Source organism: Ovis canadensis, chromosome 3, assembly GCF_042477335.2.
Source record: "Ovis canadensis isolate MfBH-ARS-UI-01 breed Bighorn chromosome 3, ARS-UI_OviCan_v2, whole genome shotgun sequence".
NCBI lineage: Eukaryota > Metazoa > Chordata > Mammalia > Artiodactyla > Bovidae > Ovis > Ovis canadensis.
In genome coordinates, this window is record NC_091247.1 from 170222166 (window position 1) to 170294254 (window position 72089).

At 37.2% G+C, this 72089-nt stretch overlaps 4 protein-coding genes and 1 pseudogene across 5 annotated transcripts; 3 read left to right on the forward strand and 2 right to left on the reverse strand.

Moving 5' to 3' along the window:
- Nucleotides 1-13793: 13793 nt before the first annotated feature.
- On the reverse strand, nucleotides 13794-14730 carry LOC138438275 (olfactory receptor 6C75-like). Its single transcript, XM_069586448.1, is given in 2 exon segments — nucleotides 13794-14403; nucleotides 14405-14730. Coding segments are annotated over 2 exon segments (936 nt in total).
- Nucleotides 14731-21083: 6353 nt separating this feature from the next.
- On the forward strand, nucleotides 21084-29988 carry LOC138438276 (olfactory receptor 6C3-like). 2 transcript variants are annotated; one of them, XM_069586449.1, is made up of 2 exons: nucleotides 21084-21110; nucleotides 29077-29988. In XM_069586449.1, exons 1-2 carry the CDS (start codon nucleotides 21084-21086, stop codon nucleotides 29986-29988), a joined length of 939 nt encoding a protein of 312 aa, XP_069442550.1. The 2 variants fall into 2 exon arrangements, with proteins under 2 accessions (XP_069442550.1, XP_069442551.1); XM_069586450.1 differs by lacking the exon at nucleotides 21084-21110 and having other exon boundaries at nucleotides 29053-29988.
- Nucleotides 29989-37991: 8003 nt separating this feature from the next.
- On the forward strand, nucleotides 37992-38928 carry LOC138438277 (olfactory receptor 6C1-like; annotated as a pseudogene).
- A 7811-nt stretch (nucleotides 38929-46739) lies between these two features.
- Nucleotides 46740-47684, forward strand: LOC138438278 (olfactory receptor 6C3-like). The gene has a single exon (XM_069586452.1). The coding sequence runs from the start codon at nucleotides 46740-46742 to the stop codon at nucleotides 47682-47684; it is 945 nt and encodes a 314-aa protein (XP_069442553.1).
- Nucleotides 47685-53191: 5507 nt separating this feature from the next.
- Nucleotides 53192-54130, reverse strand: LOC138438279 (olfactory receptor 6C1-like). Its single transcript, XM_069586453.1, has one exon. It carries the CDS (start codon nucleotides 54128-54130, stop codon nucleotides 53192-53194), a length of 939 nt encoding a protein of 312 aa, XP_069442554.1.
- Nucleotides 54131-72089: the final 17959 nt, after the last annotated feature.

A 72089-nucleotide genomic window follows, 5' to 3' on the forward strand; every position in this document is an offset into this window, starting at 1 on the left:
CGATAAAGTTATTTAGTCTGCTGGTTTAATAAAGTGAAGCTCCTAGTTCCTAAGGAGAGAGCTCAAATTTCTGAGTGAGAATCAAGAAATAGAAGCTCTGGAAAAGAGATGCAATGCATGGATATCAGTAGAAACTTGTGAGAAAAATGTACTTGGAACTATTCCATGCTTCCCCATCCAAGGCCAGGAGTTTGGTACCTCATTTCCCAACATTTTCATAAAACTAGCAGTGGCTTAACCTTAGATGCAAGGAAAATCTAGCAATATAATATCTTACTTAGTTCTCAGTAACCTTTGTGAAAGAAGAATGATTTATAATTTTTGTTTTCACTTGTTTACCTTCCAGGGGTGAAGACTAGAGTGTCTAACTACTCTGTCCAAAACTAACAGACTGGTTTTGACCTGCTATTTTTTGCCCCTCAAAATAGCCACAGGGAATTGTTGCAGGGAAACAGAATTCAAATGCCTCTGGAGAGAGATGATGCTTATTGCTGCTGCTGCTAAGTCGCTTTAGTCGTGTCCAACTCTGTGCAACCCCATAGACGGTAGCCCACCAGGCTCCCCCGTCCCTGGGATTCTCCAGGCAAGAATAATGGAGTGGGTTGCCATTTCCTTCTCCAATGCATGAAAGTGAAAAGTGAAAGTGAAAAGTGAAAGTGAAGTCGCTCAGTCCTGTCTGACTCTTAGCGACCACATGGACTGCAGCCTACCAGGCTCCTTCGTCCATGGGATTTTCCAGGCAAGAGTACTGGAGTAGGTTGCCACTGCCTTCTCCAATGGTGCTTATTAGTTCAACATAAATTTAGTTGAATAATTTTAATTAGGTGTCCCTGGGAAATAATTTTTAAAAAACATTATATGTCAGAGGACCCCTGCAAAAATCAACAGTTAGGAAGTAGCAATCTTTGAAATTTTGGACTTTGTATTGTCAGTGTTATTTTTGCTTGATATAAATGTCTGTTGAGGTAGTATATTTCAATTAATATAAACTTGTGAATAAGCAGAAACTAGCAAGAAGAAAGGGCTACCAGAAGACTCAATGTGCTATTCAAATGTTTTGTTATAAAGTTATTCAACATTCCTGTACATGGGTAATTAATGCATTGGTCTCATGTATTAATTTTTTCAATTTTTTTTTCAAATCAGTGTGAGTTCGTGGATATTTATTTTATACTTTGAATTATAGCCATTGCTAATTTATCTCGTTGCTAGATTTTTCCCCAGCTTTAGCCATTGGGAGCCCTTTCAATGGATTGCTGCTTTTTTTGACCTACTGCTATCATAGTGCTAAAAAAAAAAAAAAAAGGCCCTTCTTTATTTTCTGGAATTATAAGATGCTTCAGGATCATCTTGTATATTCCTTGCCATAGCCCTCAGTTATTTCTTCAATGATGCCTGGATTCTTTAGGATTATAAAGTTTTAGTCACTCAGTCCTGTCTGACTCTCTGTGACCCCATGAATGTAGCCCACCAGGTTCCTCTGTCCATGGAATTCTCCAGGCAAGAATACTGGAGTGAGTTGCCATAGAAACCAGGATCCCGGGTCTGGGTATGTTCATGGCTGTCATGTGCCATTGATTCTAGGTCCTCTAACAGGACAGAACCAAGAAAACATATGAGACTGCGAACCTGTGTGTCAATATGTATGTATAATCTTTATGCTACCTTCTGGAATTATATTAAACTAAAAATGAATCTACACTGTTATCTTCATTACCAGATTCATTATAATAGCTTCAGGTCTCTGTAAGCTCCCACTGCAAAAGTAAGATTCCTGGCACCCACTATCCATTTACTTAAATCTTCAATACCTGTCTACTTATATAACATTATCAAAATTATTGACTTATACAATGATGGTCAAAGGGAAAACCCTTTATTAACTAGATTGTAGAACTTATGTACCTTTTCTTTGTTTTTAGCCTTACAAATTTCAATAATTTTAAAGCTACTTAGGTCAGCAACTTTCAACCCTACTCCCTTCAGTGAGATTATTGCAGACATTTAAGATACAGTTGTTTGGGAGTCATATTTTTCATTCCAGTCTGTGATCCCCCAATCTCTTAAGTGATATTTTTAAACATTTGTGTAAATTAAGGTTTACCTTCCCCCCCTTTCTAAAAAAAACTTTTTTGGTTACACTGTGTCTTCATTTCTGAGAGAGAGCTTTGTCTAGTTGTGATGAGAGAGAATTATTCTCTTAGTTGTGTGCACAGGCTCCTCTTTGCAGTGGCCTCTTTTGTGAAACACAGGCTCTAGGGCGTGGGCTCAGTAGTTGTGATGCATGGGCTTAGTTGCTTCATGGCATGTGGATCCTTTTAGACCAGCATCAAATAGGTGTTATCTACATTGGCAGTTGGATTGTTAACCACTGGACCACCAGGGAAGCCCAAGGTTTACTCTTTGGAATGTAATTTTCTATGAATTTTGACAAATGCATAAGACCATGAATTCATCATTACAAATTAAGAAAAATAGTTTCTTTGCCTTAAAGTCCCCATTCATGTCACCTATGTAATCCTCACTATTTCTCAACAATCCCTGACAGCCATTGATCTTTTTACATCATGTATTGTTTTGGTTTTTCTAGAATATCATATAACTGAAATCATACATTATGTTGCCTTTTCAAACTGGTTTCATTCAATTAGAAATGCTGATTTATGGTTCCTCCATGTCTTTTCCAGTTTGATAGCCATTACTTTATTTCATTGAATATATAGATGAACCTCTTTTTTCTAATCCATTTCCCTATGTAGGAGCATCTTGAATACTTCTAGTTTTTGGTGATTATAAATAAAGCTTCTAGGAACTATTCGAATTCAGTTTTTGAGTAGGTTTGAGTTTTCAAATCAATTGGGTAAGAATCTAGAACTGCAATTGCAGGATAATGTGGAAGACCATACTTAGATTCTTCTATTCTTTTTGACACTTGGCTTTTGGGATATCAGTTGCCCCCTGGGGACTGAACCTGGGCCATGGCAGTGAAAGCCCAGAATCTTAACCACTGGGCCACCAGGTAACTTAGAAACTCCCCATAACTTTTTAAATTTTTTTTTTTATTTTTAATTGGAAATAATTGCTTTACAATATTGTGTTGGTTTCTGTCATACGTGAGTCAGGCATAGGTATAGTTTTTTAAGAAGCTGAGAAATGTCTCCTGAAGTGACTATATCATTTTGTGTTACCATTTGCAGTGAATGAAAATATCAGACTTCCTGTTACCTGCATTATCTCTAGCAATTGGTGTTGTTAATGTTTTGTAGACAAGTCATAATATAGGCATAAATGTAGCTCATTATTGATATAATTTGCAATTTTCTAAGGACAATGATGCCTAACATCTTTTCATTCTAATCCCTTAGATTCAAGGAATTAGATCTGATAGAGTGCCTGAAGAACTTGGACAGAGATTCCTAACATAGTGTAGAAGTCAGTGACCAAAACCATCTCAAAGGAAAAAAATGCAGAAGGAGAGTGGTTGTATGAGGAGGCTTTACAAATAGCTGAGAAAAGAAGAAAAATGAAAAACAAGGGAGAAAAGAAAAGATATACCCAACTGAATGCAGAGTTCCAGAGAAAAGCAAAGAAAGAAAAGAAGACTTTCTTAAATGAACAATGCAGAGAAGTAGAGGAAAATAAAAGAATGTTATTTTGTCTTTTCCATTTGGATTCCTTTCATTTCTTTTTCTGCTCTGATTGCTGTGGCCAAAACTTCCAGAACTATGTTGAATAGTAGCGGTGAAAGTGGGCACCCTTGTCTTGTTCCTGACTTTAGGGGAAATGCTTTCAATTTTTCACCATTGAGGATGATGTTTGCTGTGGGTTTGTCATATAGAGCTTTTATTATGTTGAGGTATGTTCCTTCTATTCCTGCTTTCTGGAGAGTTTTTGTCATAAATGGATGTTGAATTTTGTCAAAGGCCTTCTCTGCATCTATTGAGATAATCATATGGCTTTTATTTTTCAATTTGTTAATGTGGTGAATTACATTGATTGATTTGCGGATATTGAAGAATCCTTGCATCCCTGGGATAAAGCCCATTTGGTCATGGTGTATGATCTTTTCAATGTGTTTTTGGATTCTGATTGCTAGGATTTTGTTGAGAATTTTTGCACCTATGTTCATCAGTGATATTAGCCTGTAGTTTTCTTTCTTTGTGGCATCTTTGTTAGGTTTTGGTATTAGGGTGATGGTGGCCTCATAGAATGAGTTTGGAAGTTTCCCTTCCTCTACAATTTTCTGGAAGAGTTTGAGTAGGATAGGTGTTAGCTCTTCTCTAAATTTTTGGTAGAAATCAGCTGTGAAGCCATCTGGACCTGGGCTTTTCTTTGCTGGAAGATTTCTGATTACAGTTTCAATGTCCGTGCTTGTGATGGGTCTGTTAAGATTTTGTATTTCTTCCTGGTTCAGTTTTGGAAAGTTGTACTTTTCTAAGAATTTGTCCATTTCTTCCACGTTGTCCATTTTATTGGCATATAATTACTGATAGTAGTCTCTTATGATCCTTTGTATTTCTGTGTTGTCAGTTGTGATCGCTCCATTTTCAGTTTTAATTTTATTGATTTGATTTTTCTCACTTTGTTTCTTGATGAGTCTGGCTAATGGTTTGTCAATTTTATTTATCCTTTCAAAGAACCAGCTTTTGTCTTTGTTGATTTTTGCTATGGTCTCTTTTGTTTCTTTTGCATTCATTTCTGCCCTAAGTTTTAAGATTTCTTTCCTTCTACTAACTCTGGGGTTCTCCATTTATTTCTTTTCTAGTTGCTTTAGGTGTAGAGTTAGGTTATTTATTTGACTTTTTTCTTGTTTCTTGAGGTATGCCTGTATTGCTATGAACTTACGACATGATCCTCTACATGGAAAACCCTAAAGACTCCACCAGAAAATTATTAGAGATAATCAATGAATATAGTAAAGTTGCAGGATATAAAATCAACACACAGAAATCCCTTGCATTCCTATACACGAATAATGAGAAAGTAGAAAAAGAAATTAAGGAAACAATTCCATTCACCATTGCAACGAAAAGAATAAAATACTTAGGAATATATCTACCTAAAGAAACTAAAGACCTATATATAGAAAGCTATGAAACACTGATGAAAGAAATCAAAGAGGACACTAATAGATGGAGAAATATACCATGTTCATGGATCGGAAGAATCAATATAGTGAAAATGAGGATACTACCCAAAGCAATCTACAGATTCAATGCAATCCCTATCAAGCTACCAATGTATTTTTCACAGAACTAGAACAAATAATTTCAAGATTTGTATGGACATACAAAAAACCTCGAATAGCCAAAGCAATCTTGAGAAAGAAGAATGGAACTGGAGGAATCAATTTGCCTGACTTCAGGCTCTACTACAAAGCCACAGTCATCAAGACAGTATGGTACTGGCACAAAGACAGAAATATAGATTAATGGAACAAAATAGAAAGCCCAGAGATAAATCCACACACCTATGGACACCTTATCTTCGACAAAGGAGGCAAGAATATACAATGGATTAAAGGCAATCTCTTTAACAAGTGGTGCTGGGAAAACTGGTCAACCACTTGTAAAAGAATGAAAATAGATCACTTTCTAACACCACACACAAAAATAAACTCAAAATGGATTAAAGATCTAAAGGCAAGAGCAGAAACTATAAAACTCCTAGAGGAGAACATAGACAAAACACTCTCAGACATAAATCACAGCAGGATCCTCTATGATCCACCTCCCAGAATACTGGAAATAAAAGCAAAAATAAACAAATGGGATCTAATTAAAATTAAAAGCTTCTGCACAACAAAGGAAAATATAAGCAAGGTGAAAAGACAGCCTTCTGAATGGGAGAAAATAATAGCAAATGAACCAACTGACAAGCAACTAATCTCAAAAATATACAAGCAACTTATGCAGCTCAAGTCCAGAAAAATAAACGACCCAATCAAACAATGGGCCAAAGCACTAAATAGACATTTCTCCAAAGAAGACATACGGATGGCTAACAAACACATGAAAAGATGCTCAACATCACTCATTACCAGAGAAATGGAAATCAAAACCACAATGAGGTGCCATTTCACACCAGTCAGAATGGCTGCAATCCAAAAGTCTGCAAGCAATAAATGCTGGAGAGGGCATTGAGAAAAGGGAACCCTCTTACACTGTTGGTGGGAATGCAAACTAGCACAGCCACTATGGAGAACAGTGTGGAGATTCCTTAAAAAATTGCAAATAGAACTGCCTTATGACCCAGCAATCCCACCTCTGGGCATACACACTGAGGAAACCAGAATTGAAAGAGACAAATGTACCCCAAAGTTCATTGCAGCACTGTTTATAATAGCCAGGACACGGAAACAACCTAGATGTCCATCAGCAGATGAATGGATAAGAAAGCAGTGGTACATATACACAATGGAGTATTACTCAGCCATTAAAAGGAATACATTTGAATCAGTTCTAATGAGATGGATGAAACTGGAGCCGATTATACAGAGTGAAGTAAGCCAGAACGAAAAACACCAATACAGTATACTAACACATATATATGGAATTTAGAACGATGGTAATGATAACCCTGTATGTGAGATGGCAAAAGAGACACAGATGTTTAGAACGGACTTTTGGACTCTGAAGGAGAGGGCGAGAATGGGATGATTTGGGACAATGGCATTGAACATGCATACTATCATGTAAGAAATGAATCGCTAGTCTATGCTCAATGCAGGATACAGGATGCTTGGGGCTGGTGCACGGGGATGATCCAGAGAGATGATATGGGGTGGGAGGTGGGTGAGGGATTCAGGATTGGGAACTCATGTATACCCGTGGCAGATTCATATCAATGTATGGCAAAACCAATACAGTATTGTAAAGTAAAATAAAGTAAAAAAAAAAAAAAAAAAGAATGGCGATGACTAGAGATCTCTTCAAGAAAATTGGAGAGTTCAGGGGATATTTCAAGCAGGATGGGCATGATAAAGGACAGAAATTGTAAGGACCTACCAAAGCAGGAGAGATTAAGAGGAGGAGGCAAGAATACATGGAAGAAATATACAGAAAATGCCTTAACGATGTCTCAAAATAACCATGAAGGTGTAGTCACTCACCTAGAGCCAGACGTCCTGCAGTGTGAAGTCAAGTGGGCCTTAGGAATTATTACTATGAAGTAAACTAGTGGAAGTGATGGAATTCCAGTTGAGCTATTACAAATCTTAAATGATGGTGCTGTTAAAGGGCTACACTCAATATGTCAAAAAATTTGGAAAACTCAGTAGTGGTCATAGGACTGGAAAAGGTCAGTTTTCATTCCAGTTCCAAAGAGCAATGCCAGAAAACGTCAAGCTGCCATATATTTTCACTCATTACACATGCTAGCAAAGTTACTCTCAAAATCCTTCAAGCTAGACTTTTGCAGTATGAGAAATGATAACTTTCATATGTGCAAGCTGAATTTAGAAATGACAGAGGAAGCAGATCAAATTGCCAATATCTGTTGGGTTTTAGAAACAGCAAGGGAATTCCAGAAATATATGCACTTCTGCTTTATTGACTATGCTGTAGCCTTTGACTCTGTGGATTACAACATACTGGGGAAAATTCTTAAAGAGATGGAAATACCAGACTTACTTATCTCCTGAGAAATCTATATATGGCCAAGAAGCAACCATTAGAATTGGACATGGAATAAGTGACTGGTTCAAAATTGAGAAATAGTGTAACAAGATTGTATTGTCGTCCTGTTTTTTTAACTTCCATGAAGAGTACATCGTGTGAAATGTCGGGCTGGATGAATCACAACCTGGAATCAACATTTCTTGGAGAAATATCAACAACCTCAGATATGTAGATGATGGCACTCTAGTGGCAGGAAGTGAACTAAAGAGCCTCCTGTTGAGGGTGAAACAGGAGAGTGAAAAAGCTAGCCTAAAACTTGATACAGCCACTATGGAAGATGATATGGAGATCCCTTAGAAAGCTAGGAATAAAACCACCATATGATCCAGCAATCCCACTCCTAGGCATATAACCTGAGAAAACCAAAATTAAAAGAGACACTTGTATCCGATTGGTCACTGCAGTACTATTTACAATAGCTAGAACATGGAAGCAACCTAGATGTCCATCGACAGATGAATGGATGAAGAAGTGGTGGTATATATACACAATGGAATATTACTCAGCCGTAAACACATTTGAGTCAGTTCTAATGAGGTGGATAAACCTAGAACCTATTATACAGAGTGAAGTGATTCAGAAAGAGAAAGATAAATATTGTATTCTAACACATATATATGGAATCTAGAAAAATAGTACTGCAGAATTTATTTACAGGGCAACAATGGAGAAACAGAGAGAATAGACTTATGGTCAGGGGGGAGGAGAGGGTGAGATGTATGGAAAGAGTAACATGGAAAATTACATTACCATATGTAAAATAGATAGCCAACTGAATTTGCTGTATGGCTCAGGAAACTCAAACAGGGGCTCTGTATCAACCTAGAGGGGTGGGATGGGAAGGGAGATGGGAGGGAGGTTAAAAAGGGAGGGGACATATGTATACCTATGGGTGATTAATGTTGAGGTTTGACAGAGAAGAACAAAATTCTGTAAAGCAATTATCCTGAAATAAAAAATAAATTAATTAAAAGAAGAAGAAAACCCACTCAACATTGAATAAAATAAGATCATGGCTGCTGCTGCTGCTAAGTCGCTTCAGTCGTGCCCAACTCTGTGCGACCCCATAGACGGCAGCCCACCAGGCTCCCCCGTCCCTGGGATTCTCCAGGCAAGAATACTGGAGTGGGTCATTTGACCCCAAAATCCTCATGGTAAATATAGAAGGGATAAAAAAAGGAAGCATTGTCCGATATTATTTTCTTGGACTGCAAAATCACTGCAGATGTTTACTGCTGCCATGAATTTGAAAGACACTTACTCCTTGGAAGAAAAGCTATGAGACACCTAAACAGCGTATTAAAAATCAAAGACATACTTTGCAGGCAAAGGTCTCTATTGTCAAAGCTATGATTTTTCCTGTAGGCATGTATGGATTTGAGGGTTGGACCAGAAATAAGGCTATTGTTGTTCAGTCTCACTTTTTTGTGACTCTTCGGGAGCCCCATGGACTGCAGCATGCCAGGCTTCCAGGCCTTCATCATCACCCAGTTTGCTCAATTTGATGTCCGTCAAGTCAGTGATGCCATCCAACAATCTCCTCTTGATCCCTTCTCCTCCTGCCCTCAACCTTTTCCAGCATCAGACTATTTTCCAGTGAATCAGCTCTTCACAACGGGTTTTCAAAATATTGAAGCTTCAGCTTCAGCATCAGTCCTTCCAAAGAATATTCACAGTTGATGCCTTTAGGATTGACTGGTTTGATCTTCTTGCTGTCCAAGGGACTCTCAAGAGTCTTTTCCAATGCCACAGTTCAAAGGCATCAATTCTTTGGTGCTCAAGCCATTTTTTTTTTTCTTGTCCGCTTCTCATATCCGTACATGACTACTGGAAAACCCATAGCTTTGACTATACGGACATTTGTTGTCAAAGTAACGTCTGCTTTTTAATATGCTAACTAGGTTTGTCATAGCTTTCCTTCCAAAGAGCAAGCGCCTTTTAATTTAATGGCTGCAGTCAGTATCTGCAGTGATTTTGGAGCCCAAGAAAATAAAGTCTGTGACTGTTTCCATTGTTTCCCTATCTATTTGCCATGAAGAATTGAGATCAGATGCCGTGAACTTAATTTTTTGAATGTTGAGTTTTAAGCCAGTTTTTTCACTCTCCTCTTTCATCAAGAGGCTCTTTAGTTCCTCTTCTCTCTGTCCCGTTAAAGTGGTATCATCTGCATATCTGAGGATGGTGATATTTCTCCTGGCAATCTTGATTCCATCTTATGAGTCATCTAGCCCAGTATTTCGCATGATGTACTCTGCATAGAAGTTAAATAAGCAGGCTGACAATACACAGTCTTGATGTACTCCTTTCCCAATTTGGAACCAGTCTGTTGTTCCATGTATGTTTCTAACTATTGCTTCTTGTCCTGCATACAGTCTTCTCAGGAGACAGGTAAGGTTGTCTGGTATTCCTTTCTCTTTAAGACTTTTACACAGTTTCTCGTGATCCACACATTCAAAGGCTTTATTGTCAGCAGTGAACCAGAAGTAGATAATTTTCTGGACTTCTCTTGCCTTTTCTATGATCCAGTGGAGGCTGGTAATTTGATTTCTGGTTCCTTTGTCTTTTCAAAATCCAGTTGTACATCTGGAAGTTCTTATTTCTCATACTGCTGAAGTCCAGCTTGAAGGATTTTGAGCATAATCTTGCTAGCATGTGAAATGAGTGCAGTTGTATGATAGTTTGAATATTCTTTGACATTGCCTTTCTTTAGGATTAGCATGAAAATTGACCATTTCCTGTCCTGTGGTCACTGCTGAGTTCCAAATTTGCTGGCATATTTAGTGCAGCTCTTTAGCAGCAGCATCTTTTAGGATGTGAAATAGTTCAGCTGGAATTCCATCACCTCCATTAGCTTTGTTTATGATAATGCTTCCTAAAGCCCACTTGACTTTGCACTCCAGGATGTCTACCTCTAGGTGTCTAGCCACACCATCATGGCTATCCAAGTAGTTAAGAACTATTTTGTATGCTTGTTCTGTGTATTCTTGCTTGATCTTTTTTGCTTTTTTAAAAAATATCCTTGCCATTTCTGTCCTTTACTGTGCCCAGTTTTGCATGAAGCGTTTCTTGGTATCTCTAATTTTCTTGAAGTGATCTCTAGTATTCCCTTTCTATTACTTCCCTCTATTTCTTTGCATTGTTCACTTATGAATGTTTTCTTATTTCTCCTTACTATTCTCTGGAACTCTGCATTCAGTTGGGTATATCTTTCCCTTTCTCCTCTGCCTTTCACTTCTCTTCTTTTCTCAGCTATTTATAAGGCCTCCTCAGACAACTGCTTTGCCTTTTTGCATTTCTATTCCTTGATGATGGTTTTGATCAGTTCCTTTGCATCATCATAAAGATTTTTCACATTTAATATGCATGAGATCAGTAGCAATCACTGCTTTTTCACTTTTGATTGTATTAATCTGTGTCTTCTCCCGTAACATCTTGTTTAACTTGACTAGGAGTTCAATAATTCACATGACTTTTCCTTTTTTTTCTTTTTCCCCATTAGATTTGCCTATTAGTATTTTAGGCCACTTAAAGGGGTAAAACAGACTGCTTGTCAAATATCTCTGAATATTATTTCAAATGGTAATTAACATTTGGTTATCGCCTACATCATTATTGACAGTAAAAATTAATAGTCTTCCCGTGCTGTTAGGCATTTCCTCCTTTGTCTTTTCACCCATTTTTATCCCTCTTTCATAAATTGAACTATATTAATGATTTCATTTTTAGCAGAGATTTAACTTATATTTTTAACTTATTTTTATTTAAGATGTTATTTATTTAGAGATAATTATCTTTTTCACATTTAAAAATGCCTTTTTAAAAATGGAGACATAGTTGATTTGAAATCTTATGTAAATTTCATGTGTGCAGCATGCAGATTCACAATTTTTAAGTGTTATATTCCGTTTATAGTAATTATAAATGATTGGCTACATTCCTTGTGTTATACTATGCATTCTTATTTATTTATTTTATACTTACACAAATTATACAGGTAATTTGCATCTCTTTAACTGTTTTCCCTATTTTGCCCCTCTGAACATTCATTTTCTCACTAGCTTATTAACCACTAATTTATTTTTTATGCCTGTGAATCTGTTTTCTCTGGTTTGTTTCAATCATTAAAAATTTTTTTTTTATTTCACATATTTTTTAGATTTTCACAGTTAACATACAGTAACTGTCTCTGTCTTATTTTGCTTAATATAATACTTCCCAGGTCCATCTTGTTTCAAATGGCAAAATTTTATTCTTTAGGTAAGTTTTTGTCAATTGAAATGATCACCACCCCTTACCGTCTTATTTTCTGACCTCGCTTTCTCTCTCATCCATCTACATTTTAAGCTATCGATCATATATATCATAACACAGTTTAGATTCATCTATTTATATTTCCATGTTGTTTTGCACACTCTTAATTTTCACTTTTGCATGTCTGTTTACTTGTCATAGTTTTCTAAAGGCAAACTTGTATTATTTCTTTACACATTGCCCCAATAATTCATAATCAAAGAAAATTATTATTTAGTTTTCTTTTTGTTGTAATATTATATTAATTCTGTTTGAAAAAAAGTAATCCATTCCATAAAGTATAATTTAAGAATAAGAGAGAGCTTAAGGATAATCACATTTCTCTATGACCAATTAGAAAATATATTTTTATCATGGACTTAGGAAACATGTAGAGCTCTTTGTTGTTGTTCATTTGCCAAGTCATGTCCAACTCTTTGCAACCCCATGCACTGCAGCATGCCAGGCTTCTCTGCCCCTCACCATCTCCCAGAGTTTGCCTAAGTTCATGTCTATTGAATTGGTGATGCCATCCAACCATCTCATCCTCTGTTGCCCATTTCTCCTTCTGCCTTCAATCTTTCCCAGCATTGGGGTCTTTTCCAATGAGTTGCCTGTTCAAATCAGGTGGCCAAAGTATTGGAGCTTCTTTACCTTAACCAAGAGTAGTACTTTTATCAGGCCAAGCTGGAAATCAAGAAACCAAAGTCAAATCCTCTTACCTTTATCTAGTTAGACATAACTACTATCCCAAGGCAACCAATTTTCTTAGTGATACATTGCAGTTGAGGGGCTCATTAATCATAGGAAACAGGCTTTGACACATTTTTACAGTTTTCAAATATTAACTCCCAGGATCATTTTCTTGGCTATGAATGATGGAGATAGAAACTTCTGTGAAAAAGACAATGGGAAGAGAAAGCCAATATTGTAGATTTGCTAATAAAGGAAAACAAAGGCAAAAAATCTAATATATTGCCATTTCCAAGATGCCCTCCAAAGTGTCAGTCTCACACCATTCTAGATTCTGAGTATCATGTTCTTCATGTCTGTAGGAGAGAACATTCTTGTATGAATTGAAAGAGTCTGAATATAAATATGAATTTTATCAGGATAGCTTAATTTGTCTCAGAGACCATAGTTTTCCTTTTCAAATATGGTTGGCAAAAATAAGCTAATTTTAAGTTAAAGGATCTAATTTTCAGGAGGTATTATCAAAGGAAAAATAAGATAAAGTTTATTCCTTCTACTGCACAGAAATTGCCATTATTTTCTGGGGAAAATAATAAAAAATAAATACAGCTTCATTTCAAATAGCAAATTTAATGACACTGACAGAATACTTTATATTGAATTTCTATTTTATTTTCCAACATGCTTTATTTTATTAATAAATTCAAGGAGATATTTTAATAATGCTTCTAAATGTTATAACATTTTTTGGTGACATATGACATTTTAATTAAAATACATATTTTTATTTCATATAAAATATATTTTATTTCTATATGTGATTTCTAGTAATCTTCTTAAAATAATCTCTATTTTTGTAAGATTGCCAAATCTACCTTTCTTTAATATGGGAAACAATGGAGATTACTGATATCTAAAATTCTGTTACACAGGTGAAAACTGATCTTTTTCATGTAACTTAAAAGAGTTAGGACCTTGATTTTAGGCTAATAAGAAAAATGGACATTGATGATGTATACATCTGTCTTAACAGAAAGAATGAAATGAGGTGTTGAAAGAATTTATGTAGAGAAAGCAGAGAGTTTTTCATTCAGCTTTCTTTTCAGAGTTACTGTTTTTATATGATCGTATTCACTTATTTGAAGAAAAGACCATTCTCTGGACCATGTTCTTGAAGGCTTGCTGCACTTGCTGATTTCGTAGGGTGTATATAAATGGATTCAAAAGAGGAGTCACTGAGGTATTGAGCACAGCCACTCCTTTGCTTAGAGTCACCCTTTCGCTTGCTGAAGGCTTAATGTACATGAAGATGCAGCTGCCATAAGACAGAGAGACAACTATCATGTGGGAGGAACATGTGGAAAAGGCTTTGTTCCTTTGATTCATGGAAGGAATTCTCAGAATTGTCTGGATAATATATGTGTAGGATAGAATAACTAATGTTAAAGTGACCATGAGTGTTACCACAGCTAAAAATAATGCCATGAGTTCTAGAAAGTGAGTGCTTGTGCAGGAAAGCTGCAAGATGGGAGAAGCATCACAGATGAAATGATCAACTATATTGGAGGCACAGAAATCCAATTGCAGCAGCAGAATTATTGGTGGAAAGATGATCAGGAATCCTGCAAGCCAGGAGCTAAAGACAAGAAGTATACAGACTCTACTGCTCATGATGGTGGTGTAATGTAGAGGTTTGCAGATGGCTACGTAGCGGTCATAGGACATGGCAGCCAGGAGGTATGGCTGTCACCCCCAAGAAGATGAAGAAAAACAGCTGAGCCACACAACCGTTATAAGAAATGGTTCTGTCCCCGGTCATGATCGCAATAAGGAATCTGGGAATGCAGACCGACGTGAATGATATTTCTAGGAATGAGAAGTTTCGAAGGAAGAAATACATTGGAGTCTGCAGATGGGGATCTGAAAGGGTGAGGGTGATGATGACCAGGTTCCCAGTCACGCTTAGCATGTAGGTAACAAGAAGAAATAGGAACAGTACAACCTGCCACTGTGGATCACTTGTCAACCCAAGAAGGATAAACTCGGTAACTTCTGTGTAATTTCTCATTATTTTCCTTCATTATAATGATATTCTTTGTTTTAGCTGTAAAACAGATGAAGAAATTAAAGAAAAATATGGCACCAACAAAGAAACACACACACACACGCACAATATTTTAGCTTCCTTGTACTTTTAGGGGAAAATGTTTTAGTAGTATATAGTAACAAAAGACTTTTAAAGTTTCGCAATTTATTATGTCATGTATTAATTCACTATCCTGTATTTCCTACATTGTTTTCTCACACATATCAGAAAAAAAATTTTCTTCTGAATGCTTCAATATATTCCTGAAAACAAAGAGAAAAGGATGCTCAAATCTCTGATTTTAAAACTTCAAATAAAACTGAGAGCTTACCTCCAGTGTATCCAAATATTATTGAAGATATACTTTTATTGCTTTCTGCTTCATACAAAATTTTAATTTGTCTATTTTGTATGAGCATTTCTTTTTCCTTATCCATTTGAAACTTTTACAATCTGTGGAGATACCTTAGGAACTTAGTTGTCCAACTGGTAGAGTAACATGTCCCTGATAATAGTATAGCACTAGAGCCACACATATATATGTAAAATACATAAAAGTAGTACCTTTACTTAAGTCTTAATTTTAACTTTTTGTAAACTACTAGTATCCTTACTTATTTCCAAAATCATTTGGCACTTCTCCACAATCTCGCCTATTCTTTTCTTAAGGGGTAATGAAAAGGAATAGTAAACATTCAAGGTAAGTTTTGGAGAGGCAAAGATTCTCTTTCTTTTTCTACTTCTTTCCTCCTTTTTTTTTCTTTGTACAATAACTTGATATTATACAGAGTTTGTTTAATTATTTGATCCTTATTTAATATTATTTTCCACTAAAACTTTAGATGTGCTGTCATCTAATATAATTCTTTTTAATAGTTTATATCTAGAAAGACTGCCTAAGTTTGCATTGCCTCATGTGTTTTCTGTAGTCTTCAGAGGTTTCAGAACTTTCAAAAAATGCTATTTTCTCAGTATCAGCCAATTAATTCAATATGTTAATAAACTTACTTAGATTTTTTACTTATAAAATTTCTGGGAGGATATATTCCATTTTCAGTCTTCTCTTTCTGGTCATAAAATAAGCATTTTTCTTGTCTTTTGCCTTTATATGATAAATGCTAACCTTCCCTATATAAAATGTGCAAAACTCATATTAAAAGAATATCTGTAATTGTTAAAGGTCATCAAGTGTATTATTTCAAATAATGTACAAAAATGACTATATGGTGTCTTGATATTTATGATATTAGAAATGATTATGGAAAATTATGCAGACAAGAACACAAAAAATCATGAAAGTCCTGTTAGTCACAAAATATTTATGCTATAATGAATAAAAATGTTGCATAAAATTATTAAATAGTAGCTTCAAAATTTTCTTTATATATTGCTTATTAATGTGTGGTTTAATTTTATTTATACATGGTACATAATTGAGATTATTTGTATAAGCATAATTGTATACAATTAAGGCCAATTTATATTTTTGTAAAAAGCTCTCAAAGAAGTACTTACATTTATGGTAAATATGACTGGTTAGTCAGTATCACTTCTAATAGCTTCTTTAATTTGCTTCAACTAAGTACTTTGGGATTTTTCAAAAGCTTTTGCAATCTCTTTCCCCTCTGTCATCATATATTTGTAACCAAATAACCAAAATATCAATAATGAAGAATAACTGTAAGACCTCCCTCTCCAATGTTTACAAAAAGGGTATGTATCAACACACTTCTAAATAGTAAAGCAAGCATCTCCAAAGATCTCAGTTCCCAGGATTATTTCCTACCTATTGCCACTTAAAGAAGTGTTATCTTAGTACTTGATATAATTGAAATGAAAGCTGATGTAATGTCTTTTCAAGCTTGGTGAGTAAGATGATACAATTTTTTATGCAGAAGTAATATTATTCAAGTTAGCCATACTGCTCTATTACAGTGGACTCAGGGGGATTCATTGATGAAAAAACAAAACGCACAATGGAGATTGGTCTCAAGACACCAACCACTAAACAGTGGTCCAAATTAGTAAACAATTTCAAATAAAATATTTAGTTGAGAGTGGCCTGAAATCAGAGCATGAAAATATATGGAAAGATATACATTTTCATAATAATCCAAAACTTCATAAGGAGTAGAAATGATAACCAAGCAGTAGAGATAAGCAGGTCTTAAGCAGCAACAGACTAGGTTGTGAACAAGTGAAAGTGTTAGCTGCTCAGTTGTGTCTGACTCTTTGCAACCCCATGGACTGTAGCTCAGCAGGCTCCTCTGTCACTGGAATTCTCCAAACAAGAATACTGAAGTGGGTTGTCTTTCTCTTTTCTAGTGAATCTTCCCGACCCAGGGATAAAACCCAGGTTTCCTGCATTCCAGGTGGTTTCTTTACTGACTGAGCCATCTAGGAAGAGCCATGAAAAAGTGTTTTTTTCTCAAATCATAAAGAAAACATAAAAAAATTCATTGTGATGTTTAAGACATCCATTATTCTACACTATAGGGTATCAATTATTCTACACTATAAGAGATGTCAGGCTTATTTTTAAGCTTTTAATTTTTTTTTAATTTTAATGCACAATTTATTTGCTACATGTGAAGAAAAGTTTGGCCCAATGATACACAACTGGAAAAAAGCCACATATTTTTCTTACACTTTCAGTCCATTAAGTATGGAAAATACTCTAACACCTTGTGTCACTATTGCTAAAATAAAGATAAAATTTAGTGATGAATGTACTCTCCATGTACCTGTCTTGACTTTCTCCATAAGTCTTATTTTTTTTTAATTTTTTTATTTTTTTTTATTTTTTGAGTTTTAAAATCTTTAATTCTTATATATTTTCATTGAATGTTGACATAAAAAACCTGATCATGATTAGACCCATTACCATTGAGTCATTCAACAATTATTTTGACATTTTTTCTGAGAATATAGAAGTGACAAAGATAGCTTTCTACATAATTTTCACTTCTTACAAAAAATTGTGAGAATTCTACATTGTTTTTGAAACCTCAGATTCCCTTTCTTTTGTCCAATATAAGCAATATTCTTTCCCAGCATTTTCTTGCTCACTGTTTTGATCTGAAAAGATGTCTATAATATTCCATTCATATTAAGTTTCTGAGATTTATAGTATGTTGCTTTTTAATCCAGGAGTTCCATAAAATATATAGCTTAAATTAAATGAAACCTGGGGTTATTTAATGATCTTAATAGAAATTCCTGAACAAAGAATTTTAAATTATTTTTACCGTTTCTTTGGGAGATAAATGAAGTTATACATGGTATATGATTAAGTAATACACAGAACATACTGAAGAAAGAGACTATTAAAAAGAGCTTCACTAACGTGACATAAACATACTCATGTTTAATTATAAATGTCACAATAGCTTTTATCTGGTGTTTATCTGTAAACCACAGTGTCATTTAAAATTACACATCATGGACAACCTGTCACTAAATAAAGCTACATGGAAAATTAATGTATATGTCCTCATCTTAGCTTGCTTACATATGCAAAGAGTCTATTTCCAAATAAGGTCAAAGCTTCAGACTCCAGATGGACATGAATTTCTTGAAGAGCACTATGCAAACCAGTCAAATACTGAAAACAAATACTTCTTAGGACAATGTTAAACAATAACTTATGTCTCCACTGAGCATAGCAATTCATGTGCTTTCAGTTTTTCATAGAATGTGCTTTTTACCAGTGTTTTCAATAATGGATTGTATGAATGCACATGCTCTTAAGAAACGATACTTTAAGACTGGGCTTTGAGGATCATTTTAAGCAGTAAAATCGCCAATAAAAATACAAAAATGTAAAAATTATGGCATGAGATAGGCCATGAAAAAAGAATGTGTTTAAGACATAAGAGCTGGAAAAAAAAAAAAAAAGGAGAGCATTACTTTGTTTAACCTCAGCTGGAAATATATGCTTGAATCCAAGACTTAAAGGGCAACTTTAGGAGAAATGTTTAACATGTTTCAATAGCAGATCTCCCATTTTAGTCGCCAATCCCATGTCCCTATTTCCTCTGTTAAAAAGACACTGGAAAGACATACTTGTTTCAACTGTGACATCTTAGAGAAAAAGTTTGTTCTGTTAATGAATAGCTTTATTTTTTAAATTAGAGAATAATTATTTTATAATATTGTGATGTCTTTTGCCATACATCAACATGAATCAGCATTAGGTATACATATATTCTCTTTTTCTCGAACCTCCCACCCACCTCCATCCCCATCGCACCCTGCTAGGTTGTCACAGAGCACTGTCTTTGAGTTCCCCATGTCATGCTCTCATATCACGTCACCCTTTCCTTCCCCAATCAATAGCTTTGAATATGCTGAATAAATTCCAATCTATCTTTCTCTTTCTCCACTTCCCTGGTGGCTCAGACGGTAAAGCGTGTGTCTAAAATGCAGGAGACCCAGGTTCCATCCCTGGGTTGGGAAGATCCGCTGGAGAAGGAAATGGCAATCCACTCCAGTACCATTGCCTGGAAAATCCCATGGACAGAGGAGCCTGGTAGGCTACAGTCCATGGGGTCGCAAAGAGTCAGACACGACTGAGTGACTTCATTCATTCATTCATCTGTCTCGTTAATCTATATGTTTAAAACTCTAATTTTTATAAACGAACTTATGCTATTTCAACTTCTTTTGTAATAAGTTAATTTGAAATTGAAATGTATTAATCACCTGAGAATCCAGTGGTACTTCTCCCATCTACCCCAGGTGACGTGGAAAATCCAGAATTTTTGATAAGTTCACTCATTTCAGTAAATTCACCATGATATAAAATTCTGTTTCTTTTTCCCTATGCCATGGTAATTCATCCAAACATGTTTCCATATTTATGGTAAAATAAATCAGCAATTAGTTAAAATAATCTAGCATCATGTAAAGCATGGTGACTATAGCTAATAATTCTGTGTTATGTATTTGAAAGTTGCTAAGAGAGTAGATCTTAAAAGTTCTCATCACAAAAAACTGATTGTAACTATTTGTGGTGGTGGGGTGTTAACTAGACCTATTTTGGTGATTATTTTGTGATTTATACAAATATCTAATCATTATATTGTACCCCTGAAACTAATGCAATGTTATATGTCAATGCTATTTTAATAAAAATAATTTTAAAAAGGAAATAAAATATGAAACAGATGGGATTCTGTCCATCAACATTTTCATGGCCTTGGAAAAGACAGCCACTCTACTATCTGATGGTTGGATAATAGTTTAAATCCACAGTGAGTCTCCCTGAAGCTCACAGACTTCCTCTGCTGGTTCCCAGCTTTGCTGGAATTGTCCTGAGTCCTGTATGTCTGAACCATTGGCCTCCTGCAGTCACAGGAGCAGGCCTTGGTGCTGTCTCTCCTTTCTGGTGCCTCTGGGGAGAGAATTGAAGAACAAGAGCTCTGTCATATTCCTGTTTCCAATGTGTTCCTTCCTGTGACTTCATCTTTGCCCTGCCAGGGAGAAACAGGCCTGTGACGCTTTGCACCAGCTCTTTGAATACTCCTCAAACCCAGTCCACTTGTTCCCCATTTGTCTCATGAGCCCAGCCATTGATCCTTTGGAGCTGGACTTGTTTATAAGTAAGAAGAGTTTTGAACCCCAGTATTTCAGAGGCCAAAGATAATCTACATTCCTCTGCTGTTGCTGTGTTTTGTCTGGTTTGGTTTCATTGTCATCATTAATAAAGGATCAGGAGCAAGACAAGGGTGTCCAATTTCACCACTATTATTCAACATAGTTCAGAAAGCCCTAGTAATAGCAATCAGAGAAGAAAAAGAAGTAAAAGGAATCCAGATCAGAAAAGAAGAAGTAAAATTCTCACTGTTTGCAGATGACACAATACTGTACATAGAAAACCCTAAAGATAGTATCAGAAAATTACTAGAGCTAATCAGTGAATTTAGCAAAGTTTCAGGATACAAAATCAGTACACAGAAATCACTTGCATTTCTATATACTAAGAATGAAAATTCAGAAAGAGAAATTAAGGAATCAATCCCATTCACCATTGCAACAAAAAGAATTAAATATCTAGGAATAAACTTACCTAAGGAGACAAAAGAACTGTACACAGAATATTATAAGACACTAATGAAATAAATCAAAGATGACATAAACAGATGGAGAGATATTCCATGTTCCTGGGTAGGAAGAATCAATATTGTGAAAATGACTATACTACCAACTGTAATATATAGATTCAATATGATCCCTAACAAATTACCAATGGTATTCTTTACAGAACTAGAACAAAAATTTCACAATTCGTAGGGAAGCAGAAAAGACCCAGAATAGCCAAAGTAGTCTTAAGAATGAAGAATGAAGCTGAAGGAATCAACGTTCCTGACTTCAGATTATACTACAAAGCTGCAGCCATCAAGACAGTATAGTACTGGCATAAAAACAGAAATATAGACCAAGGGAACAAGATAGAAAGCCCAGAAATAAACACATGCACATATGGGTACCTTATTTTTGACAAAGGAGGCAAGAATATACAATGGGGCCAAGACAGCCTCTTCAATAAATGGTGCTGGGAAGACTGGATAGCTACATGTAAAAGAATGAAATTAGAACACTTCCTAACACCACATACAAAGATAAACTCAAAAAGGATTAAAGATCTAAATGTAAGACCAGAAGCTATTAAACTCTTAGAGGGAAACATAGGCAGAACACTCAGTGAAATAAATTAGAGCAAGATCCACTGTGACCCACCTCCTGCTGCTGCTGCTGCTAAGTCACTTCAGTCATGTCCGACTCTGTGCGACCCCATAGACGACAGCCCACCAGACTCCCCTGTCCCTGGGATTCTCCAGGCAAGAACACTGGAGTTGGTTGCCATTTCCTTTTCCAATGCGTGAAAATGAAAAGTGAAAGTGAGGTCGCTCAGTCGTGTCTGACTCTTCGCAACCCCATTGACTGTAGCCTACCAGGCTTTTCCATCCATGGGATTTCCCAGGTAAGAGTTCTGGAGTGGGATGCCATCGTCTTCTCCAGACCCACCTTCTAGAGAAACAGAAATAAAAACAAATGTAAAATGGTAACTCATTGTGGTTTTGATTTGCATTTCTCTGATAATGAGTGATGTTGATCCAAAAGTCTACAAGCAATAAATCTGGAGAGGGTGTGGAGAAAAGGGAACTCTCTTACACTGTTGGTGGGAATGCAAACTAGTACAGCCATTATGGAGAACAGTGTGCAGATTTCCTAAAAAACTGGAAATAGAACTGCCTTATGACCCAGCAATCCCACTGCTGGGCATACACACCCAGGAAACCAGAATTAAAAGAGACACGTGTACCCCAATGTTCATCACAGCACTGTTTATAATAGCCAGGACATGGAAGCAACCTAGATCAGCAGATGAATGGATAAGAAAGCTGTGGTACATATACACAATGGAGTATTACTCAGCCATTAAAAAGAATACATTTGAATCAGTTCTAATGAGGTGGATGAAACTGGAGCCAATTATACAGAGTGAAGTAAGCCAGAAAGAAAAACACCAATACAGTATACTAATGCATATATATGGAATTTAGAAAGATGATAATGATAACCCTGTATGCAAGACAGCAAAAGAGACACAGATATATAGAACAGTCTTTTGGACTCTGTGGGAGAGGGCGAGGGTGGGATGATTTGGGAGAATGGCATTGAAACATATATAATATCATATAAGAAATGAATCGCCAGTCTAGGTTTGATGCAAGATACAGGATGCTTGGGGCTGGTGAACTGGGATGACCCAGAGAGATGGTATGGGGAGAGAGGTGGGAGGGAGGGGTTCAAGATTGGGAACACACGTATTTGAATAAAATAATTTTTAATGGAAAAAAAATAGCAACAAACAAACAAACAAACAAACAAATGTAATGAAGTGAGACCTGATTAAACTTAAAAGCTTTTGCACAGCGAAGGAAAGTATCAGTTCAGTTCAGTTCAGTCTCTCAGGCCTGTCTGACTCTTTGCAACCCCATGAACCACAGAACGCCAGGCCTCCCTGTCCATCACCAACTCCCCGAGTTTACCCAAACTCATGTCCATTGAGTCAGTGATGCCATCTAACCAGCTCATCCTCTGTTGTCTCCTTCTCCTCCTACCTTCAATCTTTCCCAAAATCAGGGTTTTTTCAAATGAGTTAGCTCTTTGCATCATTTTCTTATAGGAAACTATAAGTTCAGTTCAGTCTCTCAGTCGTGTCCGACTCTTTGCGACCCATGAATCGCAGCACCCCTGTCCTCCCTGTCCATCATCATCTCCTGGAGTTCACTCAGACTCACGTCCATCGAGTCTGTGATGCCATCCAGCCATCTTATCCTCAGTCGTCCCCTTCCTCTCCTGCCCCCAATCCCTCCCAGCATCAGAGTCTTTTCCAATGAGTCAGCTCTTCGCATGAGGTGGCCAAAGTACTGGAGCTTCAGCTTTAGCATCATTCCTTCCAAAGAAATCCCAGAGCTGATCTCCTTCTGAATGGACTGGTTGGATCTCCTTGCAGTCCAAGGGATCTTCAAGAGTCTTCTCCAACACCACAGTTCAAAAGCATCAATTCTTCGGTGCTCAGCCTTCACACTCCAAGTCTCACATCCATACATGACCACAGGAAAAACCATAGCCTTGACTAGATGGACCTTAGTTGGCATATGCTTTTGAATATGCTGTCTAGATTGGTCATAACTTTTCTTCCATGGAGTAAGCATCTTTTAATTTGATGGCTGCAGTCAAAATCTGCAGTGATTTTGAAGCCCCCAAAAATAAAGTCTGACACTGTTTGCACTGTTTCCCCATCTATTTCCCATGAAGTGATGGGACCGGATGCCATGATCTTCATTTTCTGAACATTGAAATTTAAGCCAACTTTTTCACTCTCTACTTTCACTTTCATCAGGAGGCTTTTTAGTTCCTCTTCACTTTCTGCCATAAGGGTGCTTTCATCCGCATATCTGAGGTTATTGATATTTCTCCCGGCTATCTTGATTCCAGCTTGTGCTTCTTCCAGTCCAGTGTTTCTCATGATGTACTCTGCATATAAGTTAAATAAGCAGGGTGACAATATACAGCCTTGACGTACTCCTTTTCCTATTTGGAACCAGTCTGTTGTTCCATGTCCAGTTCTAACTGTTTCTTCCTGACCTGCATACAGATTTCTCAAGAGGCAGGTCAGGTGGTCTGGTATTTTCATCTCTTTCAGAGTTTTCCATAGTTTATTGTGATCCACACAGTCAAAGGCTTTGGCATAGTCAATAAAGCAGAAATAGATGTTTTTCTGAAACTTTCTTGCTTCTCCATGATCCAGCGAATTTTGTCAATTTGATCTCTGGTTCCTCTACCTTTTCTAAAACCAGCTTGAATATCAGGGAGTTCATAGTTCCCATATTGCTGAAGCCTGGCTTGGAGAAATTTGAGCATTACTTTACTAGCATGTAAGATGAGTGCAATTGTGCGGTAGTTTGAGCATTCTTTGGCATTGCCTTTCTTTGGGATTTGGCATTGCCATTCTTGGGCATTGCCTTTCTTTGGTGCACTAAGTGCGGGCGGCTGCACCTGGTGCATTAAGCACGGTCGTGAGGAGCTACTCCATATCCGAGGTCAGGGGCAGAAGCCAGGAGGACCCCATGACTGAATGGCGGCGGCCAAGAGGAGTTACCCCATGTCAGAGGTCAGGGGCAGTGGCCAAGAGTGCCAGACTACGACAGTGAAGGAACGGCAGAGAGGAGCTATCCCACGTCCAATGCCAGCAGCGGCAGCTGGGAGGAGCCACCCTGCATCCGAGGTCAGGGGTGGCGGCCGAGAGGAACTACCCCATGCCCAATGCCAGGGGCAGCAGCTGGGAAGAGCAACCCCATGCCAGAGGCCAGGGGTGGTGGGTGGGAGGAGCATCTCCATGTCCAAGGGGCGGTGGCTGCATGGGCATAGGAGGGCCTAGAGGAGCTATCCCACGTTGAAGGTCAGGAAGGGTGGTGCTGAGGAGATACCCCCTCATCCAAGGTAAGGAGCAGTGGATATCCTTTGCTGGAGTAGCTGTGAAGAGATACTCCACGCCCAAGGTAAGAGAAACCCAAGTAAAATGGTAGGTGTTGCAAGAGGGCATCAGAGGACAGACACACTGAAACCATACTCACAGAAAACTAGTCAATCTAATCACACTAGGACCACAGTCTTGTCTAACTCAATGAAACTAAGCCATGCCCGCAGGGCAACCCAAGATGGGCGGGTCATGGTGGAGAGGCCCCTTAGAAGAAATGGAGTAGCCATCATGGTCAACAAAGGAGTCTGAAATGCACTACTTGGATGCAGTGTCAAAAACGACAGAATGATCTCTGTTTGTTTCCAAGGCAAACCATTGAATATCACAGTAATCCAAGTCTATGCCCCAACCAGTAATGCTGAAGAAGCTGAAGTTGAACGGTTCTATGAAGACCTACAAGACCTTGTAGAACTAACACCCAAAAAAGTTATCCTTTGCATTATAGGGGGCTGGAATGCAAAAGTAGGGAGTCAAGAAACACCTGGAGTAACAGGCAAATTTGGCCTTGGAATGCGGAATGAAGCAGGGCAAAGACTAATAGAGTTTTGCCAAGAAAATGCACTGGTCATAGCAAACACCCTCTTCCAACAACACAAGAGAAGACTCTACACATGGACATCACCAGATGGTCAGCACCGAAATCAGATTGATTATATTCTTTGCAGCCAAAGATGGAGAAGCTCTATACAGTCAACAAAAACAAGACCAGAAGCTGACTGTGGCTCAGATCATGAACTCCTTTTACCAAATTCAGACTCAAATTGAAGAAAGTAGGGAAAACCACTAGACCATTCAGGTATGACCTAAATCAAATCCCTTATGATTATACAGTGGAAGTGAGAAATAGATTTAAGGGCCTAGATCTGATAGATAGAGTGCCTGATGAACTATGGAATGAGGTTCGTGACATTGTACAGGAGACAGGGATGAAGACCATCCCCATGGAAAAGAAATGCAGAAAAGCAAAATGGCTGTCTGGGGAGGCCTTACAAATAGCTGTGAAAAGAAGAGAAGTGAAAAGCAAAGAAGAAAAGGAAAGATATAAGCATCTGAATGCAGAGTTCCAAAGAATAGGAAGAAGAGATAAGAAAGACTTCTTCAGTGATCAGTGCTAAGAAATAGAGGAAAAGAACAGAATGGGAAAGACTAGAGATCTCTTCAGGAAAATTAGAGATACCAAGGGAACATTTCATGCAAAGATGGGCTCCATAAAGGACAGAAATGGTATGGACCTAACAGAAGCAGAAGATATTAAGAAGAGGTGGCAAGAATACACAGAAGTGAAGTCGCTCAGTCATGTCTGACTCTTTGCGACCCCATGGACTGTAGCCCACCAGGTTCCTCTGTCCATGGAATTTCCCAGGCAAGAATACTGGAGTGGGTTGCCATTTCCTTCTCCAGGGGATTTTCCTGGCCCAGACACTTTACCATCTGAGCCACCAGGGAATCCCAGAATACACAGAAGAACTGTATAAAAAAGATAGGAGTGACAAATGCACACAAGAGAAAAATAGCTCCTTCATGTGAGATAATGACAGGATCCCTGAACATGGCTAGCTTCATGAAGCAGAGAGAGATGGATCCTTCTCTTGGCAAGGGAGTCTACGTGGTGCTTCCAAATTCAGCTTTTGAGTCATCTGAATCTATAGAAGTTTCATACTAATTCTCTGTCCCCAACATTTCCCAGTCAACACACTAATATTCACATGAGACAGGATGAAAAGCTTTGAATTAAATCATTTATATAATTAAGGAGAGTATAGGACCAGGATTTATTATTGGTAATGCCATCTCCTTGGTTATGAGATGACTGAAATATTAAAGTTATGTATATTTTTTTCTTTTAGCTCTCAGATGCATTTGGAAGATGCCAGCACAGTACACAGGACTCCTACTCATTAGGCAAGCTTCTTCAATCTTGTTTTAGTAGGCACTTAATTCTAAGTGACTTCTGCCTTGCTAGTATCATGTAAAGTACCAAGGTTTCATTGTCTAATGAAGTCATTATTGACTTCAGAACAAACACTTTAACTAATTGGTTAGATCCTTATTGCTTTGAGAATCTGTTATTTGTATATACTGTCTATTTATCAAGGGCATGTTAGATTAAAAGTTCTATTTTTGTAAGATTTCCTATTTATTTCTATTACTCATGAAATATTAAATAATTGTGGTTAATGGAAGTGGTTATTTTATAAAAGTCAACATTGAGATCTTCTATGGGATACAAATATGAACATAGCCATTCTCAAGAGAGATTCACTATAGAGGAGAATTAGAAGGCTACTGAGAATGCCAAGTATGGCTTCCAGAAATCCCTCATGGTCTATACTTTAGCAGAGATTTGGCCTTGACTTTGCTTCATTCCCAGGAGATCAATGTATGACTTTCTTCATAGGTCGAAACAACTGGACGTGAAAAATTTGAGCTATTCGTGCAGCCAGAGAGATACCAGATCCTAGTTTAAGTATCTATGCTCATGATACCCAATATTGTCATATTCCTTGCAGTTCTCTCTTTAAATATTGCTCCCTTAAACTTCTAGACCAACTTTATTGAAAAGGAGGATAGTGTATTTCCACATCTTCTATAGGTTTCTGACATTGTTTTTATTTGCTAAACTATTTCCCTTGAGTCACCATAAAATAGAGAAAATTTAGTGAAATTTGATTGATGTGACATGTGCTAGTGTCTGGGAGGGAAGCAATGATTTTGCGTTTTATTGCTCACAGCAGAAATGTGAATATCAGAAATAAGGAGAAGGGATCTGTCATGATTTTAGCAAAACAAATAAACAAAATGATATATCTAGCAGAGATGGGAATTAAGTGAATAGGTTTGTATGCATAGGAGAGGTTTACTTACACATTTCTGGAATATCCCTTTGGATCAGTTGCCTGATGCAAAAGATAAACGTGGGGCAGAACTTGAAGGGAGTGAAATGGTTTTTTTTAAGCTTAATAGCTGAGAAATAAGGATGCTCAAACGGAAAATGTGCTGGGCTACAATCTGGATGACAGAGCTGCTATGATCTGAGGCAAGTGGTTACTTTTCAGTTTGTGTTTCAGTACCAAAAGAAAAGTAGATAAATGCTGCATATCCTCCAGATTCATGTTGATGCATGGCAAAACCAGTACAATATTGTAAAGTAATTAGCCTCCAATTAAAATAAATAAATTTATATTTAATAAAAGATTAAAAAAATAGAAATGTTTCCATATGTATATTTTTAGCAAATCACAGAAGATGCCAAACATTAATGATTTCAATGGAATTATAGACAAATCTTTAAGTGAATATATTTCCTATTAAATAACATAATTCAGCTATTTAGTCTATCTATTTTATTATACATATATATAAGTATACAGCATTCTCATGTTATGTTAATTACTTCATATATTAATATTAAAATAAAATTAATAATCATTAAACATTTTAAAGTTTATTTGCTAAGAAAATCTTTAATTGATTTATATCATATAAAGTAATGAGTGGTGCACAAAGAAAAATGGGCTGCTACTTTAGTCTTTTAAATTTCATTTTTGATCTTTTGAAGAAAATGAGATCATCTGTTTCTGTTTTTAAGCAGTGGAGTCTTCTAATAAATACATGACAGAAAAAAGGAAAAATGAATATTTCATAGGATTATTCCAACAAAATTGCAAGGGATTACATTAAATGGACAAAATAAAGAGTATAAATTTCATTTATCATCTCTCAGTAGTATGATTTATTGTATGAAGATTTTCTAATTAGAATGAGAAGTATTATATAAAGTACAAATCACATACATGTTTTAATATATAATGAAAGTAAGTTGAAAGAAAGTGACATCAGCATGAATTAGAGAGAATGTTTTAGAATTGTATTAATGATGAGGACATTGATCATAATAAATTATATCTTTATCTCTTCCCTTTTAATACACTTTTCACCTGCTGCTGCTGCTAGGGCGCTTCAGTCGTGTCTGACTCTGTGCGATCCCACAGACGGCAGCCCACCAGGCTCCCCTGTCCCTGGGATTCTCCAGGCAAGAACACTGGAGTGGGTTGCCATTTCCTTTCCAATGTATGAAAGTGAAAAGTGAAAGTGAAGTCGCTCAGCCGTGTCCTACTCCTAGCGACACCATGGACTGCAGCCCACCAGGCTCCTCCGCCCATGGGATTTTCCAGGCGAGAGTACTAGAGTGGGAATGCCATTGCCTTCTCCGACTTTTCACCTAAATATATTTAAAAGAAGAGAGAGAAATGAACCACACTGTGATCACAGAGTTTGTCCTTCTAGGCCTTTCTGATGATCCTGACCTTCAGATTGTGATTTTCCTGTTTTTATTTATCACATATGTATTAAGTGTCACTGGAAACCTGACTATCATCACCCTAACCTGGGTGGACTTCCATCTCCAGACACCAATGTACTTCTTCCTCCGAAACTTCTCTTTCTTAGAAATTTCCTTTACTACTGTGTGCATCCCTAGATTTCTGGGAGCAATTATCACCAGGGACAAGACTATTTCTTACAACAATTGTGCAGCCCAACTATTTTTCTCTATTTTCATGGGGGTGACTGAATTTTACATTCTAACCGCCATGTCCTATGACCGCTATGTTGCCATCTGCAAGCCCCTGCATTACACAACCATCATGAGCAGGAAACTCTGCAGCCTGCTTGTGCTCTGCACATGGCTCAGTGGGTTTCTGACCATTTTCCCACCCCTTATGCTTCTCCTCCAGCTGGATTACTGTGCTTCCAATGTCATTGATCACTTTTTGTGTGACTATTTCCCCCTTTTACAATTGTCTTGTTCAGATACATGGCTCCTAGAAGTAATGGGTTTTTACTTTGCTTTGGTTAGTTTGCTATTCACTTTGGCCTTAGTGATTTTGTCATATATGTACATTGTCAGGACTATTCTGAGAATCCCATCTGCCAGTCAGAGAAAAAAGGCCTTCTCCACTTGTTCCTCTCACATGATTGTCATTTTCATCTCCTATGGAAGCTGTATATTCATGTATGCTAATCCCTCGGCCAAAGAAAAGGCATCAATGACAAAAGGAGTGGCTATTCTCAATACCTCTGTGGCCCCCATGCTGAACCCCTTCATCTACACTCTGAGAAACCAGCAAGTGAAACAAGCTTTCAAAGACATGGTGTATAAAGCAGTGTTTTCTGCTAATAAATGATTTTTGGGGGGTCAAAAACACTTTAAAGAACAATTAGGTTAAATTTTTAAATTCCTAAATATTTGTATAACTTTGCTTGCGGTTTATATCCTCTTACCATCCACATGACTGCTAATATCTACTTTTTCAATCTATTTCTTCAATTTCTCCAGTCATTGTTTATTGATATTTAAAGTATAGTAAAAGTTATTTATCCTACAGCATATTCTAGAATAGAATTGTGTTTCTAAGACATACTTTAGAGCATTAAGTTAAAAACTGTTTTAATCCTGTAAATATCAGTCCCTAAAATGGTCATATGATATCACATTGTGCTTTAAATGTGAAGTTTCAAAATTAGTGTGTAATATCTGATGTATTTTCAAGACGAACACTAATAATTTCTTAACATTAAAGAATCTACCTGTTATATATTATAATACAGTAAATTCATTCCAAAAATATCATATGTAGTAGTGCATTGCACTTTAAATGTAGTTCTTTATATTTTGTGAAATTAAGTGCATATTTTCAAGGTAAATATTTATCAAGATATTATGTATTAATTATAGAATTTCCTTGTTCTGTATCACTTAAAAAATACTGATATTTAAAAATTCAAAAAATCAACTAAAACTAAAACACTTCCACTTTCTTGAGCTCATTAATTGCATTTATGACAGTTATTTTAACTTTTTTTGTCAGATATTTACTTAACTCCATTTTTTTGGGTCTATGTTTTGAGATTTATTTTGTCTGTTTGATTGGGTCACTTTTCTGTTTTTTTTTTTTTTTTTAAATGTTCCTTTTAACTGTGTTGTTATCTACACATTTGACAAAACAACCACCTTTACAGGGGAATCCATCACCATTCAGTCCATCTAGAGATTCTGAGGGGTCTTTTAAATATTTTCTGAGGCTGTGTCTTTTCAGATTTGTGTATGAAGATTCCTAACTAGAAGATTTTATCTTTTTTTTTTTTTGCTTGGAGCCCATAGTCTCTTGCTTCCTCTGTTTCTGTTTGCTGTAACTCAGCTCCTTGAAGCAACAGCACATCACCCAGCCCTTTTTTGCCTTCAGTAGCCCTTAGGCATTTATAGTATGTCATATCCTATAGAGGCACCAAGAAAAACTACACAGACACTAGTGCTTCCCCAGTCCCCAAAAAGCCCAGATGCCAGATATATGCTCCACACTATTCTTTTTCCCTTTGGGGGAGAGTCACTGAGTTGCACTGGCCTCAGTCTGCTACAGGTGGGTCTTCCGGACATAAAATTTTCCAAATAATCCTCTTATATTGTCATAAAACATGTATTAATTAAGTTACATCCTTCTAAATTATTTGAATCTCACTTTATAGCCTAGTATATGATCAGAGTTTTGTAAACATTTCTCATACATCTGAGAATTATATGTAATGGTAGTTGAATGCATTGTTCTATTTGAGTCAGCTAGTATATACAAGTTCATTAATAACATGATTTAAATCTGTGCTTTTACTCTTTGCACCATTACTGAGTTACTTAAAATTTCCAAAACAACTATGGAGCAGTTTCATTCTGTTCATAGTCATGCCATATTTTTATTTATTTATTTATTTTAAATATAAATTTATTTATTTTAATTGGGGGCTAATTACTTTACAGTAATGTATTAGTTTTGCCATACATCAACATGTTTTAATTTTTTTAAATATTAACACTGTATATTTTTGAAGACCCAAATGTGAGATCGTTATATCTTCTGGGACATAATTGTTTATCATTATGAAAAACCACCAATTCCTCTCTATCTGAAGCACACTTTTTTTCTTTAATGTCAGTATTATCAGCATATTAAATATATATATTATACATTACTTTTATGGCATAGTTTGTGCCTATCAATCATTTACTTTGAGTGGATGTTAGCATATTAGGTAGAACATCTGAAACCAGGTACATATTTTTATGTATTTGTCAGCTAGTTGTTAGGTTTTCACAATAAGAGCATAAATATGGGTAGAGGAAGAGGATGTAATCCACCAGAAATTTATTTTAAAGAAGTCTAAGTCATCTCTTCATAAATTTTACTTTTGCCTTCTGGACCTGTTCAGGTGTGATCTCCCAAGTACTCTCTCCCTTTAATGATAGATTGTTGTTGTAAATGACCTGATTTATCAATCAGAAGGTCAAGTAATACTCAGTTAATTATGGAAAGCTCAAATCTAATGGTCAATTGAGGTCCTGTGTTTGGGCCTTTAGTTTCTACTAGGACCCAGTAGAAAGCCAGGGAGCATTGTCCCAAAGGAGCATGTTTATCTGTGAAAGATTGTTTCACTATCACAGTTTGTGTTATGAATGCTTACTTGTGATGAAGCCTAAAGGATTCCATTTGTCACTGATCGTTCAAGTAACATTGAAATTTCTTGGTCATTTGGCCCATGCAAAATTTCATACGGAAAAGCAAACATGATAGATAATTAGGAAATCTTGAGAAATAAGAGTGATAGGAGAGGACTAACCATACAAATATTAAAATATGACCTCAGGCTTCTATAACAAAAACATGTACTCAGGTAAGAAAATAGAGATAAATGGAGAAAAAAAAAAGTGACTGACACATTTCTGAGTATACCTAATTGCATAAACTTTTGAAATATTCTTATTGTTCACATAATCCAAAGATAAAATTAAGCAGGGAATACACTAAAATTAAATACACACCACTGAGCATATTGTTGTAAAGTAAAAAAAAAAAAATTCTAGCCATGTAGGGAGCAGAGCAAAAAACTAATAAAAGTAATTTTTCAATTTTACCTTTCAAATTCAAAGATAATTTTTCAATTATTTTGACAATTCATCATCAGTAAGATGGGAACTGCAGAGAAAATTTGAACTTTATTTAATATATTTGTTTTTATAATAGTGTAACAACTCAGATATGCAGATGGCACCACCCTTATGGCAGAGAGTGAAGAGGAACTAAAAAGCCTCTTGATGAAAGTGAAAGAGGAGAGCGAAAAAATTGGCTTAAAGCTCAACATTCAGAAAATGAAGATCATGGCATCCGGTCCCATCACTTCATTGGAAATAGATGGGGAAACAGTAGAAACAGTGTCAGACTTTATTTTTGGGGGCTCCAAAATCACTGCAGATGGTGACTGCAGCCATGAAATTAAAAGACGCTTACTCCTTGGAAGGAAAGTTATGACCAACCTAGATAGTATATTCAAAACTAGAGACATTACTTTGCTGACTAAGGTCCATCTAGTCAAGGCTATGGTTTTTCCTGTGGTCATGTATGGATGTGACACTTGGACTGTGAAGAAGGCTGAGTGCCGAAGAATTGATGCTTTTGAACTGTGGTGTTGGAGAAGACTCTTGAAGATCCCTTGGACTGCAAGGAAATCCAACCAGTCCATTCTGAATGAGATCAACCCTGGGATTTCTTTGGAAGGAATGATGCTAAAGCTGAAGCTCCAGTACTTTGGCCACCTCATGCGGAGAGTTGACTCATTGGAAAAGACTCTGATGCTGGAGGGATTGGGGGCAGGAGGAGAAGGGGACGACTGAGGATGAGATGGTTGGATGGCATGACTGACTCGATGGACGTTGAGTCTGAGTGAACTCCAGGAGATGGTGATGGACAGGGAGGCCTGGCGTGCTGCGATTCATGGGGTCGCAAAGAGTTGGACACAACTGAGCGACTGAACTGAACTGAACTGAACAACTCAGAAACTATTTTATGTGTGTTTTAAACTAAATAATTGATAGGCTAACAGATTTACATTGGAGCCTGGCTTCTCATGGCAGAGAAAGATCCGATGTTGTATAAGAGAAGTTGAAAAATTCTGTTATTGGATTAGAATAAAATTGTCAGTGTGATGCTATTGGTTTTTATGTATTTCCTTTCTCCATTTCATGAAAGTTCCAAGGAGTAATGATAGCTCAATAGCAAAACCCCACAAAGCTTCCAGATGCATGGTTCTAAGCATCATTTCTTGCTAAAAATAGTTTCTGAGAACTGGAGAAATGGTTGAGTACAGGACTAAATATTTGAAGGATACGATGAACTAGAGTATCTTATTGTTCCAGAAAGTGTAGCAACATGTCAACAAAGGACTCACTTAGAAGGAGTACTCTATATCCTCTATATCCGGACATTTGAGCACTGAAATAAATAATTATATAAATAGATAATAACACATTAATTAGAAAACACTTCAAAATAAATTAATAAATTGTTAATAGGATTAGAGAAAAGAGTGTTGTCCTTTATGGTAAGATCCCAACTAATAGATGTAAAAGAAATGATAGATTTAGAAAAATAAATATTGTGTTAATATTAATGATACTTTATTATATATTTCCACTATCTAGATTAGAGAACAAAAAATACTGATTATAATAGATAAGAGTTTGTTAAGGAATATGATATTTATACAATCTCAAAATATTCCTGCATTGCACAGAATATCACTGCCTAGTCATTGTTAATTACAGAGGGGAAAGTACCTTTACAGTGGAGAACTTTTTAGTAGAGAAACTAGCTAACCAGTAAGAAATACTAACATCATTGATAATATAAGCTAAGTCGCTTCAGTTGCGTAGGATTCTGTGTGACCCCATAGACGGCAGCCCACCAGGCTCCTCCATCCCTGGAATTCTCCAGGCAAGAATAGAGTGGGTTGCCATTTCCTTATCAAGCTGACATCAAATATCTCTTAACATGATGTATTGAGATGTTTCAGTCCTACTATTTGCCTATCCATGTACAACTGATACAGTCTTAGTTATGGTGGCTTTATCTGGTAGAATAATTATCCTGGTTTCCTCGCCTTCTTTTTAGGATTGCCTCAGAAGTATTGTCTTTCTGTTTTTATTGAATTTGTGTGCCATCAAGAAAGGTACACATAAAATACATGTGTAACACACCAAATTTTGAAAAAAAAATGTGCACACATGTAACCAACGGGAAGAGTGAAAATTGATTCTTATCAGACACCCAGAAACTCTAATCATGCTACCTGTACTCATTTGGAGTATTTTCTTTGAAAGCCTTATAACTTGAGACCGATACTGGTTGTTAAATAAACACTTTTGTGGTCAGAATGTTTTAAATTCTTTGACTTTTTTTTTCATTGAAGGATAATTACTTTACAATGTTGTGATGGTTTCTGTCATACGGCAATGTGAATCAGTCAGAATTATGTGTATATATATATCCCCTTCCTTTTTTCCCTGGTGGCTCAGACGGTAAAGCGTCTGCCTACAATATGGGAGACCCAGGTTCAGTCCCTGGGTTGGGAAGATCCTTTGGAGAAGGAAATGGCAACCCACTCCAGTACTCTTGCCTGGAGAATCCCATGGATGGAGAAGCCTGGTAGGCTACAGACCATGGGGTCTCAAAGAGTCGGACACGACTGAGAGACTTCACTTCACTTCACTTCCTTCCTTTTGAGCCTCTTTTTTCCTGCTCCATCCCACCCCATTAGGTTGTCACAGAGTGCCAGGCTGGGCTCCCTGTGTTATATAGCAACTTATCTACTGAAGTGAAGTGAAGTCATTCAGTCATGTCCGACTCTTTGCGACCCCATGGACAGTAGCCTCTCAGGCTCCTTCGTCTATGGGATTTTCCAGGCAAGAGTGCTGGAGTGGATTGCCATTTCCTTCTCCAGGGGATCTTCCCATGTATGTGTGTGTGTGTGTGTGTGTGTGTGTGTGTGTGTGTGTGTATGCACTACTTTCTCAATTTTTCCTAGCCTCTACTTCCCTTGCTGTGTCCACAATTCCATTCTCTATGTCTTCATCTCCATTTCTTCTCTGTAAATAGATTGATCAGTACTGTTTTTCTAGATTTCATATGTATACATTAATATAGGATATTTGGTTTTCTCTGACTTACTTCACTCTGTATTATAGACTCTAGATTCATCCACCTCACAACTGACTGAAACTTGTTCCTTTTCATGAATGCTTGGCTTGTTATGAACCAGTTTATAATCCAGCATATGGCTATGCATGAGTGCTCAGTTGTGTCTGACTCTTTGTGATCCTGTGGACTAGACCCTGACAGGCTCCTCTGTCCATGTGCTTAATCGCTTCAGTCATGTCCTACTGTTTTTGACTCCATAGACTATAGCCCATCATAGGGATTCTCCAGGCAAGAATACTGGAGTAGGTTGCCATGCTTTACTCCAGAGTCCCCTGTCCATAGGATTGTTCAAACAAAAAATTTTAAAGTATTTTTAGCCTAGTTCCTATAAGTTAAATGGAGATTTTAAAAGAATTCTATGGAAAACACACACAGTGGCATATAGTAACAAATTCTTTTTTAAATTAAATTTATCTTAATTGGAGGTAAATTACTTTACAATATTGTATTGGTTTTGCCATACATCAACATGAATCCACCACAGGTATACATGTTCTCCCAACCCTGAACCCCCCCCACTTCCCTCCCCGCACCATCCCTCTGGGTCGTTTCAGTGCACCAGCCCCAAGCATCCAGTATCATGCATCGAAGCTGGACTGGCAATTCATTTCGTATATAATATTATATAGGTTTCAATGCCATTCTCCCAAATCATCCCACCCTCTCCCTCTCCCACAGGGTCCAAAAGACTGTTCTATACATCTGTGTCTCTTTTGCTGTCTCACATACAGGGTTATTGTTACCATCTTTCTAAATTCCATATATATGCATTAGTATACTGTATTGGTGTTTTTCTTTCTGGCTTACTTCACTCTGTATAATCGGCTCCAGTTTCGTCCACCTCATTAGAACTGATTCAAATGTATTCTTTTTAATGGCTGAGTAACACTCCATTTTGTATATGTAACACAGCTTTCTTATCCATTCATCTGCTGATGGCCGTCTAGGTTGCTTCCATGTCCTGGCTATTATAAACAGTCCTGTGATGAACATTGGGGTACACGTGTCTCTTTCATTCTGGTTTCCTCAGTGTGTATGCCCAGCAGTGGGATTGCTGGGTCATAAGGTAGTTCTATTTGCAATTTTTTAAGGAATCTCCACACTGTTCTCCATAGTGGCTGTACTAGTTTGCATTCCCACCAACAATATAAGAGGGTTCCCTTTTCTCCACACCTTCTCCAGCATTTATTGCTTGTAGATTTTGGATTGCAGCCATTCTGACTGGTGTGAAATGGTACCTCATTGTAGTTTTGATTTGCGTTTCTCTGATAATGAGTGATATTGAGCATCTTTTCATGTGTTTGTTAGCCATCTGTATGTCTTCTTTGGAGAAATGTCTATTTAGTTCTTTGGCCCATATTTTGATTGGCTCATTTATTTTTCTGGAATTGAGCTGCAGGAGTTGCTTGTATATTTTTGACACTAGTTGTTTGTCAGTTGCTTTATTTGCTATTATTTTCTCCATTCTGAAAGCTGTCTTTTCAACTTGCTTATAGTTTCCTTTGTTGTGCAGAAACTTTTAAGTTTAATTAGATCCCATTTGTTTATTTTTGCTTTTATTTCCAATATTCTGGGAGGGGGGGTCAAAGAGGATCCTGCTATGATGTATGTTAGTGAGTGTTTTGCCTAAGTTCTCCTCTAGGAGTTTTATAGTTTCTGGCCTTACATTTAGATCTTTAATCCATTTTGAGTTTATTTTTGTGTATGGTGTTAGAAAATGTTCTAGTTTCATTCTTTAACAAGTGGTTGACCAGTTTTCCAAGCACCACTTGTTAAACAGATTGTCTTTAATCCATTGCATATTCTTGCCTCCTTTGTCAAAGACAAGGTGTCCATAGGTGCGTGGATTTATCTCTGGGCTTTCTATTTTGTTCCATTGATCTATATTTCTGTCTTTGTGCCAGTACCATACTGTCTTGATGACTGTGGCTTTGTAGTAGAGCTTTTAAAGAGAGTTATATTTTATTGTTGTTTCAAAGATCTCCCAAGTTAGATCAGTATGGCATAACACTCTCAAATAAATTCCAGTTAGTCTATGAATAATTCTCTTTTATTTCAGCTCTTCTGTTTCTGTTTTCTCCTGAAAGTTACTCAGAAGAAGAAAAAAAATGAGAAACTACACAGAAATAAGAGAGTTTATCCTCCTGGGACTGTCCGATGACCCACAAGTTCAGGTTGTGGTCTCTGTCTTTCTGCTCATCATCTACATGCTCAGCATCACTGGGAACTTGACCATTATCATCCTGACCCTGCTGGATGTCCACCTCCAAACCCTCATGTGTTTTTTCCTCAGAATATCTCCATATTAGAGGTGTCATTCACAACTGTCACTATATTCAGGTCTGGCTACCATTATTATAAGAGATAAAACCATTTCTCTTGATGATTGTATGGCTCAGTTATTTTTATTTTTTCATTCTCTTTGGAGTCACTGAGTTTTATCTTCTGGCTACCATGTCCTATGACCATTATATAGCCATTTGAAAACTGCTGCATTACATGACCATCATGAATCATAGAGTCTGCACACTGCTTGTCTTGGCTTCTTGACTGGCTTCATTCTTGATCACATTTCCACTACTCATCTTCTCCCTACGGCTTGATTATTGCAGGTCCAATGTTATTGAAATTATACTTGTAATTTGCCCCCCTTTTACAACTTTCTTGTTTAGACACCAAATTCCTAGAGATAATGATGTTTTCTTGTGCTGTGTTTACTCTGATATTCACTTTGGCATTAATAATTCCGTCCTCCACATATATCATCAGAACAATTTTGAGGATCCCTTCTACTACTCAGAGGACAAAGGCCTTTCCATGTGTTCTTCCCACATGATTGCCATCTCTATCTCTTTTGGAAACTGCATTTTCATGTACATGAATCCATCAGCAAAGGACAGGGTCTCTTTGAGTGAAGGAGTAGCTGTGCTAAATACCTCTGTAGCCCCCATGCTAAACCCATTTATCCATACCTTAAGGAATTAGCAAGTTAAGCAAGCCTTCATGGATATGGCAAGGAAGAATGTACTTTTCTCATGGAAATGAAAAAATAAAAGTCTTATTTATTAGAGACATAAATTAGAGGCATAATGAAATGCAATTAAATAAAACTCAGAGCTTTTCAAAATCTATTAATAGTCATATTGTCTCCATGAAGTTATTTTTCATTACTCATATTTTCATTGACAGCAGCTTTGCAAGCATACTGTATACATTTTTTTTTCTATTCATATTCCCATCCTTCTCTCATACACTTCCCTACTTTTGGGCTCAGCTTTTCATTCTGTGCTTCCCAGTTGGCACCAGGGGTAAAGAATCCACCTGCCAATACAGGAGACACAAGAGACACAGCTTCAATCCTTGGGTGGGGAAGATCCTATGGAGTAGGAAATGGCAGCACACTCCAGTATTCTTGCCTGGAAAATTCTATGAACAGAGGATCCTGATGGGCTATAGACCATGCTGTTGCAAAGACCAAGCATGATTGTGCAGCTGCACATGTGTATTCCACTCCATAACTATGAAACTGCCATGTCCTTCTTTGAGACTTTTAAAATCCCATTTCTTCCACAATATTTCTTGGGAAATTAAATTCAGACAGAAAGAAGCAGAACAAGAATGTGTGAGAGAGACCTGTGTTTCATGATTTCTTTCTTTCTAGAAACTCAGGAAATAGCAAATCATGCTAAACACTATTTTAAATTTACTATACAAGACCGTGAACATAATCTGACCATCTTATTAGAGTATTACATATATTATTCTCTCCATACTATGGCCTACTTAGTAACTGCATAAAAAACAGCACAACTAAAAAATTAATGAAATTATGGTTTCTTGAGCAATCAAAAAACTTTTCTCATAACCCATCTTAAAATCTTCTCTGCCATATAATTTATCAATTTGAGAACAATTATGAATATATACTTTCAACAAAACTGTGAAATTGTCCCTCTTTTTGGGAATTCTAACACATATAACATAACAATTTCTAATAAAACTCTGAAGAATTAGATACTATTGGAAACTATGTATGACTACATTGCTACAGTCAGTTGTATATTTAAATTAATGCTTGATGTCAAGCTGGTTTTTTTTAATAATCAATAGCTGACACTTTTTACAACTGTCTCATATTAATGGTTATTTTGAGTTAATACTGTACACATATAATTCATTCAATTACCTAATTAAATGATAAAGAATTAATAGGGATAAAAATGCTAACATAGGCAAAATTTTACTGTATATAAATTTTAGCTTTTATTTTGTTAAAAATTTGTATGTTTAGTCTGTTTTAAGCAATATAATGTACCATTGCATTTGAAAATGTATTGATTCAAATTTAGAAGATGATTATCCAAGATCTTGGTCTCTGGCACTAAAGTAATTTTTTTTTTTTTGCTTTTCTATGAAGCCAAAATTTCAAATAATATGAATGTTACACAAACTCATCTTATATTTTCTAACCATTTTTTCTAGAAAGACTGTAATTGTAATTCATTGAGTCAAATTCTTCCTGATATGCAGATACTGTACTCATTTGAGAGATTTAGAGCCATACTTTGCTGAAAAAGAAAACAACTTTAAACAGTACTAAAGAGTTTTCCAGTTTGGAAAGACTCATGGAGCTACTATTTCCTACCTTCTTGTTGAAACAATAATTTCTACAGTTAATTGGAAATATTTGAAAATACTGAAGCTTAGAATTGGTTGATGATGTGGCTTCTTTATATCTGAATAAAAATATATCATAAATTAGCTAGTTGTATTTCCAAGGATTAAAAGAACTGTAAAATTATTACAAAAGATATGAAGGAGTTTATGCTGACATCAGATAATGTGACTGTTTATATAATTCTACACAAACTCTTTAGTGGTTATTATTAAGATTTCAATCAGTATAAGCATTTTAATAATCAGTATCAGAAGTCAACAGAATTTGTGTCTAAAGGACACTATATCAATAATTTGGAATTTGCAGACCATAGCATCCCTGATGAAATTACTCAACTTTTCCCCTCTGTAATGCAAGTGAAGCCATAAACAATGTGCGAATGAAAGTGCTCAGGTGTGTCCAATTAAACTTTTAGCACAAAGAGGGGGTGGAACAACTGTTGCCCATGGACCACAGTTTGCACACCTCTGTTTTAGACTTTTCCATAAACATTGGCTACTATATTATTTCTTATTTAATATAAAGTAATTTGACTAAAATTTGAAAATTCAATAAAGATACAAGCATTTTAAATTTAACAGCAAAATTATTTATTTTTTATTTATTGTTAAGAAGGTAAATGAGCACAATCTTATAAAGTATTTTCAGAAAAAAGATGAGGCAAACATTTCATATTCATTTTTGGACATTTATAATGTTCATGATATCAAAAGATTAAGTGGGAAATAAAGTCACCAGCAATTTGACTCATAGATAAGGAGATAATGCACTAAAATAAACTATCAAATTAGTATTTCATTTTACATGTGGTCTTATCTCAAAGAAAATTTATCTTTAGAAAATTTGTGAAATTTGCTGCATTAAAAGACTAAAAATGAAAACAAAAATTGAAAAAGAAAATCACATATCCTCTGATAAAATTCAATGTCCATTTATGACTTTTTAAAGTCTCTTAGTAAAACAGAATAGAACATTATTTCAGTAGCATAAGTAACCTGACTAAATAAATCATCACAACTAGATATGCTACATGCTCCTTGTCTGGCTCCAATTTAGACAAGTCAACAAAAAATGATGTTTTGAGACATCTGGGTATCTAGGCATATGTTCCCAGTGGCTCAGTGGTAAAGAATCCTCCTGCCAATGCAGAAGACTCAGGAGACATGGGTTCAGTCTCTGGGTCAGGAAGATCCCCTCAAAGAGGAAACAGCAACCTCCTCCAATGTTCTTGCCTGGGAAATCCCATGAACAGAGGAGCCTGGTGGGCTAGAGTCCATGGGGTCTCAAAGAGTCAAACACAACTGAGCAAGTGAGCATGAAATAGCACAAGTGTGTGCAAGGTGATAAATGATACCAAAGACATTTTGCTAATTTAGCTAGCTTGGAAATTGCATCAGGGTTATATATATATTTTAGGGATTCATCCTGAAAATATACAGATAAGAAAAAGTATGCTGTATTAGTTCTGATTTGAAATACAACAAAATATTTAAAAGCTTTTCAAAAAACAGGTAAAGCAATATAAAATAGCCTTCATATTTATTGAATCTGCTTGATCTGTACTTGAAACTATTTCTCCAGTTAGTTCTCTATCCTAGTGTATACTTGAAAATATTCAAAATTTAAAGTTTACAGCAAACATCATTTTTAATGGCTTAAATAGTAGCTGTAGTCTTGGTAAAATCAGTTATAAGATGTGAAGGACCACTATAACTGTTTTTATTCAACACTTCCCTGGAGATTCTATCCAGGAAACTAGTTCCACAAAAATTGAAAAAATATCAGAAAGGAGAAAACAAAATAAACAACCCAAATCATTCTTTTCAAGTAACGTGATTTTCCTTCTAGGACCTTACTGTATTTACACTGCATGCTTCTTAAAATGGAAAGTCTCTTCTCCCAGATAATCAGATGGTTAGCACCCATCCCTCCTTCAGATCTCTGTCCAAATATCACCTCAATAAAATCTACCCCATTGACACTATTTAAAATTATACTAGCCCCCCACTTCCAAGGCATTTCAGTTTTCTCTTCTATTTCAAAATAATTAGCATATGAAATACTACATAGTTTACTAGTTAATTGCATTCATGCTTGCTGTCTACATTCTCTCACATCCCTCACTCCATGAAAGCAGGGATATTTGTCCACTTTGTAGATGAACTGGTTCACTCCCAACAGTGGTGTGCTGGAGCCTGTCTGGACCACATCATAGGACCCAGCTGTGCACTGTAGCTTGAAATCTACCACGGTGAGAGATTTGCCTTTATATTTGAAGCGGCTGGCAACCCACTCCAGGATTCTTGCCTTGATAATTCCATGGACAGAAGAGCCTGGTGGGCCACAGTCCATGGGGTCGCAAGGAGTAGGACACAACTGAGCAATCAACATTTTTTTAACCTGAATAGTGATTCTTTTCATATTTTGTTTCTCAAATTCTTTAACAATCAGTTTTTAAGATATTATTAGTACTGGAGATTGATTATACGCCAAAATTATTTCAATGTATTTATTCACTCAGAAATATGTATTGCGTATCCACCACATGACTGACAGATGTTCTAAATGAGAGAATAGTAAATGTTTAACAACTGTCTCTCAGGGGTGAAGGTGAGGGACTGTTTTGTCATGTTTGCCAATTTCTACGATGCAAAGTCAAAATTCAAGGAAAATAATCACAGTAACTGTCCTGAGGAAAAGTCCAGACTTTCTGGGGAAAAAGTGTGGACTCTTTAAATACAATAATAAAGAGTCAAATCTAAATCAAAATTTTGTAGACTCAATATCATGTGCTGTTTATGAAGTTGCCTCATTTACCTCAGTCATTTTGGTTTTTGACACTTTCTTTTTTAGAATAATTTTACTTATTCATTATTTTTTGGCTGCACCAGCTTTCTCTAGTTGAGACGGGGCGGGGGAGGAGGGCTACTTCTACTTATGTTGTGTGAGGTTCTCATTGCTGTGGCTTCTCCTCATGTGGAGCACAGGCTGTAGGTGGCAGGGATTTCAGTAGTTGCAGCATATGTACTAAGTAATTGTGGTTTCCAGGCTCTAGAGCACAGGCTCAATGTTTGTGGCATACTGTCTTAGTTGCTCCGTGGCATGTGGGACCCTCCCACATCAGAGATCGAACCCGTGTCTCCAGCATTGGCAAGTGGATTCTTTACCACTGAACCACCAGGGAAGCCCAAACATTTTCTTATTCATACTTACAAAACTGATTCACCTGTGTCTTTTAATAATGCCTCATCAGCCCTCTGTTTATTTAACACAATCCCCTGAGAAAACAGGAAAGACAAGATAAATCCAATTCTATATGTATGACTTACATGGAGAAGAAATTTCTAATCTCTTTTTCTCAAAGCAGCATATGTAGGAAAATATAATAGTCTCTGAAGCCTAAGAAAAATATTATTCAAATTGCATGGATATATAATCACAGAATTAGGAAATAATCATTTAAAATCTGTGCATTAATACAAAGAAATTTTTTAATAAGTAGTATTTTAATTATATGAAAAGGGGCAAATATAAGAAGTGTTTTATTAACCCAGCCAGTGCAACTGAATTTTTACACAGAGCTTGTATAAGAGACAAATAGCAATTATGAGTTGCAGTATAGTGAAATGTGCCCCAAATTTTGCAGTATCAGGAATGAAGGCTGTTGTAGTCAAATATTACCAGTTGAACCACAGTGAGAATATAATCTTTGAGAGCCACTGCAGAGTTAATTCACCATATTTGTTTTCAGAGTTCTATAGAAACCAAATAAATTGCTAACTCACTTCATCAACTCTGAAATTATATAATCATTGAAGTGATCAGACCATAAAATTTGAGACTAAATCAAGAAAAACCAGGAAGTAAGTAAAATTTGTTATTATTTAGGTTAATGCATATTATTACATCTCAATTATGTGTTTTAAAGTATTATTTGCATATGCGGTTGTGAATTTAGGAAATTTTTGTTATTAAAGAGAAATGGTGGTTTACTAACAAGAAAACTATTCATGCAGTCCTAAAGAAGCAGCATAGCAGTAAGTCTTGAGTTGTTCATTAGTTTTTCTTAAGTTGAATGGTTTTCTCTTATAGGAATAAAACTATAGAAATGACATCCCCTATTAAAAGGAATATCTGCTTCCCAGTAAAGGTTTTCACCATCTACTTATTCTTTTAATAAAGTAAAATTATAAAACAAAAGAAAACAAGTGTGCATTGTATGAACTAAACTATGTCTAGGCAATTATTTCTTTTAGTAGCAGAAGTTACCCTTTCTTGTGCTTTTAGTCTTTTATAAGGAAAGGAAGAAGGGATTGCATCAACCGAAGACTTAAAAAGGTAATTTGGGAGAGAGTGCCAACAAAATATCCCCATGGGTAAACAGCCATACTTTAAAGTGAGATATTACTATGTTGTGTGGTTGTTGCTCAGGTGGTTAGTCGTGTCTGACTCTTTGTGACCAATGAACTGCAGCATGCCAGTGTTCGCTGTTCTTCAATGTCTCCCGGAGTTTGCTCAAACTCATGTCCACTGAGTCGATGATGCTATGAAGGTATCTCATCTTCTGTTTTTGCCTTCTCCTCAGCCCTCAATCTTTCCCTGCATCAGGGTCTTTTAAAGTGAGTCAGCTCTTCCCATCAGGTGGCCAGATTATTGGAGCTTCAGTTTCATCATCAGTCTTTCCAGTGAATATTCAGGGTTGATTTCCTTTAGGATTGACTGATTTCATCTCCTTGCTATCTAGAACTCAAGAGTCTTCTCTAGCACCACAGTTCAAAGAAATTGATTCTTTGGCTCCAAGCCTTCTTTATGGTCCAACTCTCACATCCGTACATGACTACTTGAAAACCACAGCTTTGACTGCCTGGACCTTTGCCTGCAAAGTGATGTTTTTGTGGCTGCAGTTACCATCTGCAGTGATTTTAGAACCAAGAAAATAAAACCTGCCACTGTTTCTATTGTCCACCCTTCTGCTTGCCATGAAGTGATGGGACCAGATGCCATGATCTTAGTTTTTTGAATGTTGAGTTTTAAGCCAGGTTTTTCACTGCCCTCTTTCACCTTCATCAAGAGACTATTTATTCCTCTTCACTCTATGCCATTAATATGGTATTATCTGCATAGCGGAGGCAATTGATATTTCTCCCAGCAATCTTTATTCCAGCCTGTGATTCACCCAGCCTGGCATTTTGCATGACGCATTCTGCATATAAGTTAAATAAGCAGGGTGATAATCTTCCCTGCTGGCTCAGATGGTAATCTGTCTGCAATGCTGGAGGTGCAGGTTTGATCCCTGGGTTGGGAAGATCCTCTGGATCCTCTGGAGAAGAAAATGACAACCCACTCCAGTATTCTTGCCTGGAAAATCCCATGGACAGAGGAGCCTGGTGGGCTATAATCCATGTGGTTGCAGAGTCAGAAACGACTGAGTGACTAAAACACACACACACACACTAACCAGCATGTGATGATATACAGCCTTGAAGTACTCCTTTCCCAGTTTTGAAACAGTCCATTGTTCCATGTCTAGTCCTTACTGTTGCTTCTTGTCCTGCATATACGTTTCTCAGGAGGCAGGTTAGATTGCCTGGTATTTTCATCTTTTAAAGAATTTTCCACAGTTTTACTATGTTGACTAGTCCCTTAAACTAGTGAAAGTCACCTAAACAAAGTGGGCCTCAGTTATGCGAAGTATAAAATGTGGAAGTAGGCATACATAAACTGTGTACACTTTCAAACTCTCTATTTAGATTAAAATGCAAACTATACTTGTTTTTATAATACTGAGGAAAGCAGAAGAATCATTAAAATATTTTTGTATGTTTTACAAAGGAAGCTAAATATTTTAAAGAATAACTTGAAAACAACTAAAAATTATTAGAGAAAAAAAGCCTTATATAAGTGTTATCATATGAGTTTTATTTTATCCATAGTCTATATTAATGTATTTTTGAAGAAAAAATAATATTGAGATTCAGTTAATATTCCTTACTAGAATGAAAAGTTGAATGGAAAGTGGAGAGAGTTCTGTAGGTGAACATGTTTTTAAATTTCATTCATTATCATCATGAAGAATACTTTAAAAGCTTTGTATTCTATCCTCAAATGTATTTTGATCTTTTATTTCTTATAGGAGACACATTCATTTTCTGTTTGAATGGGGGGGAAAGGATCAGCAATGAAAAACCACACAAGACCCACAGAATTCATTCTTCTGGGGCTATCAGATGACCCAGAGCTTCAGATTGTGACTTTTTTCTTTTTAATCATCACATATATATTAAGTGTCACTGGAAATTTGACCATCATCATTCTCACCTTGGTGGACTCCCATCTACAGACACCTATGTATTTTTTCCTCAGGAACTTCTCTATATTAGAAATTTCCTTTACAACTGTCTGTATTCCTAGATTTCTGGGCACAATTATCACCAGGGACAAAACAATTTCATACAATGATTGTACAGCTCAGCTGTTTTTCTTCATTTTCTTGGGTATCACTGAATTTTATCTTCTAACTGCCATGTCCTATGATCGCTATGTAGCTATCTGCAAACCCCTGCATTACACAACCATCATGAACAACAGAGTCTGTGTATTGCTTGTCTTTTGTGCTTGGCTGGCAGGGTTCTTAAACATCTTCCCACCTGTTATTCTTTTTCTCCAGTTAGATTACTGTGGTTCTAATATCATAGATCACTTTACTTGTGACTATTTTCCTCTCTTGCAACTATCCTGCTCAGACACGTGGCTCCTTGAAGTGATTGGTTTTTACTCTGCGATAGTGATTCTACTTTTTACTTTGGCATTAATAATTCTATCCTACATGTTCATCATCAAGATAATTCTGAGGCTGCCATCTGCCAGTCAGAGAAAAAAGGCATTTTCTACATGCTCCTCTCACATGATTGTCATTTCCATCTCTTATGGAAGCTGCATATTCATGTATGCCAACCCTTCAGCAAAAGAAAAGGTATCCTTGAACAAAGGAATCGCTATTATGAATACTTCTATTCCTCCTATGATGAATCCATTTATATATTCATTGAGAAACCAGCAAGTGAAGCAAGCCTTCAAGGAGACCATCCAAAAGATGATATTTTTCTCCAGTAAATGCAAGTGATTGTATCATTAGAATAATGAAGTTCTCATTAATACTTTCTATTACTCATAATCTGTCAAAAACTCTTTCAGGACAGTTGTATGATTCCTTTTCATTTATTTCCATATTCAAATTTCCCCACACTCAACCCAATAAACTGGTTAAAGCTGACTATTGTTTCAGAATTTTCTGTAATCTTTTTTATTATAATATACTTGAATGAAGTAAAAAACATAGGTAAATGTTACAATTTTGAGGAGAAACTTTATTTTTGAAGATACACAGGCCATTTAGTTTGATGAAAAGAGTGTGAGAGTTGATGTGGACTTCTGAAATTTTCATTTTACCAGGTAATAGAAATGACATTATTAGGAAATTTTATTCTATTTGGAATTTTCAGGAAATCAAACAATGGCAATCAAGAGTGCTGGAAATACAATATAAATATCTCTTCAAATATTTTTAAAAGATTAGAAATTCAAGTATATTGAACTCTTTTTACTATTAATAATACTTTTATGATAATGAGGAGAAAGAGAAGAGCAATGTTGAGATTATTTTTTGTCAGCAATTACTATATTACAGACCTATTCTAATTATTCTCTTTATATTGGCTCATTGAATCTTTCCAACAACTTTATGTCATTGTTCAGTCACTCATTCATGTCTGACTCTGTTTCCATGGACTGCAGCACACCAGGCATCCCTGACCTTCACTAGCTCCCTGAGTTTGCTCAAACTCATTTCTATGATCTAGTAATGCCATCCAGCCATCTCATCCTCTGTTGCCCCCTTCTCCTCCTGCCCTCAATTTTTCCCAACATGATGGTCTTTTCCAGTGAGTTGGCTCTCTGAATCAGGTGGCCAAAGTTTTGGAGCTTGAACTTCAGCATCAGTCCTTCCAATGAATATTCAGAATTGATTTCCTGTAGGATTGACTGGTTTCATCTTGCAGTCCAAAGGACACTCCAGAGTCTTCTCTAGCAGCAGAGTCTGAAAGCATCAATTCTTGGGTGCTCGACCTTCTTTATGGTCCAACTCTCACACTCATACATAACTACTGGGAACAATAGCTTTCACTATATGGATCTTTGTTTGCAAAGTGATGTCTCTGCTTTTTAATATGCTATCTAGGTTCATCATAGCTTTTCTTAAAAAACTTTCTGAGGTAACTGTAATTGTTTTTCTCTTGAAGAAATGTTTACATTGTTTTTCATTTGGAAATGTTTTATATGATTATTATTTCATAGCCTGATGAAAAGGTAAAAACTGGAATTAAATTTAATTGGCAACAGAGAAGGATAAGAAAGAAAAGGGATCCAGATTGGAAAAGAAGTAAAACTTTCACTGGAGACAGCATGATACTATACAAAGAAAACTCTAAAAATACTATCAGAAAATGACTAGAGTTAATCAGTGAGTTTAGTAAGGTTTCAGGATACAAAATCAATATACAGAAATCCCTTGAATTCCTATACACTAGCACCAAAAATCCAAAAGAGAAATTAAGGAATCAATCACATTCACCAAGGCAACAACAACAACAACAACAAAAATCTAGGAATAAATGTACAAAAGAGCTGTGTAGAGGAAACAATAAGACACTGATGAAAGAAATCAAAGATGACAAATACATGAAGAAATACACCAATTCTTGGATTGGAAGAATCAGTGTCAAAATCACAGTTCTAAAAAACGCATGTGCCCTAACCTTCATTGCAGCAAAATTCACAATATCCAGGACATGGAAGCAATCTTGATGTCCCTTGACAGATGAGTGGATAAAGAAGTTGTGTTAAGCACATGCACAGAGAAGGTTGTCATAGGGTCACAAAGACCTGGCCCCTACAGAGCACACATACACAACCATACACTGGGTTATAAATTGGTTCATAAACCAAGCATCCACATAAAGGAACAAATTCAAGTCAGTTGTAGTGAGGTACATGAATCTAGAGCCTGTTATACAGAGTGAAGTAAGTCAGAAAGAGAACAACAAATGTTGTATATTAATGCATACATATCAGTTCAGTTCAAACACTCAGTCATGTCTAACACTTTGGGACCCCATGGACTGCACCATGCCAGACCTCCCTGCCCATCACCAACTCAATGAACACTGAGTCGGTGATGCCATCCAATCATCACATTCTCAGTCATCTGCTTCTCCTCCTGCCTTCAATCTTTTCCAGCATGAGGGTCTTTTCATATGGGTCTTTTCCCAGCATGAGGGTTCTTCGTATCAGATGGCCAAAGTATTGGAGTTTCAGCATCAGCATCAGTTCTTCCAATGAATATTTAAGATTGATTTCCTTTAGGATGGGCTGGTTGGATCTCCTTGTAGTCCAAGGGACTCTCAAGAGTCTTCTCCAACACCACAGTTCAAAGGCATCAATTTTTTGGCACTCAGCTTTCTTTATGCTCCAACTCTCATATCCATACATGACTACTGGAAAAACCATAGCTTTGACTAAATAGATCTTTGTTGGCAAAGTAATGTCTCTGCTTTTTAATATACTGTGTAGTTTGGTCATAACTTTTCTTCCAAGGAGTAAGTGTCTTTTGATTTCATGGTTGCGGTGATCATCTGCAGTGATTTTGGAGCCCTTCAAAATGAAGTCCATCACTGTTTCCATTGTTTCCCCATCTATTTGCCATGAAGTGATGGGACTGGATGCCATGATCTTTGTTTTCTGAATGTTGAAATTTAAGCCAACTTTTTCACTCTCCTCTTTCATTTTCATCAAGAGGCTCTTCAGTTTCTCTTTGCTTTCTGCCATAAGGGTGGTGTCATCTGCATATCTGAGCTTATTGATATATCTCCTGGCAATCTTGATTTCAGCTTGTATTTTATCTAGCCCAGAGTTTCTCATGATGTACTCTGCATATAAGTTAAATAAGCAGAGTGACAATATACATATTTGACGTACTTCTTTCCCTATTTGGAAGCAGTCTGCTATTCCATGTCTGGTTCTAACTGTTGCTTCCTGACCTGCATACAAATTTCTCAAGAGGCAAGTCAGGTGATCTTGCATTCCCATTTCTTTAAGAAATTTCCACAGTTTGCTGTGATCCACACAGTCAAAAGCTTTGGCATAGTCAATAAAGCAGAAATGGATGTTTTTCTGGAACTCTCTTGCTTTTTCAATGATCAAGCAGATGTTGGCAATTTGATCTCTTGTTCCTCTGCCTTCTCTAAATCCACCTTGAACATCTGGAATTTCACAGTTCATGTACTGCTGAAGCTTGGCTAGGAGGATTTTGAGCATTACTTTGCTAGCATGTGAGATGAGTGCAGTTGTGTGGTAGTTGGAGCATTCTTTGGCATTGCCTTTTTTTGAGATTGGAATGAAAACTGATCATTTCCAGTCCTGTGGCCACTGCTGAGTTTTCCAAATTTGCCAGCATATTGAGTGGAGCACTTTCACAGCATTATCTTTTAGGATTTGAAAGAGCTCAACTGGAATCCCATCACCTCCACTAGCTTTGTTCATAGTGATGCTTCCTAAGGCCCACTTGACTTCTCTTGCCAGGGTATCTGGCTCTAGGTGAGTGATCACACCGTCATGATTATCTGGGTCAAACAGCTCTTTTTTGTACAGTTCTTCCATGTATTCTTGCCACCTCTTCTTAATATCTTCTGCTTCTGTTAGGTCTATAACATTTCTGTCATTTATCGAGCCCATCTTTGCATGAGATGTTCCCTTGGTATCTCTAATTTTCTTGAAGAGATCTCTAGTCTTTCCCATTCTAGTGTTTCCCTCTATTTCTTTGTATTGATCACTGAGGGAGGCTTTCTTTTCTTTCATTAAAATGGGTATATCTTTCCTTCTTTCCTTTGCATTTTGCTTCTCTACTTTTCTCAGCTATTTGTAAGGCCTCCTCAGACAACCATTTTGCCTTTTTGCATTTCTTTTTCTTGGAGATGGTCTTGATCACTGCCTCTTGTAAAATGTCATGAGCCTCTGTCCATTGTTCTTCAGTCATTCCGTCTAGCAGATCTAATCCTTTGAATCTATTTGTCACTTCTACTGTATAGTTGCAAGGGATTTATTTTGGTCATATCTGAATGGTCTAGTGATTTTCCCTAACTTCTTCAATTTAAGTCTGAATTTGGCAATAAGGAGTTCATGATCATAGGTACAGTCAGCTCCTGGCTTTGTTTTGCTGACTGTATAGAACTTCTCCATTTTTGGCTGCATAGAATATAATCAATCTGATTTCAGTATTGACCATCTGCTTATGTCTATGTATAGAGTCTTCTCTTGTGTTTTTGGAATAGGGTGTTTGCTATGACCAGTGTTTTTTCTTTGCAAAACTCTATTAGCCTTTGCCCTGCACCATTCTGTACTCTAAGGCCAAATTTGCCTATTACTCCAGGTATTTCATGACTTTCTACTTTTCCATTCCAGTCCCCTATGATGAAAAGGATGTCTTTTTTGGATGTTAGTTCTAGAAGTTATAGAACTGTTCAACTTCAGCTTTTTCAGCATTACTGGTTGGGGCATAGACATGAATTACTCTGATATTGAATGGCTTGCCTTGGGTAAGGAACAGAGATCATTCTGTCGTTTTTGAGACTGCATCCAAGTACTGCATTTTGGACTCTTTTTTGTTGACTATGAGGGCTACTTCATTTCTTTTAAGGGATTCTTGTCCACAGTAGTAGATATGGTCATCTGAGTTAAATTCACCCATTCCCGTCCATTTTAGTTTGCTGATGCTAAAATGTCAATGTTCAATATGGAATCTAGAAAAATGGTACTTTGAACCTATTTCCAGGGCAGCAATAGAGACACAGACATAGAGAACAGACTTGTGAGCATAGTGGCAGTGTGGGTTGGGAAAAGGTGGGATGAATTGAGAGAATAGCATTGAAACTTATACATTAAATATGTAAAATAGGGAGCAATGAGGGGTTGCTGTATAACACAGGGAACTTAACCCAGGGCTTTGTGACAATGTAGAGGGGTGGGCTGGTGTAGGAGGCGGGAGTGAAGTCAAGAAGGAGGAGACATATGGATACTTATGACTGAGTCATGTTAATGTATGGCAGAAACCAAGACAACATTGTTAAACAATTATCTTCCAATTCAAAAAAACTGAAAAAATAGTGCTTAAAATGATTTAATATTTCCTAAATTTCTAGAAAGAATGTTTCCTGGTGAAATCAAAATACAGGTTTCTCTCACGTGCTACTGCTCTGCCTCTTTCTGTCTGCTCTTAATTTTCTAAGAAATATTGTGAAAACAAGGACTCAAAAAACATTTCAAAAAGGGAAATTAAGTCAGTCCAAGGCTGCAGAGTGGAATGATAAGCCCAAAGGAAGGGAAATACATGAGAGAATGATGGGAATTAGAATGGGAATGTATATACTATCTTTGGTAAGATGCTGGCAATAAAAGTATGAGCAGTGAAAAACACTTCTAGGAAAATTATGTGAAAATTAATAGATTTTGAAAAGCCCTAATTTTTATTTGATTGCTCTTTGTTATGACTCTAATTTATAAAGCAGGACTTTTATTTTTTCATTTCCTTGAGAAAAGCAGAATCTTCCTGGCCATGTCCATGAAGGCTCGCTTGACTTGTAGATTCCTTAGGGTATAAATAAAGGGGTTCAGCATGGGGGCTACTGAGGTGTTTAGCACAGCAACTCCCTTGCTCAAAGGCACCCTGTCCTTTGCTGATGGATTCATATACATGAAAATGCAGCTGCCATAAGAGATGGAGATGACAATCATGTGGGACGAACATGTGGAAAAGGCCTTTGTCCTCTGAGTGGTAGAAGGGATCCTCAAAATTGTTCTAATGATATATGTATAGGACAGAATTATTAATGCCAAAGTGAACATTAGGGTAAACACAGCAGAGGAAAAGCCCATCATCTCTAGTAATTTAGTGTTTGAACATGAAAGGTGTAATAAGGGGAAATAATCACAAGTAAAATGATCGATAGCATTTGACTTACAGTAATCAAGCTGTATGAACAGCATGAGTGACGGGAATATAATTAAGAATGAAGCCAGCCAAGAAGCCAAGACAAGCAGTGTGCAGACTCTGTGATTCATGATGGTCATGTAGTGCAGCGGTTTGCAGATGGCAATGTAGCGGTCATAGGACATGGCAGCCAGAAGGTAAAACTCAGTGACTCCCAAGAGAATGAAAAAAAATAACTGAGCCATACAATCATTAAAAGAGATGGTTTTATCTCCTGTAATGATGGTGGTCAGGAACTTCGGTATAGTGACAGTTGTGAATGACACCTCTAATATAGAGAAACTCCTGAGGAAGAAATACATGGGGGTCTGGAGGTGGGCATCCAGCAGGGTCAGGATGATAATGGTCAGGTTCCCAGTGATGCTGAGCATGTAGGTGATGAGCAGAAAGACAAAGATCACAACCTGAACTTGTGGGTCATCTGACAGTCCCAGGAGGATAAACTCTCTTATTTCTGTGTAGTTTCTCATTATCTTCTTCTTTTCAATAACCTTCAGAGTAAAACATAAAGAAGCTCAAAGAAAAGGGAAATATCCATGGATAGAACTGGAATTTATTTCTGGAAGGGCTATGCCATATTAATTTAACTTGGGAGAACTTATTTTTAAGACTTTTTTTTAAACCATATTATAGTGTGTGTGTTTATCATACAATATTGCTTTTGAAATCCCTATTTCATTTATTGGTATGAGGTTAAAAATATATATTTTTCATTTTATCCAAATCACATACTCTAAGTAAGAGGAGTAGGAATTTTAACCTAGGCTTTTCTAAGTGTTTGAAATACTGGAATAGAAATGCCACTTGTTGACTCTATGAAATCCTTCCCTAAATAATTTATTTCCCGTTGGGAAGCTCCTGGTCTTTTCTTCAAACTCAGTAAAATTGTGTTATTTCCTAATCTTTCATCTGATTTCTTGTATTAGTATTTGCTAGTTAATATAGAAAATCCAAAAATGTCAGGAAAAAGATCACTCGAATGGGACTGTCTCCCAAATGAACGTCACTGGAGTTAAATCTTCAACAATATGAAAGACTTCTAAGTTCTCACTCTGACTCACATTCACCTTCCTAACTTCCAACTCCTTATCTGAATCACATCTAATGGACTCATTGTTGTGACCTCCTCAACTATTGGAGCAGGGGTTTCTGAACTCTGTAATCTAATGCCTGATGATCTGATATGACGAGCATGCAATAATAATAGATATACACTGCAAAATACACATAATGAGCTTGAGCCATTCTGTAACTACCCCCGACCCAGGTCCATGGAAAAATTGTCACCTATTATATTGATCCCTGGTCACAAAAATTTAGGGAACTTCTCTAGAGTCCAGAGTACAGAGGAGGCAGGGTGGATTTTTCATTGACTGGATCTGTGTCATTGGCTAAGAAGACCAAATTGTATGAATATCTAATACCAAACATAAAGCAATATCTTTCAGAGAACATTTTTTCTTCAAAACTTCTCCAGTCTAAATGTTATTATTATTCTGTATATGTGTGTGTGTGTGTGTATTCTGCTTTCTATTCTATGTTGTATTTTTATATTTTCCCTTTTAATATAAATTTATTTATTTTAATTAGAAGTTAATTACTTTATAATATTGTATTGGTTTTGCCATACATCAACATGAATCCACCACAGATATACACGTGTTCCCCATCCTGAACACCTCTCCCTCCTCCCTCCCCATACCATCCCTCTGGGTCATCCCAGTGCACCAGTCCCATGCATCCAGTATCATGCATTGAACCTGGACTGGCGACTTGTTTCATATATGATATTATACATGTTTCAATGCCATTCTCCCAAATCATCCCACCCTCTCCCTCTCCCACAGAGTCCAAAAGACTGTTCTATACATCTGTGTCTCTTGCTGTTTCGCATACAGGGTTATCGTTACATTCTTTCTAAATTCGATACACACCAAGGAAACCAGAATTGAAAGAGACATGTGTACCCCAATGTTCATCACAGCACTGTTTATAATAGCCAGGACATGGAAGCAACCTAGATGTCTATCTGCAGATGAACAGATAAGAAAGCTGTGGCACATATACACAATGGAGTATTATTCAGCCATTAAAAAGAATACATTTGAATCAGTTCTAATAAGGTGGATGAAAATGGAGCCTATTATACAAAAAGTGAAGTAAGCCAGAAAGAAAAACACCAATACAGTATACTAACGTATATTTTCGTTTTTTATACATTCATGTTCACTTAGTTAAAGCTCTATTCTATCAGTATATTGGTATAATTCATTAAATAGCAATGAAAGCCTTCTATTTTGTCTTCCTGTTTAGCAATAATAATAATAACAATCCATTTACTTAAAAAAAAAAACTAAGAATTCCCTTAATAAATTGATCCAATTCTTTTCAATATCACTCATGCTGTGAATTCAAATTGAATGGTAAAGTTCATTCCAGTATCAGGAGAGATCTTTCTGCAATAGAATATTTAATTTCAAGATATAGGTTTATTGATTTGTTGTATGTGCATGCTTAGTCTCTCAGTTGTCCAGCTCTTTGCAAACCTATGGACTATATCCCATAGGTCAGGCTCTTATATTCATAGGATTCTCCAGGCAAGAATACTGGGGTTGGTAGCCATTCCCTTCTCCAGGGGATTTTTTGACTAAGGAATCAAACTAGCGTCTCCTGCATTGTTGGCAGATTCTTTATCATTTGAGCCACCAGGGAAGCCCTTTTTAGTATGTATGGCATCATTACTCAGTTTCGTCTCTCAGTCTTGTCTGACTCTTTGCAACCCCATGGACTGCAGCACTCCAGGCTTTCCTATCCACCACCAACTCTCAGAGTTCATTCAAACCTATGTCCATCGAGTCAGTAATGCCATCCAACCATATCATTCTTCGTTGTCCCCTTCTCCTCCTGCCTTCAATCTTTCCCAGCATTAGGGTCTTTTCCAACTTGCCAGTTCTTTGCATCAGGTGTCCAAAGTATTGAAGCTTCAGTTTCAGCATCAGTATTTCCACTTAATATTCAGGGCTGATTTCCTTTGCAATTGATTGATTTGATCTCCTTGCAGTCCAAGGGACTCTCAAGAGTCTTTTCCAACACCACAGTTCAAAACATTAATTCTTCAGTGCTCAGCTTTCTTTATGGTCCAACTCTTGTATCCACACATGACTACTGGGAAGACCATAACTTTGACTAGATTGACCTTTGTCGGCTAAGCAATGTCTCTGTTTTTTTTAATACACTGTCTAGGTTGCATCATAATATTGTGAAAGTTCTCAGTGTTTATCTCTCTTATAAGCCTGAGCCCTCTTTTCATTCACTTTCCTGTATAGGAAAAATATAGCAACTGTCGATTCAGGGAAAATTTCAACTGAGATGAATGGTGGCCAATTCTACTGGGAAATCATGTGATGTTTAGGAGAAAATGAACATATTCTTTTGTTAATCCTCAAGGACCAGAGGAAAACAATGTTAAGAGCACTTACAAAAACGACAGGCTTTACATTGTCTGTAGACAAATTCATGGCAACTTTCTAAGGCAAATGTAAAAGTCCTTGTTCTCAATTAACAACAATTGTCTGTAATTAACAGCTGTGTATGATTCAGATCAGTAACCGTTTCTGGAATGCGAAGTGTCAGCCATTCCTGGGATGTTTTTAGTAAAGCAATGAAGAATATATCCGAGTCTATAAGACATCATTTCAGACTTTCCTTCCTTAGGACTTTTCCACATTTTTCCTGCTATTTATTTCCTTGGAATATAGGATAACAAGCTTTATATTCCTTTCTGTCCCTTTCTTTTAAAATTCTAATGTCTTAGATATCTCATTGTTGAATCAGGACTGAGGTTCATTTAAAGTGAAAATTACTTCACTCTGTATGAAAAATAGCAGGAAATATGTGGAAATATGTGTATGAAATGGCAGGAAAAATGTGGAAAAGTTTTAAGGAAAGAAAGTCTGAAATGATATCTTATCGATACAGAGTGAAGTAAGCCAGAAAGAAAAGCACCAATACAGTATGCTAATGCATATATATGGAATTTAGAAAGATGGTAACTATAACCCTGTATGTGAGACAGCAAAAGAGACACAGATGTATAGAACAGTCTTTTGGACCCTGTGGGAGAGGGAGAGGGTGGGATGATTTGGGAGAATGGCATTGAAACCTGTATAATATTATATATGAAATGAATTGCCAGTCCAGCTTCGATGCATTGCTCACTATTGCTCATCTCAGTTGCATCCAACTCTTTGTGGTCCTTTAGACTGTAGCCTGCCAGGCTCCTCTGTCCATGAAATTTTTTCAGGCAAGAAATACAGGAGTGGGTTGCCATTTCTTCCTCCAGGCAATCTTCCTGACCCAGGGATTGAATCTGTGTCTCCTGTGTCTCCTGCATTGCAGGCAGATTCTTTACCCACTGAGCCATTGAGAAAACCACATGCTATTGTTGCGTAGAGTTCTTTGTGCTATATAGTCTGCTTCATTAGTTATCTAGTTTATGCACGATTGATACTACTTATAATATTGTAAAACAACTAGATTCCAATAAAAAGGGGAAAAAAAAGAAAAACCTTGATATTGCTTTGAGCAAGATAACGGAAATGGTTTTCAGGACACCTCTGTCACTCCTTAGTAAATTGTAAGGATGACTTCTTTGCAAAAAGAGCACTAGCATTCCCTCAATTCTCCAATTTAAAAGAAGCAACAGTATTGATGTATATATTAAAAACAGATTATTATCCTTATTTTATGCAAATTGTGAGAAGTGGGTGAGACACTCCCTAAATTCCATAATATAATTGGAAACATAAATTAGCTTCCAAAATTCTCTATGCATACTATATTTTCTCTTCTTAACATTAAGATTTCTAAAAATCATAAGTAATGCTGTGAATATACATATTCTCAAGGCAACTTACAACTTCAAATTTACTGTGCAGTTTTTCAATTTTCTCTCTTGCCCTCTCACTTGTTAATCATTTTTTTTGGTGTTAGGTTTATAAACTAGGTTATTTTGTCATAGAAGAGAACAGACCCTGATAGCTTAGATGGTAAGAAATCTGCCTGCAATGCGGGAGACCTGGGATCAATCCTTGGGTCTAGAAGATCCCCTGGAGAAGGAAATGGCAATCCACTCCAATTTTCTTGCTTGGAGAATTCCATGAACAGAGGAGCCTGGTGGGCTACAGTCCATGGGGTCGCAAAGAGTTGGACAAGACTGAGGGACTTTCGCATCACTTCACTTGATATGTTGGAAAATAGTTTGGTTTTATAACAGGTTTAATTTTTTTTGAATGATTAATTCCTCTCCTGACTGTGTTTACCATGACATCAAATACTGTGGAAGACCTTCATCACAACTGCATGAAGGAAAAAAAAAACAACAACAAAACAGAAACTGAGAAGAATAAATTAAGATTATTTTCAGATTATTACTCAGAGCTGTTTTCATTTCTCTCCTGATTGTCTCAGTTTGAAAACTATATATATACTTGAAGATAAATTTTAGCTTAAAAAGCAATATAAATACTTGTAATAAAATGGCATCAGGAATTATCCTTACCCTTATCTGTCGGAGGGCAGACCGAATGATAACCACAATCACAGAAAATTAATCAAAGTGATCACATGGACCACAGCCTTGTCTAACTCAAAAAAACTATGAACCATGCCGAGTAGGGCCACCCAAGATGGACGGGTCATAGTGGAGGATTTTGACAAAATGTTGTCCACTGGAGAAGGGGATGACAAACCACTTCAGCACTCTTGCCTTGAGAACACCATGAGCAGTATGAAAAGGTTAAAAAATAGGCCACTGAAAGGAACTCACCAGGTTAGTAGGTGCCCAATATGCTACTGGAGATCAGTGGAGAAATAACTCCAGAAAGAGTGAAGAGAGGAGCCAAAGTGACAACAACGCCCAATTGTGGATGTGACTGGTGATGAAAGTAAAGTCTGATGCTGTAAAGAACTATTGCATAGGAACCTGGAATATTAGGTCCTTAAATCAAGGTAAATTAGAAGTAGTCAAACAGGAGATGGCAAGAGTGAATATCATTTTAGGAATCAGTGAACTAAAATGTACTGGAATGGGCAAATTTAATTTAGATCACCATTGTATCTACTATCGTGGGAAAGAATCCCTTAGAAAAAAATGAAGTAGCACTTATAGTCAACAAAGGAATCAAAAATGGAGTACTTGAGTGAAATCTCAAAAACGAATGATCTCTGTTCTTTTCTGAAGTAGCCATTCAATATCCCAGTAATCCAAGCCTATGCCCCAATTACTAAAGCAGAAGCTGAAGTTGAACAGTTCTGTGAAGACCTACAAGACCTTCTAGAACTAATACCCAAAAAAGACGTCCTTTTAATCATATGGAGATTGGAATGGAAAAGTGAGAAGTCAAGAGATACCTGAACTAACAGGTGAGTTTAGACTTGGAGTACAAAATGAAGCAGGAAAAGGATAACAGAGTTTTGCCAAAAGAACCCAAGGGTCATAGCAAAGACCCTCTTTCAACAAGACAAGAGAAGATTCTACATATTGATGTCACCAGATGGTCAATATCGAAATCAAATTGATTATATTCTTTCAGCCAAAGTTGGAGAAGCGCTACACAGTCACCAAAAGCAAGACCAGGAGCTGACTGTGGCTCAGATCATGAACTCTTTATTGCCAAATTCAGACTTAAACTGAAGAAAGTGAGGGATATCATTAGACCATTCAGTTATGACCTAAATCAACTTCCTTACAATTATACAGTGGAAGTGGCATATAGATTCAAGGGATTAAATCTGATAGACAGAATGACTGAAGAACTATGGATGGAGGTTCATGACATTCTATAGGAGGCAGTGATCAAGACCATCTCCAAGAAAAAGAAATGCAAAAGGCAAAATGGTTGTCTGAGGAGGCATACAAATAGCCGAGAAAAGAAGGCAAAGGAGAAAGGCAAAGGAGATAAGGAAAGATATACCCATTTGAATGCAGAGTTTCAAAGAATAGCAGGGAGAGATAAGAAAGCCTTCCTCAGTGATAAATCCAATGAATTGAAGAAAACAAGAGAATGGGAAAGACTAGAGATCTCTTCAAGAAAATTAGAGATACCAAAGGAAAATTTCATGCAAAGATGGGCACAATAAAGGACAGAAATGTTATGGACCTAACAGCAGAAGATATTAAGAAGAGCTGGCAAGAATACGCAAGAGAACTATACAAAAAAGATCTTAATGACCCAGATACCCGCGATGGTGTGATCACTCACCTAGAGCCAGATATCTTGGAGTCTGAAGTCAGGTTACCCTTAGGAAGCATCACTATGAACAAAGCTAGTGGAAGTAATGGAATTCCAGTTGAACTCTTTCAAATTCTAAAAGATGACACTGTGAAAGTGATGCACTCAATATGTCACCAAATTTGGAAAACTCAGTAGGACTGGAAATGGTCAGATCGGTTCAGTCGCTCAGTCGTATCTGACTCTGCGACCCCATGAATCGCAGCACGTCAGACCTCCCTGTCCATCTCCAACTCCCGGAGTTCTCTCAGACTCACGCCCAGTGAATCAGTGATGCCATCCAGCCATCTCATCCTCTGTCCTCCCCTTCTCCTCCTGCCCACAATCCCTACCAGCATCAGAGTCTTTTCCAATGAGTCAACTCTTCGCATGAGGTGGCCACAGTACTGGAGCTTCAGCTTTAGCATCATTCCTTCCAAAGAAATCCCAGGGTTGATCTCCTTCAGAATGGCCTGGTTGGATCTCCTTGTAGTCCAAGGGACTCTCAAGAGTCTTCTCCAACACCACAGTTCAAAAGCATCAATTCTTTGGTGCTCAGCCTTCTTCACAGTCCAACTCTCACATCCATACATGACCACTGGAAAAACCATAGCCTTGACTAGATGGAACTTAGTCGGCAAAGTAATGTCTCTGCTTTTGAATATGCTACCTAGGTTGGTCATAACTTTTCTTCCAAGGAGTAAGCGTCTTTTAATTTCATGGCTGCAGTCACCATCTTCAGTGATTTTGGAGCCCCCCAAAATAAAGTCTGACACTGTTTCCACTGTTTCCCCATCTATTTCCCATGAAGTGATGGGACCTGACGCCATGATCTTTGTTCTGAATGTTGAGCTTTAAGCCAACTTCTTCACTCTCCACTTTCACTTTCATCAAGAGGCTTTTTAGCTCCTCTTCACTTTCTGCCATAAGGGTGGGGTCATCTGCATATCTGAGGTTATTGATATTTCTCCCGGCAATCTTGATGCCAGCTTGTGTTTCTTCCAGTCCAGCATTTCTCATGATGTACTCTGCATATAAGTTAAATAAGCAGGGTGACAATATACAGCCTTGACACACTCCTTTTCCTATTTGGAACCAGTCTGTTGTTCCATGTCCAGTTCTAACTGTTTCTTCCTGACCTGCATACAGATTTCTCAAGAGGCAGATCAGGTGATCTGGTATTCCCATCTCTCTCAGAATTTTCAACAGTTTATTGTGATCCACTCAGTCAAAGGCTTTGACATAGTCAATAAAGCAGAAATAGATGTTTTTCTGGAACTCTCTTGCTTTATCAATGATCCAGCGGATGTTGGCAATTTGACCTCTGGTTCCTCTGCCTTTTCTAAAACCAGCTTGAACATCAGGAACATCATTAAATCCCAAAAAGTGGCAATGCAAAAATGCTCATACTACCCCACAATTGTACTCATCTGACATGCTATCAAAGTAAAGCACAAAATTATCCAAGCTAGGCTTCAACAGTTCATGGACCATGAACTTCCCGATGTTCAAGGTGGATTTAGAGAAGGCAGAGGAACCAGAGATCAAATTGCCAACATTCGCTGGATCATGGAAAAAGCAAGAGAGTCCCAGAAAAACATCTACTTCTGTTTTATTGACTATGCCAAAGCTTTTGACTGTGTAGATGACAACAAACTGTGGAAAATTCTTCAAGAGATGGGAATAGCAGACCACCTTACCTGCCCCCCGAGGAATGTATGCAGTTCAAGTAACAACAGTTAGAACCAGACATGGAACAACAGACTGGTTTCAAATAGGAAAAGGAGTACATCAAGGCTGTACACTGTCACTGCTTATTTAACTTATATGCAGATTGCATTATCTGAAATGCTGGGCTGCATGAAGCACAAATTGGAATCAGGATTGCCAGGAGAAATATCAATAACCTCAGATATGCAGATGACACCACCTTTATGGCAGAAAGCAAAGAAGAACATGCTTCTTGATGAAAGTGAAAGAGGAGAGTGAAATTGCTGGCTTAAAACTCAACACTCAAAAGAGCAAAGATCAAGGCATCCGCCCCTGTCACTTCATGGCAAATAGATGGGGAAACAATGGAAACAGTGACAGACTTTATTTTGGGGGGCTCAGAAATCAGTGCAGATTATGACTGCACCCATGAAATTAAAAGATGCTTACTCCTTGGAAGAAAAACTATGACCAACCTAGACGGCATATTAAAAAGCAGAGACATTATTTTCCCAACAAATGTCTGTCTAGTCAAAGCTAAGGTTTTCCATAGTCATGTACAGATGTCACAGTTGGACTGTAAAGAAAGCTGAGCACTGAAGAATTGATGTTTTTGAACCGTGATGTGGCGAAGACTGTTGAGTGTCTTGGACTGCAAGGAGATCCAACAAGTCCATCCTAAATGAAATCAGTCCTGAATATTCATTGGAAGGACTGATACTGAAGCTGAAGCTCCAGTACTTTGGCCACCTCATATGAATAACTGACCTATTGGGAAAGACCCTGATGCTTTGAAAGATTGAAAATAGGAGGAGAAGGGGAAAACAGAGGATGAAATCGTTGGATGGCATCACCAACTCAATGGACTTGAGTTTGAGCAAGCTCCATAAGTTGGTGATGGACAGGAAGCTTAGTATGCTGAAGTCCATGGGGTCCCAAAGAATTGGACATGATTGAGCAACTGAACTACTCAGGAGTTAATTTATAATGTGTGAGATTATTGGGGCTTTTCATTCCAAGAGAAATTTGTTAAAAATATAAACTTCTCTGAACTTTTGGTTTGGATTCTGTGCTTACCCCTTTCCCCCACTGTGAAAATGAGGACAATGGTTCATTGAGTTATTGTGAGGGCTTATTTAATTTACAAGTAAAATTAAATTATATAAAAATTTTTAAAGCTTTTAGTCACATAAATATTGCTCTCTTCATTATTCCTAAAAATAAAATCAGTTATCACATTTGAGTAAGATGATGTCACTATAAAACAATAGTAACTATTTATGAAGAACCTCATTTAAAGGACAATGTTGCAGTTGGTGTACTTATCTCCTTTACTCATTATAATAACACTATGTTAAGTTTGGAGAAACTGACACTAAGAGGTTAAATAATTTGAACAAAATCATACGGCTAGTTAATGGTCAAATTAGAATTCTAAACTCTTTGTCTGAAACAGAAGCTTGTGTTACTTTGCAAACCTTTATTCATTAAGGAAGACCAAACTTAGAGAATAATTTTCTGGAAACTAATGAAAAAATATATTCTTATGACAAACAGGAAATGTAAACATGTTCATTTTTCATAATCCTTGATATACATCAGAAAGAAATGGCAACTCCAATTATTCATCTGAACCTGATAAAAAACTGAGCTAAGAACTAATAAATCAGTGCTTAGAAAAGATTCATTTCCTTTTACTTTGCAGTCTTACCTCTTCTTGTCACACAATGCATCACATCAGCCAGTTGAAATTACAAATAATATTTTGGAAACTTCTTCAGTTTTCGTTTAAGCACCCCAGCACTTCTAGAGAATTATTCTTTCTCAATACATTTGAAATTATTTTATTTCTATTGTTACTATAGAAAATATTTGGATACATTTTCCATTTAACCATGAGAGCAAATATAGTGAAAGGAAGCAGATAAGGAGTTAATGTGGTCCTTTATGGACATGATTTCTATGTGGAATTTGACCTGCATGAGACAAGTGTTGCTTTATCCACCACATATGCCCAAGGCTCATTGAAAATACTCCAGTGAATCAAATGTACCAACCAGGGTGAAGAGGAAAATACACTGAGGATTATAAACATGTTATCAACATTTGTACCACTACTGAAACAGAAAACATGCCAGACAATGCCCATAGGGATAGGAAGACATGAGCCAGAGGCATATGCAATATTTTGCATAGTATCTATGTGAAGATATATAAATGTGCAAAAGACATGGCAGTGGTTTCTTGAATTTCCTAAATAAGTATTTCTCTGAAAAGCATTTTTTTTTTACCTAGCTGGCTGAAATACTAAGATGAATGAATCTTACGTGTAAACATTACAATTTGCTTTCTTATATAATAAAATGTCTCCATAAAGTAGCCCCCAAATCTATTAAGTACAAAATGAATTATTCAAAAACATGAAATTGAGAACAATAAAAGAAGAATGAGATAAAAGATGGTGCTAAATGAATTCCCATAAAGAGAGATGAGAAACTTTGAAAAAATGTTCATTAAAATTGTCAGTCTTTTCCAAGAATCTTCTTAGATTATTTTTTGATAGAAATAATGGGAGAGGTTGTTGAGAAGGATCTATTATCCAAGTGTCCTTTTTTATCCAATTGTTAAACTGGGTCCCAGGAATTAAAGAAAGAATAAAATCTAGGAATTTTACAAGATTTTATAATTCAGATTTCTTTTAATCTAATATTAGAACTGACAAAAATAATCTATTGACTGAATCACTGTTATTCATTCTGTTATTCATTCCATAAATATTTTTTGCAGACCGGCTATCTTTAGGCACTATACAAAAACAGGGATACAATGGAATCAAAGTAGAAATGTTTTCCACCTTCACTCAGTTTACCAAGGAATCTCCAAACACAAATCTGAGGAGACACATCTTTAGAAAGACACATCCTTAGAAAGACACATCCTTAGAAAGACACATCCTCTGAGAGGCTCCCAGAAACTCTAGATGGACCGAATGATTATGGTTTCCCCTAACCAAATCCATCCTCAGGGAGAGGTGACTGTTTTGTCAAATGTGTAGATAACAACCAATTTACAAGGGACATGAAGAAAGAGAAAATAACCCAATCAAATAAACAAAATAAATTTCAAAAAGTAGACCCTAAAAATTGGAGGTTTGTGAACATTCACCAAGAATGAAAAACAATTGTGATAAATATGATCACTAAATTCAGGAAAGTGGCAGTGATTTAGTTTTATTGCATTTACTCTGAATTATTTGAATATAAATATTTTTCAAAAGTGATAGAATAATATGATAAGTATTTACTTTAAAATGGCGTTAAAACATATATAATATCATGCTTGGGTCCAGCCCCCACAGGATCCAGGGGAACCTGAAGGAAAAACGGTGTCGGCGGATGATTTAGAGAGAGATAAGGAAAGAATAAGGAGTTCATGATCTGAGCCACAGTCAGCTCCCAGGCTTGTTTTTTGCTGACTGTATAGAGCTTCTCCATCTTTGGCTGCAAAGAATATAATCAATCTGATTTCGGTGTTGACCATCTGGTGATGTCCATGTGTAGAGTCTTCTCTTGTGTTGTTGGAAGAGGGTGTTTGCTATGACCAGTGCATTTTCTTGGCAAAACTCTATTAGTCTTTGCCCTGCTTCATTCCGCATTCCAAGGCCAAATTTGCCTATTACCTCAGGTGTTTCTTGACTTCCTATTTTTGCATTCCAGTACCCTATAATGAAAAGGACATCTTTTTTGGGTGTTAGTTCTAAAAGGTCTTGTAGGTCTTCATAGAACCGTTCAACTTCGGCTTCTTCAGCATTACTTGGGGCATAGACTTGGGTTACGGTGATATTGAATGGTTTGCCTTGGAAACGACCAGAGATCATTCTGTCGTTTTTGAGACTGCATCCAAGTACTGCATTTTGGACTCTTGTTCACCATGATGGCTAATCCATTTCTTCTGAGGGATTCCTGCCTGCAGTAGTAGATATAATGGTCATCTGAGTTAAATTCACCCATTCCAGTCCATTTTAGTTTGCTGATTCCTAGAATGTCGACGTTCACTCTTGCCATCTCTTGTTTGACCACTTCCAATTTGCCTTGATTCATGGACCTGACATTCCAGGTTCCTATGCCATATTGCTCTTTACAGCATTGGACCTCGCTTCTATCACCAGTCACATCCACAGCTGGGTATTGTTTTTGCTTTGGCTCCATCCCTTCATTCTTTCTGGAGTTATTTATCCACTGATCTCCAGTACCATGTTGGGCACCTACCGACCTGGGGAGTTCCTCTTTCAGTATCCTATCATTTTGCCTTTTCATACTGTTCATGGGGTTCTCAAGGCAAGAATACTGAAGTGGTTTGCCATTCCCTTCTCCAGTGGACCACATTCTGTCAGGGCTCTCCACCATGACCCGCCATCTTGGGTGACCACATGGGCATGGCTTAGTTTCATTGACTTAGACAAGACTGTGGTCCTAGTGTGATTAGATTGACTAGTTTTCTGTGATTATGGTTTCAGTGTGTCTGCCCTCTGATGCCCTCTTGCAACACCTACTATCTTACTTGGGTTTCTCTTACCTTGGGCATGGGGTATCTACTCACGACTGCTCCAGCATAGCGCAGCTGCTGCTCCTTACCTTGGACGAAGGGTATCTCCTCACTGCCGCCCTTCCTGACCTTCAACGTGGGATAGCTCCTCTAGGCCCTCCTGCACCAGCACAGCCACTGCTTCTTGGACGTGGGTTGCTCTTCCCAGCCACTGACCCTGGCCTTGTACATGGGGTGGCTCCTCCAGACCATCGCCCCTGACCTCAGACACGGGGTGGCTCCTCACGGCCATCACCCCGACCTCGGATGTGGGATGGCTACTCCTGGCTGCCACCCTTGACCTCCGATATGGGGTGGCTCCTCTCGGCTGCGCTTAGTGCGCCAGCCATGGCACCTGCTTGTGCATAGGGAAAACCGCTAGACCATTCAGGTATGACCTAAATCAAATCCCTTGTGATTATACAATGGAAGTGAGAAATAGATTTAAGGGCCTAGATCTGATAGATAGAGTGCCTGATGAACTATGCATTGAGGTTTGTGACATTGTACAGGAGACAGGGATCAAGACCATCCCCATGGAAAAGAAATGCAAAAAAGCAAAATGGCTGTCTGGGGAGGCCTTACAAATAGCTGTGAAAAGAAGAGAAGCAAAGAGCAAAGGAGAAAAGGAAAGATATAAGCATCTGAATGCAGAGTTTCAAAGAATAGCAAGAAGAGATAAGAAAGCCTTCTTCAGCAATCAGTGCAAAGAAATAGAGGAAAAGAACAGAATGGGAAAGACTGGAGATCTCTTCAAGAAAATTAGAGATACCAAGGGAACATTTTATACAAAGGTGGGCTCCATAAAGGACAGAAATGTCATGGGCCTAACAGAAGCAGAAGATATTAAGAAGAGGTGGCAAGAATACACAGAAGAAATATACAAAAAAGATCTTCACGATCTGGATAATCATGATGGTGTGATCACTCATCTAGAGCCAGACATCCTGGAATGTGAAGTCAAGTGGGCCTTAGAAAGCATCACTACAAACAAAGCTAGTGGAGGTGATGGAATTCCAGTTGAGCTGTTTCAAATCCTGAAAGATGATTACGTGAAAGTGTTGTACTTAATATGCCAGCAAATTTGGAAAACGCAGCAGTGGCCACAGGACTCGAAAAGGTCACTTTTCATTTCAATCCCAAAGAAAGGCAATGACAAAGAATGCAGATGACACCACCCTTATGGCAGAAAGTAAAGAGGAACTAAAAAGCCTTTTGATAAAAGTAAAAGAGGAGAGTAAACAAGTTGGCTTAAAGCTCAACATTCAGAAAACGAAGATCATGACATCTGGTCACATCACTCCATGGGAAATAGATGGGGAAACAGTGGAAACAGTGTCAGACTTTATTTTTTTGTGCTCCAAAAAAATCACTGCAGATTGTGAATGTAGCAATGAAATTAAAAGACGCTTACTCCTTGGAAGAAAAGTTATGACCAACCTAGATAGTATATTCAAAAGCAGAGACATTGCTTTGCCGACTAAGGTCCGTCTAGTCAAGGCTATGGTTTTCCCAGTAGTCATGTGTGGATGTGAGAGTTGGACTGTGAAGAAGGCTGAGCACTGAAGAACTGATGCTTTTGAATTGTGGTGTTGGAGAAGACTCCTGAGAGTCCCTTGGACTGCAAGGAGATCCAACCAGTCCATTCTGAAGGAGATCAACCCTGGGATTTCTTTGGAGGGAATGATGCTAAAGCTGAAACTCTAGTACTTTGGCCACCTCATGGGAAGAGTTGACTCATTGCAAAAGACTCTGACACTGGGAGGGATTGGGGGCAGGAGAAGAAGGGGATGACAGAGGATGAGATGGCTGGATGGCATGATGGACTCGATGGACGTGAGTCTGAGTGAACTCCAGGATTTGGTGATGGACAGGGAGGACTGGCGTGCTGCGATTCATGGGGTCGCAAAGAGTTGGACAAGACTGAGTGACTGAACTGAACTGAACTGATTCTTGAATAGCACTGGAATTTATTTCTTGAAGTGTTATCCATTTTTTATTTCACTTGGGGAATCTTTTAAACAACTTAGTAAAAATAGACAACTTGCTTTAAAGTAATTTTTTTACCCTATGCTGGTCTGAATTTCTCATAGAATTTTTCTTTTAAAACTCCAATGTACTGATTGAAACGAGGCTAAAATTATTTTTAAAAAGCTAATCCAAATCATGGGCTTTCCTAATGGCTCAGTAATAAAGAATTCACCTGCATTGCAGGAGACTCAGGTCCATTCCTGGGTTGGGAAGGTCTGCTGCAGAAAAAAATGGGAATACACTCCAGAATTCATGCCTGGGAAATCCCACAGACAGAGAAGCCTGGCGGGCTACAGTTCATGAAGTTGCAGGAGTGGACTTAGCTGCTAAATGATAACAATCCAAATCGTGCACTCTGAATTGAAAGAGCAGGGATTTTAACATAGGCGTGTCTAAGCGTTTCAAATACCAAAATAAAAATGATACCTATTGACTTTTTAAAATCCTTTCCCATTGAGAAAATCCTCATCTTTTCTTCAAACCCAGTAAAATTGCATTATTTCCTAATCTTTCACCTAATTTTTTTTAAATGTACTAGTTAATTTAGTAAATCCAGGTATGTCAGAAAAAGATCACTCAGATGGGTCCATCCAAAATGAAAGTCATTAGAGTAAAATCTTTCACAATGTGACAATTTTCTAAGTTTTCATTAAGAAAACTTTCACCTTCTCAACCTCCTACTCCTCATCTGGAGCCACAGGCAATACATTCATTGTCGTGACCTCCTCAGGTATTAGCGCTGGGGTCCCTGAACTCCATGATCTAATGTCTGATGATCTGAGGTGGAGTTGATGCAGCAGCAATAAAAATAAAGTTCACCATAAATGTCACACTTCTTGAATAATCCTGAAACCACCGTCTACTCTGGTCCATGGAAAAACAGTCTTCCAGGAAACTGGTCCCTGGTGCCAGAAATGTTGGGGATATCTTTAAAGAGTCCAGAGTACAGAAGAGGCCGAGTGGATCTTTAGTAGACTAATTAATGACATGTGTCATCGGCTAAAGTAAAACTTAAAATATTATCTTCCAGGAAACATTTTTTTCCTTCAAAATTTCTCCCATCTAAATGATATTAATGCTCTCCTTCTCTCTCCCTCTCCCTCTGTCTGTCTTTCTATATATACATATATATAGCTTTCTGCCAGGAGCCAGCATGAGGAATCCCACCAGTGGCAAAGGTCATGAGGAAGGAAGCCTGACAAAACGCAAGGGCGTGATCAGGCTTCAGGCTTTCCCCCTGGAATTTCCTGAGCATCCACCCCCCAAAACCAGAGTCTGCCTGCTTTACTGTGTTATGCTTTCCACCTACTCTTCTGACATTAACAGGGGGCTGTCCCCCCACCACCTTTTTCTGGAAAAAGTTAATTTAGAGCTTTTAGATAATAAATCTCCTGGGCATAATAAGAGTGTTTCAATCCAATCCCCCCCCCCCCCATGGCTTTCTAGCCTGCCTGCCAGACTCTCACAGCTGCGCATGTGATTATTTGTGGCCTCCTGACCACGAGAGGCACAGGAAGCTTAAAACATCCTAGGAATGTAAGGGCTTCCAAGGAGTCAAAATCATTAGAATAGGACTGATTAAAGGTTTCATTTGTTGAGCCAATACTTGCTTCCAAATTTTCATATCTTTTATTTGTAGATATAGTTGGTATATAGAAAAAAACAGGTAGCAGACCTGGTATTAGCAACGTTAGATCTTTGAGTTAAGCACTTTCTTTGTTATAACTCACTGCACCTTTGTTCTACAGGAATGTAACTTTATTTAGTACTTTGAGGGTGATGCAGAGTAAAGAAAAAACACTTCTAGGGAAAAAGTTTTCTGGTTGATAGACATTTATCTAGGAAGAGAGCCATAAAAATGTTAACAGGCCTCTTGGCCAGAAGATAATGTAAACCACCTGAGACATTTTGTATACAGGAAGGTATGCAAAAAGAAAGCCTGGTCTCAGTGAGGGTCATGACTGCTACCCCTGCATAACTCTACATATTCCATTATTTCTTTATGTACAACTTGGGGTATATAAGCTGATTTTGAAAATAAAGTTGTGAGTCTTGCACCAATGCTGGGCTCCCCCATGTCGTTCTTTTCTCCCCTTCTCCAGCTGAATTCCCATCTGGAGCACGGAGGCTAGCCAAGTCTACTTACTTGCCCTGGCTTCTAAGATCCACATGAGAGGGAGCCTAAGGCGGGGCACCCTCCGCTATTCAAGTGGGTGCTGGTGGCCTAACGTAGATGGTGCAAACCTCTTGTCTCAAGGTTTTATTAGTTTTCCATGTAAACCAAGTTATTCCGCCTCTTTTCTCCACTAATTTTCTTACTACACTATTCTTTCCTGATCTCTGTATATTTCTAATTAAATAGTCCTTTCCCAGACTCCAACTCCGTCCCCACTTCAAATTCCCTGGATCCACTGGGGCTGGACCCCAGCCACTTTCTAACCTATATTTTTTTTCTTTTATCTCCATTAATACTTTGTTAATAGAAAGTCATTACTACCTTGGAATAATCCAAGAAATAGCAAAGAAGGTCTTTTATTTTGTCTTTCTAAATAACATTTACGATAATAATGCATTAAATAATAATATTTAAAATAATGCATTTCAAAAAGAAGTGAAGAATTCCCCCCCTACATTAAACCAGTTCATTTTTATATCACTCATTATGAGAATACTCATTAAATAGTAAAGTTTACATTCCAGTGTCAGAAATTTTGGCAATAGACTATTTAGTTTCAAGATACAGGTTTGCTGATGCATGTAATGCATCATAATATGATGCATATGAAAATTCTTAGTGTTTTTTTCACTTACTAGCCTGAGACTTCTTTCACTC

Coding starts and splice junctions, on each gene's coding strand:
- LOC138438279 (XM_069586453.1), bottom strand. CDS start 54,130: ATGAGAAACTACACAGAAATAAGAGAGTTTATCCTCCTGGGACTGTCA.
- LOC138438276 (XM_069586449.1), top strand. CDS start 21,084: ATGAAGAATGAAGCTGAAGGAATCAAC. Junction 21,111..29,076: donor ATGAAGCTGAAGGAATCAAC/GTTCCTGACTTC, acceptor GTGATCACAGAG/TTTGTCCTTCTAGGCCTTTC.
- LOC138438278 (XM_069586452.1), top strand. CDS start 46,740: ATGAAAAACCACACAAGACCCACAGAATTCATTCTTCTGGGGCTATCA.